The sequence below is a fragment of the Gadus macrocephalus genome, chromosome 1 (assembly GCF_031168955.1).
Source record: "Gadus macrocephalus chromosome 1, ASM3116895v1".
In the NCBI taxonomy this organism is placed as follows: Eukaryota; Metazoa; Chordata; class Actinopteri; order Gadiformes; family Gadidae; genus Gadus; species Gadus macrocephalus.
In genome coordinates, this window is record NC_082382.1 from 9556109 (window position 1) to 9620907 (window position 64799).

Sequence of the window (64799 nt, forward strand, 5' to 3'; positions counted from 1 at the left end):
ACAAGTTGTTGATGATGGAAGTTCATTCATGTTCCTCAATCACTTCTGCCTTCACTTTCTGACGAATTCAATCAGTCCCCTCACACTTCTTTTGCGCTAAGAATTTTTCGATGACATCACATTTAATGCTGACAATCATTTTATTGATCAGAAAAGGTTATCCAGTTACATTCAGTAATTAAGGTTGACATTATGAGATTAAATAATTAGCAATATATCTTAATAAATAATCTGCAATATATGAATAGGTATATTTCATAGAAAATACAATTCAAACCAAGTAACATTTCAAATGCACGAAACGTATATTGATTAACACTGTGAGCATATACCACGTCATCCTGAGATGACTGCTTAAGGAACACATGTCTCTAATTTGACCAATGTGATCATTCAAGACTACTGATTATCTCCCCCCTCGCTGTCTGGCGGTGGGTAACACTGTGCAGAACGTTGGGCTGCTTCCTGGGTCTACATGCACTGACCAGCAGAGCCCTGGCTGTGCTTGGCTGGGTCACCCAGGGCGAAGACACGAGCGGCGAGGATAGAAAAGGAGAAGAGCCTCTCCATGACATAGTGGCACCGTAGGTCTTCCCATACGTCCCCCTGGACCAGCGCAGTGGGAGCGCTGAACTGTAGAAATAAGACAACACAAATTTGTTAAACACCACCTTTTGTTATACAGGATTCATGTTTGTTTTCTGCCCATGGTTTATGTTAAATTTATCAGAAAACTGGTGTAACATCCCATGCATTATATTTAATACGCCCTGTTAGATAGTTATGATATTCACATTGACAGTATATATAGTATGATATCTACGCACCTCGCTGGGGGGTAATTTTCCTGTGGCACTCGTACAATTCCTCATGTCTGTGTAGAACTTATCCAGCGGTTGTTTTATCTTCTTGGTGAACTTGGAACAGACTTGCAGTTTGCCAAGCTGCTCCACCTCAGACTGGTACATCCTCAGCACAGCAGACATCTTCATGATGCATGGCTAGAAAACCATTGTGGAATATAACATTATGATTATGATGATGATGATGTTGCAGATAATGATGAAGATGGCGACGATGATGATGATTAATATTATTAATTGAATATCCCATTTTATAACACATGTGTGTGTGGCTCACCATAGAGTTCTGTCTGAGGCTGCTGGGATCACACTTGTCCTGAGTCTCCATCCATGGAATGATGGTCGGAAAACTGGTCTCAATTCCAATAAGCGTCTGCAATGCATTAGAAAACAAACTTAGTTTCAACTTAGTTTCTCTACAATGCTCATTAAATGTCATATGTTCAAATGTTAAAGACTCATAATTCCATGTAAATGACTTTAAGACAAACTTACCTCGACTGATAGATTTCGAGCAATTTTGTTGAGCTGGGACGAACTGTTTTGGACACTGATGCACGCATCGTCCACCCTGTCCCCAGTCGGAGCGCCTGAGGCTTTGGCAAAGATGAACACGATGGCAACGATGAATCTGAAGTTTGGCTCCATGACGACTGCTGTTTTCTTGTATGTGATGTCCAGCTTTGGTTCTCTTGCTGTGTTTCTGTGACCGGCTCTTGAACTTAAAATCGAATATATAGGCTAGTGCAGCAGCGGCTGTGACTCACGCGGAGTTTCCTGGGCGAGTTCATCTCATTCAAATATTTGTATTATTATTATTTATTGTTATAAATCACGCAGGTAGGCTTGCACGTTTAATCGCACCGGAACCAAGTAATTTATTTTTGAATGATGCAGTTACATTGGGAATTTAATAAATTAATATATATTTTTTAATTGTATTATATAGGCCTCTACAATGAAACCACATTATTATGGTTATTGATCCATCATTAATATAGTAGATGATCTTTCAAAATCAATTAGATATTAAAGGCAATTATGAAACCTTTAGAGAATGATCTATAGGCTATTCTACTGGGCTACTTTTTTCAATCTCCCCCTTTAGCAGAAAGTTATACGAGAGCAACCGATATAGGGGCATAGGTGGACGATATCACATCTTTTTCGTTCACAATTAAGAATTTAATATCTAGTTGTGTGTTTAACGCACACAACTAGGCTACATTTCCCGGGAAATGTGAGCAGCGCCTGAGCTGCCCACGCGTAACCCGTACACCTGATCATCGCCCCCGCTCGGGAAAGTCTACAGCCCTTGAGATGGATGTTAACGCTTAAATAATCATAAAGTAGCAGACCCTGATTGGGTTCATATTTATTTTGTTGTTCAATTTATTTTTACCACTCTTGGACGGTTGGCCGCATTGTGATGGGAAATCCATTTAGGCCTATACATAAATTGTTTCTTACTGGCGAGATATATTCAATTAGTGCAACGCGTGAACCTCCTAAGATGGCGCAATTTTATTTGTTCGCTATCTCGGGATATTGGGACAGTTCCCATGATTTGAGATCTCAAACTCGGGATATTATTTTCATCGCATGACAGTCGTCTCGTAATAAAAAACGAATAAACCGCTAATAAAAACAAATATATCCCAGCAAAAAGTGTTACCTTGTTTATTTTTGGAGTAGGCACGAAGACCTACTAAAACAATTATTCACCTCATGCTCCGTGAATAGTGGGGAATAGCCCCCGAGGCCGAAGGTCGATGCTGGGGCTATTCCCCATTCACTTCAACCTACACCTAGCCTACATCGCGGTCTCAAATGTCCCGGAAAATGTGTGGGTCTGCGTTCAACCTACAACTGCATGCTCACTTCTTAATAAAAAAGTTGTGATAGGCTATGTGAAATGTGATATCGTCAATTTGTATGGCCCTTTATGGGTGCTGGTCTCTCAGAAGAAGGAGTTCAAAAGGTAGCCTAAAAAAAAAGAGAAAGAAAAACAAATAATCCCCCTGAGAAGAGTATAAACAAACAACACACGTTTTCACAAGATACAAGATAGTTCACACACACAAAAAGGAATTCCGCCAGAGGCTGATGCCGGCGGGAAAACCCAGCGGGGATGATGCGGCTGAGTGAGTTAGCCGAGTGCGTCTCAAATAAATCACACGGAATGGCCTGCCAAATTCTAAATAAAAATGGACTGTTACAGTTATGCTCTCCATCACTGTACATGAGAAACCCTCTTTAACATGTCAACACATCTCTGCAATCATTTGAGCTTCAACTAGTGGACTTCAAACGGATTTATTTTAAATAAACGTTGTTGAAATAAATGATTCAATAAATCAATCAAATTGGGTCCAATGTATATTATTAAATGAATAGTAACTTCACTACTACGACTGCACTGAGGATACACAACTTCTAATTATTATTTCCCAATAACTAATGCAATGTAATTCATGTTATTAACCTTTATTGGTAGTATTCATGGGGACAGCAAGGCTGTGCAATTCTTGATTAAATTATGCCTCCATGATTCATAGCCATCACAATCACTGTTTGTGTAGTGATTGTAAACACTACGCAATCACTACGCTCCCAACACAAACACTTTTACGTTTGTGTAGTGTTCAGCAACTCAGTAGTGTCGTTGAACCGTAGTGTGGTTGAACCGTAGTGTTGTTGAACATCCCCCTACTGGAAGCGGATGTACTTTCATTCTTCTGTTATTGTTGTGAACCAGCATGTGTCGACTTTGTATGTGAAATAGTATTTGACAACTACCCGTAATCGTTATGTAGGTGACGCTAAACCTTTAATTCACCGCAATTATTTTGAAATATAACTAACATATTTCAATGCCTACATGTTGTTAGCTACCTTAGCATATGTGTAGCCCTGGTAGGATAGCTACAACACCGCTATACTGTCTAACTGGATCTATAACGCAAGGGTAACCGAACGAACCTTCGCTACGATAACGGTTGAAATCAGCTCTAATAAGGAGGATGCTACTATGATCTTGCGTGGTTTTCTATAGCAACATGATTACCATTGATGATAAATGAGTTGTGGGATAGCTAATGGGTTAGCCACGCTACTTTAGCCGCTACCAGAATATGCGCTCTTTTCCTAAACAGCGCTAGAACCCAATAGTGTGATCTCGCTTTTTGACTTGTTAGCTAACTTTGTATTTTTACTGTCACGAGTACTACAAAAAAATACATATTTCAATACTAGTTTTTACTTTCTTCCTTATTTTAGGCCGACTAAGCTTCACTCATGATGAACTTTGACGGTCTTGACCAAGGGATGGGCGACTACTCGCCCACCCTCCATGGGTCCTTGGACACCGGGATGGAGCCTTCGATGGACCCCCGGATCACTCAGAATATGATGCAAGGCGTGGAGATGGACTCAGAGGGACTGGCGGTTGAAGTGCCCGAGTCTGTGCATCTTTTAGAGGGCATGTTCTCTGAGTTGCACAGTGTTGCAGCAGAAGTTGGCATCCCAGTTACTGCAACTCATTTTGATCTACAAGAGGAGTTGCTCTGGATGGGAAATCACAGAGTAAGATACTCAGCTGATTTTTAGGAGACATATTTGAATATATTAACCCGATAGAATTGTTAGTACATTAATAAACCATTTATTATTGGCTTTAATTCCGTTCTAAGCATTACCTAACGGTTAACTAAGTTATAATTGACTAATGGTTAATGGTAACTACAGTAATCGTGTTCAGATTAACCTTCACCCAAACCCCTATGCTAATGCTCTATAATGATCTTTATAACTGCATAACTAATGTTAATGAATGTTTAGTTAACAAACTCTTATTTTAAAGTGTTACCAATTTTATTTATAAATGTATGTATTGCTCACTTACTCAACTGTTTTATTTCTTTAGGGTCATGCCAGTTCCTTTTTCGGGCCTACGATGGGCCGATATTCGTCTTTCCAAGTGCACTCAGCTGATGACATCCGCCAGATCCATAGCTTAGAAACGGGTGTGCTCTTCCTGTCAAAGACCAATCTCAAATGTTGTACCCGTGGCGGCTTTGTCATGTTTGATTACCCGTAAGTAACATAAGAATCCAGACTTCTTTTGCAATAGCCCCTTTTGAAATGATGTTAAACATTGTTTGCTTCCAACAGGATGGATGAAGGAGCAGATATGCACAGCCTCCTTATGACGGACACCAACACTCTGATCATGGGTGGGCTGCACAACTATATAGTAGAGTTTGACTTGAATACTGTTCAAGAGACTCAGAAGGTGATTCCATCAGCGTTGTGGACATTGTTGATACATCGATTCCCGGCTTACTTTGAAAGTAACATTGTTAGTGTGTGTGTGTGTGTGTGTTCGCATGTTTGCTTTCATTGGCAGGTTACAGTGGAGATGCCTGGAGTGGCAATCATGCGGCAGTCCAGTCGCTTTTTCTTCTGTGGTCACACATCCGGGAAGGTGGGTGTGGACTAGGTCCTTCTCCTCGGTAAGCGTGGACGTCAACACGCTGGGAAGGTGGGTGTGGACTAGGTCCTTCTCCCCAGTGAGCGTGGACGTCAACACGCTGGGAAGGTGGGTGTGGACTACAGGGGTATTCCATCAAAGTTGCTAACGAAGGCGGCGCTTAGTTGATTAAGCCCGGTTAGAACTAACGCCAACTTCCACCTGAGGCCAAGGCCGTTCCATCAACCCAATTCACCCACGCCTTGCTCAGGCTAGTTCAAGCCAGGCTTACGTTATTGTGGATTACGCACGCTCACGAGATATGTAACCAACTGTTACGACCCCTCCTGTGGTGTCCAGGGGGAAGAGGGGGGGCAACAATTAATATTAAACCGGGTGTTTAAAGAACGGAAGAGAGTAGCAGGATTTAAACCAATTTACCATTTATTGACCATAAATGAGTCCTATGTCCAGAACCGTGAATGTCGAAATCATGGATCAAATGTCCGAAAAGGACTGAGTGGGATCTTTTCCAGAGGCGAACAGAAGCTGCTTGTGGAGGTCTATGAGGACAAGTACAAGCATATAATAACTCAAAAAGGGAACACCGTAACCATTAATAAAAACAGGGAGGCCGCCTGGCGATCTTCTGAATAAAGAAGTAGTAGGCTATTAAGCGTATCATATTTACATTTAATATTGTCCGTAGATTTGTATTCAGGGAGATAGTCTCGAGGTAACGTGTCAGACTTGCAGCCGGTCGTCCGGGGTCAATCCCCCCCTAATTAGTAATTTAGGAAGGATTACTGGAGAAGTCAAACAACTTTGCATGCCTTTTATTTTCCATTTCTTTGAATTTTCTAATTGGCTAACCATAGTATCTATCTCAACAGAGGTTGTCTCGGCTACCTGCCGAGAAACTCACCTGAAAGAAATTTAAGTGGCTGACAATTTCCAATGCAGCAGTGTCTCAATTTCCCTATCAGTAACATTAATATTAACTTTACCATGGGTTTTTGCAAGTTATATTTTGGTTCTGGGGATATTGTAAGACATATTTATTATATAAAAAGTAAATTGTTAGGCCTAATTTCTCTGATATAAAGGAAATTACAAAAATGAGCCAACGGCAAAAATTGTAGGACGTAGGCCTACTCAGGACGCAAACTCGCTTCGCCCGAACCTCAGGGCAAATGCTAGACCACTCACTGAACTGCTAGTTCACAAATTTGACAGAATACATAGTCTTAGATGAAAATGTGTTGAGAAAATATCCACGATAACGATAGGTAGCAATTCATTTAATTACTTTTTTTGCATAATTTAATCTTAGACCCTTAGTGAAAATATACGCTGTTTGTACTTCATATATGTACATTTATGACAATGAGGACTAGGCTTGGCGGAACCTTCTGATGGTACACTTGTTTCCGACAGATGGGACTTCTCTGAAACACCGCTCAAGTAAGCCTGACAGTTAATGGAACGCGACTCTAGCTTAAAGTAGCGAGGCTAAGCGAAATAAGCCCGGCTTTGCCTTTAGCTTGGTTGATGCAATACCCCCTAGGTTCTTCCCCCCAGTGAGCGTGGACGTCAATACGCCGGGAGGGTGAGTGTGGACTAGGTCCTTCCCCCCAGTGAGCGTGGACGTCAATACGCCGGGAGGGTGAGTGTGGACTAGGTCCTTCTCCCCAGTGAGCGTGGACGTCAATACGCCGGGAGGGTGAGTGTGGACTAGGTCCTTCTCCCCAGTGAGCGTGGACGTCAACACGCCGGCCTTGCATCAACCCTCCCTCCTCCGCCCAGGTGACCCTGCGAGACATGCGCACCTTCAAGACGGAGCACGAGTTCGACGCCTTCTCGGGCAGCCTGTCCGACTTCGACGTCCACGGGAACCTGCTGGCGGCCTGTGGCTTCTCCAGCCGGGGGATGAATGGGCTGGCGTGCGACCGCTTCCTCATGGTGTACGACCTCCGCATGATGCGGGCCGTCACCCCGCTGCAGGTCCACGTGGACCCGCTGTTCCTGCGCTTCATCCCCACCTACACCTCCCGGCTGGCCATCATCTCACAGTCAGGTGAGAGAGAGAGAGAGAGAGAGAGAGGGGGAGAGAGACAGAGAGAGAGAGACAGAGAGAGAGAGAGAGGGAGAGAGAGAGAGAGAGAGAGAGAGAGAGAGAGGGGGGGAGAGAGAGAGAGAGAGAGAGAGGGGGGGAGAGAGAGAGAGAGAGAGAGAGAGAGAGGGGGAGAGTGTGTGTGACTCTTGGTTAGTCAGTCCTTTAGCAAGGCTGTTAACTATTCTGTCTGTTACAGATGTTGTTTAGCAAAGCTAAATCCATTGATCCACTTCTCCTCCCACCACCAGGCCAGTGTCAGTTCTGTGAGCCCACGGGGCTCGCCAACGTGGCAGACGTCTTCCACGTGAACACGGGGGGCCAACTGCTCATGAGCTTCGACGTGTCGTCCAGCAAGCAGGCCCTGGCCTTCGGGGACTCTGGGGGGGGCGTGCACCTGTGGTCGGATGCGCCCGAGGTGTCCTACAACGACTACTCCCGCGAGACAGAGTTTGCCCATCCCTGCCTCGTGGACTCGTTGCACCAGCTGGACTGGAACCATGAACTGCTGCCCCTGTCCCTCATCCCCACGCCCCTGACCAGCGCGGAGCAGCTGCTGTCCGACTGGCCCACCCCCATGGTCACCCCCAGGCCCAGGTTAGGCACTGGCCATCTCTATGGCCCCGCAGTGATTCCAGTTGGACCGTTGGTGGCAACCCTTGTGTCGGACGATACGACTCTGTGTCCTACATGAAGATACAGAGTGGACGTTTATATTCAGTGTATCTTATATTCGGATGTTTTCAGACGATGAAGCTTATTTTCACGAACAACAGTTTTTTTTATATCTTTATTCTACTGCATATGTATGAACTAACATAAGCTCTTCTTTGTTTACCACTACAGGCGATCGCCTGCTGTCGACCCAGAGATCCTACGAACGATGAAAACTGTCGGTTTCATTGGCTATGCCGCCAATCAACGCACCCGTCCTCGCAATCAGGCGCGTACCAAACCCTCCACTCGTGTATTTGATGCAGAGCAAAAAGCTCGAGGGTTCGGTTCCTAATGACAATGTATTCCTGGTGTTTTGTTTTACCTAGGTACCGTACAAGATTAAAGAAGTGGAGCTGGACTACGATAACTACAATCAGGTGCCCGAATCACCCATCGGCCGAGAGGAAGAAACACACCTTTACATGGTGCCCAAAAAGTACAGAAAGGTTAGACTCAACAAGGACTTTCCCTTTCTCGTGCTTGAGGTGACTCCATCGTCTGTTCTGTTTCTAACACGCCCGTTTTTTTTGACCGGGTCATACCCCACAGGTGACCATCAAATACTCTAAACTCGGACTGGAGGACTTTGACTTCAAGCACTACAACAGAACCCTGTTTGCAGGCCTGGAGCCGCACATTCCCAATGCATACTGTAACTGCATGATACAGGTAATGACTTCCTGTTGTGAAACATGGTTCCCTCTTCTCGATGATTCGTTTTCACCGGTAGTGCCAGCGCTGTGTTTGCTGACGGCTCTGCCCGTGGACGCGCCAGGTGCTGTACTTCCTGGAGCCCATCCGCTGCCTGGTGCAGAACCACCTCTGCCAGAAGGAGTTCTGCCTGGCCTGTGAGCTCGGCTTCCTCTTCCACATGCTGGACCTGTCCCGCGGTGACCCGTGTCAGGTAGACCCCCACACCACAGTACACTCGCTGGGTAGAGAGTGTACCGTCGAGGCTCGGTCCGGATGGCAGGCACCCGGCTTCGATTCCCGCCCAGGGTCCTTTGCTACGTGTCCTTCCCTCAGATCTCCCCAACCTTCCTGTCCATCTCACTCTATCATAAAGCATAAAAATGCAAAAATAAAAATCTTGGAGAAAAAAAAAAGAAAGCAACAGAAGCCTAATCATCTTCACGTCAGTGCTCCAGGTGTAGGATGCGCATTCACAAAGCATTAAAAGCCAGAAGCCAATCTCCCTCCCGCCTCGCTCTCCCACGCAGGCCAGCAACTTCCTGCGGGCCTTCCGCACCATCCCCGAGGCCTCGGCGCTGGGGCTGATCCTGGCCGACTCGGACGAGCAGACGGGCAAGGCCCGGCTGGGCCGCCTCATCCAGAGCTGGAACCGCTTCATCCTCACGCAGCTGCACCAGGAGACCCAGGAGCAGGAGGGCCCGCAGGCCTACCGCGGAGCCAGCAGCAGGTTGGCACGGCCCCCCCCCCCCCCCCCTGTCCCCGGATCAGCCCCGTCTGACCCCCCCTGCTCCCACCCCCTCACTCACTCTGACTGACCCGCTCCCACGTACCTGGGGCGAATGTCTGGCTGCGACTTGGTCAGGATCGGGGGTTCCTTCGTCTGCTTTTAGGGTTCTTCCACGTTACCTCAGGGTCTAGAATACGGCGCTAGAACGCGTCACAGAGAGGAGAGTCTGCTGCTGCGAAGCCACAGGCTGGAGCCCTTTAACGGAGGTGTTGACCCCCCCCTGTCTCCTGCGTGTGTCTCAGTGCTGCAGGCTCGTCGGGGGAGTCTGTGATCGGCCGGCTGTTTGGCTGCGAGGTGGAGAACAGCAGCCTGTGTCGCTGTGGCAAGGAGACGGTGCGCACCTCCCTCACGCTGCTCTTCACCATGCACTACCCCGAGCACAACCCCCACGGTGAGCCCCCCCCGTCCCCGTCCCCCCGTCTGGGCCGCTGCCCAACGGAGATGGAGCTTTGTATCCCAGGAAGTTTCATTTGAATACTGCAATCATCTTTTCAGCCTTGTTGACCAATTACGGAATTACGTCTGGCTCTAGACCTAGGGGTGGTGGGGGGGGGGGGGGTTGGGGGCTCTTTCTTGCGCTAAGAGGGCAGCGGATTACTGAGGTTGTGTTCCTGTTTTGTGTCCCGGGGCAGAAAAAGCGGTGAAAGAGCATGACTTTGTGGAGATCCTGAAGAAGAGCATCTGTCTGGAGCAGAGCACGCAGGCCTGGTGTGAGAACTGTGAGAAGTACCAGCCAACGGTAGGTTGCCCCGGCGGGGGAACCAGCTACTGAGGAATCAAGGGCCAGACAAAAGGGGTGGCAAACAGAGGGTGTCGTCATATGGCATTCACACATTATCTTACTTCCTTAACGCGACGCAATGCGTGTGATGTAATGCTTAAGGTGAAACGGGTAGTGCAGATGGAATGTGTCTTTGGGCTGTCAGGATTTGGTTAATATGAGGAAGGGTGTGGATGGAATTGGTTTCGCTTTCCCTGTGTAGAAGAGGGCAAAATGATCGTGTTTCGGATGTGAAACAAAATACACATTTGTTTTTAACTTTTTTTAAGGACAGTTCCGGTATTTTTAACATTGAGCCCCCTTTCTGGTTTGTCAAGGATGAAACGGAGTGGTTGACACTGAAATGTTGACTTGGTCCTGCCTCGGGTGTTTGGCTCATTTCGATCCGCCCCGGCCTGTTATCTGGCTACGAGCATTCACAAACATGTCCTTAAAACCACCCTAAACGTTCGTTTTCAGAAATGTGCAACTCACTGTCAGCCACTCTATTTCATCCTAGACAAACCAGAATGTTCCAAATACCGGAATGGTCCTTTAAGTCTTGAAAATATGACCCAAGCGTAACTTCCTTTGGTTTCTGCTTGTCTCCTGATACAGGTGCAGACACGCAACATCCGGTGTCTCCCCGACGTCCTGGTCATCAACTGTGAGGTGAACAGCGCCAAGGAGGCCGAGTTCTGGAGGGTGCAGGCCGAGGTGAGTGGCGAGACGGTGGGAGTAACGCTGCGCCTCTCTCCGGCGGTCACTAACGCTGTCCCCCCCCCCCCTCTCCTGTGGACCCCAGTATGCCTTCAACAAAGCCAAGCAGAAGGAGGCCGCAGAGCCCCCGAAGCCCAAGGAGCCGGAGCCGCTGCCTACAGAGTGGTGCCACGAGTAAACGCCCTCCTCCGCCCTACGCCTGTTGAATCCACCGGCCCTTGTCCGTGCACACACTGAGCGGACTCTTTTCTTCTCCAACCCCCCCCTTCCAGCGGGGAGGACATGCGCGGCAGCGAGGGCATCACCTTCAACACGCGGGCGGAGGACCTGCGCCACGTGTGGATCCCCCTCACCATGAAGATGACCATCAGCAAGACCCAGAGCCTGGAGGTCGTCAACTGGCCCGAGGCCGAGGAGGTGAGGCGCTGGGGGGACGGCTGGGACCAGTCGCTGGTTCAGCAGGGAACGTGTTGGTAGTCCCTGATGCCGCTTTTCCCCCGAAAAGTACCTCTTCGACGTGGGCGGGTCGCATGGGTCGCATAGCACGCATGCGCGAAACTGCGCATGCTTATCCACGAGACGCATAGACAGACAGGGATACACAAGGAGCGTCTCCACCTCTGTCTCGCGCTCGTCCAGTGGCGTCACTCTCTGGCCAATCAGTGGCCAGCAGCCTGTTTACTTCACACAGAGCGGCAGAGGCGAGGCGAGTTGAGCTGGTACTGTCGGGTTCAGGAATGCAATTGGTGCGTCTCATGATCATATGTGTTGTTTTAGTTTGTTTCCGGCGGCTCAGAGATAACCCCCTTTTTGGTTCCGAGGTCTTGCTGAGGTCATTTGACATTATTTACGACAATACAAATTATAAATCAATGGAAACGATAACTATATGATTTCATATAACAATGAACTCAAACCCAATCCAGTAGAACCCCATAGATTACTATTCCAATGATTGGTCCTTCTCTGCAAAAATATTCCAGTCAACAAGCTGGAGGCAAGTTTTCAAACCAACTTTTAATGGACTGGCAGATATGCTCCTGATCATTCCCAAATCCGTCGAGGCATAAAGGCTTTTCCCGATCCTCCAAACGCGAGAGGCTCTTGCTAAAGAAGGGTGTCTGTGGCTCCCTCCTGTAACGCGCTGCCTCTGTGTCGCCCCCTAGCTGAGCACCGCAGAGGAGGAGGACGGGGCCTGCCTCTTCGACCTGGTGGTCACCGTGCCCCACCTGCTGGACGCCCGCACGGGGGGCAACCTGGTGGCTCACATCAAGGTGGGGGAGACCTACCACGTGAGGAAAGAGGTGAGTCACTCACACGCCCCGCGGCCAGAGTGGGACGTCTTGTAGAGGAGGCCGATCCGGCATCCGCACAGGTGGGACGGCGTGTCTGGCGGAACCTGAAGTCTGTGTGTCCTGTCCTTGCAGGGGGTGACACACCAGCAGTGGTACCTGTTCAACGATTTCCTCATCGAGCCCGTGGACAAGGTCCGTATTCTGGTGACGTATGAAAGCGGATGTTCCCATTTGTTTTGTTTAAAGTTTGAGGTGGTGTTTTATTTGAGGGGATTTTAAGGAACTGTTGTTTTTCTGACAGACGGAAGCAGCCCAGTTTGATGTGAATTGGAAGGTGCCGGCCATTTTGTACTACGCCAAGAGGAACTACCACTCCAAATACGACCTCCGCAGTAAGTCTACGGCTGTTTCTATCGATCAAGCTATGAATGGCATCATTTAATATTCCAGAAGAGGGTTTGAGGCGACGTTCCTCACGATGAGCGCCCTGCTCTCTCCTCGCCTAGTTAAGAACCCCATCGAGGCCAGCGTCCTGCTGACCGAGGCCTCGCTGGCCCGCAAGCAGAGGAAGAGCCACGCCACCTTCATCCCCCTCATGGTCAGCGAGATGCCCCAGGCCGGGGACCTGGTGGGGCTGGACGCTGAGTTCGTCACGCTCAACCAGGTGGGTCTGCCATGGAGGAGCACGGCTCCAGACTCACCTTTTACACCAGGGGCCGGGGGCCACTCACCTTTCACATAGCAGGAGAAGCACATTTTTTGGTCGAACAAAAATTGGGGGAATGCGTCGATGCTTTATTTAATTTTTAAATGAAGTGCAAAAAATGTACCAAATCCTCCTGTACGTACATTGAACCTTGTCGTATGACGTTCTTACACATTAGCATTAAGTGGTTATCGTCCGGCGTCTTGACTCCTTCCTATGTGAACAGGAAGAGGCGGAGCTTCGCAGCGACGGCACCAAGTCCACCATCAAGCCCAGCCAGATGTCTGTGGCTAGGATCACTTGTGTGCGCGGTCAGGGCACCAACGAGGGGGTGCCCTTCATCGATGACTACATCTCCACCCAGGAGCAGGTACATTAGGAGGCCAAAGGATCAAAAGATCCGCTGTATGCAACACAGACACAGATTTACATTTATCTTTTAATCTTCTGCAGGGAATTTGAATCCCAAGTAGTTTAGTTATTTTGAATGTGTAAAACTTGTGCTTTCACACTTCCTCGTCGAAGGTGGTGGACTACCTGACCCAGTACTCGGGCATCAAACCAGGAGATTTGGATGCCAAGATCTCCTCCAAACACCTGACTACCCTGAAGTCCACGTACCTGAAGCTGCGGTTCCTCATCGACACCGGCGTGCGCTTCGTGGGCCACGGGCTGCAGAAGGACTTCCGCGTCATCAACCTACTGGTACGCTGCAGTACATGTGGGGTTGAAGCCTGTGTAGTCAGTGCTCATGTTGTGTTCAGGTAATGTACGTTATATTTCCATAGCTTGCGGGGGCCCTACTTGGTTACAACTAGTTATGGTTATAAAAGGTGATGTGCACGTTTATAACTTACTTTCTAATAAGTTTGTTGCAACAGGAATATGCATTTGTGTCACTCCGATCGCGTCTCATTCTCTGCATGTATCTTCTTAGGTTCTGAAGGACCAGGTGGTGGACACTGTGTACCTGTTCCACATGCCCCGCAAGAGGATGATCTCTCTCCGCTTCCTGGCCTGGTACTTCCTGGGTAGGTCGGCGCGCGGCTCCTCGGCCAGCCTGTCCTTCCACTTTCACGGTTAACCGTGTCTCCTGGAGCCGGAAGTCACCCCCAGGTTCCCTGTCCCCTGTCCCCAGACCTCAACATCCAGGGGGAGACCCACGACAGCATAGAGGACGCCCGCACCGCCCTGCAGCTCTACAGGAAGTACCTGGAGCTGAGCCGCGGCGGCGGGACGGACGAAGTGAGGAAGGCGCTGAAGGGGCTCTACGAGAAGGGCCGCAAGATGGACTGGAAGGTGCCGGAGGCGGACGCCGGCGACGGTCACGGTAGCCCCAAAAGTACGACTGGACATTGAGGCTCGATGAGGCCCGCCCGGGGCGAAGGGGTCCTGGAGGAACGGGAGGGGGTCAAATGAGAGCTGCAGAATGCGGGCTCGCCAACGTTGATTGACAGCCCTGTCTTTTGTCGTCCCCGTCAGGCGGTGGTGTGTTCCCGTCTGTGATGTCGCTGTGAGGAGCTGACGCCTTCCGCTCCAAGAGGGTTAGCAGACCAATGTAAATACGTTCTCCTGTACGTTGTACACTTTTTTTCTGGTGCTCGTACCGTACAGGTGAAACTATTTGACATATCAAGGAATGAGAACATCTCGGTTCCCTCAGTTGGGACTTTTTTGCGTCTAATTCTTTATTGAACGTGAGCAAAGTGGATAAAATACCAATGTTTTTTTTGTATGTAAATAAAGTTGATTTGATGACCTTGAAATAGATGTCATTATTTAGGGCTTTTTCAATTTAATAGATGAGCTTGTTTGTTAATATTTAAGGTTGAATAACTTAAAATTCAACCTTAAAGTAATAATCTTACTCAAAGCTATGCAACACATCCAACTATAGGAGTCTGTGTTTCAACTTGACACTCTGCTGTGGTATGGGTGAGGACGTGCAGTGTCAGGTGTGAAGCTACCAAACAAGTTTTAAAAAGGCCCTGCACTAGTTTAGCCAAACATCCTTAATGGCAATTGCCTCTTTGTTTAACAAACGACTCCATCTAGTGGTCGTATTTGGTATTATGCACATTATATTAAAAATAGATCATAGCCTCCAGACAGTAAGTCCAGCCCAGACTTTGTTTATAACCCTATATTTCCCCTGTGGGAGAGAGTCATCTAATGTTTATATTAATTCAGGAGAATTTCAGGCACACTAGAGGCCTTCATGTCTAGAGACAAAGTGATGTGCTATGAAACACGCCTCCACCTAGTGGCTGCCCAAGTCCCGTAGGAAATGGGTGACCTAGTAAGCAAACCTCAAGTTAACATCTGGTTATGGGAAATGGGTGACCTAGTTAGCAAACTTCAAATTAACATCTTGTTTGCAAACCTCAAACTAAAATCTGGTTAGGTGAAATGGGTGACCTAGTTAGCAAACCTCAAATTAACATTTGGTTAGGTGAAATGGGTGACCTAGTTAGCAAACCTCAAATTAACATCTGGTTAGGTGCCAAGATACTTGCCTAAAGTCTTGATGCAACGGTTCCACTCCAGCAGACTAAGGCAATATATCGCCAACTTGTTCTGACGAATCGCAGTCAAGAGAGCAAAGGCCCCCACAGAAGAGACAAACTCCACAGAATGAATGTATTGCAAACCTTTTTTTATTCATAGTAAATGAAAAGTGTGCCATTCAGTGAGTGACAGAGAGACGGTCAGGGCTCGTTATGGGACAGGCAGGATGTCTTTGGTCCATACTTAGTGACAGGAGGGGGGGGTGGGGGGGGGGGTGTTAAATGAGAGGAAGACAAGGCACTTTAGTTTCAGTTTGACAGTATAGAAGAAAAGTGAAAAAAGGACATGACATGTACACTGGAAGGCTGCATGGAGGAAAACTTCCACACAGAAAATAAAATATTCTAATATGATTACATAAAAAAAATAAACGTTCCATGTAAGCGAGTAAACATGTATACAGCTAAATACACAAGGTAGAGCTCTGGAAAGGATAGAATGGGAATAGGTGTTACTCGAGAGCGTCGGCACAGGGAAAAGCTTGACAAGAATTGGATTCTGTGAAGACCGAAGACAGCTCCTTGGAAAGGCAGTAACTCGGGATATATGGTGATGTCATTTCTTTGGCGATAACCTAATATTCCTACAGTTTGAAATGAAAATAAAAAGAAACAGGTTCGCTCAGCAGAACATGTGAGTGTAAGAAAAATGGCGTTGCCTATGAACATGCATCTTTCCCTCGAATATATAATGACTCCCAGCCTGCTCCTATGCTCGAATGGCAAAACATTCTTAACTGCTTAAAGCAACACACTCAACAATCAACTGTAAAACACAAGCTGTCCTGTGGTACAGATACGGGCAGCGTCTACATGTTTTAGATCTATAACACTTCAGTCAAATAACGTGATCTGATCTACGCAAGCAGAGCAGAGCAGCCATATTACAAATCTGGCGTACACTATAGCCTCCACGTTATATTATCAACTGGAAGGTGAACATTAACAAATTTCTTCTTTTTTTTTTTTTTTCTTTACAATCGATTCAGCTGGAATTCTGTTTTCTTCTTGCTTTTCAAGGAAGACTGCTTGGTACAAGACAGATGGTTTGCTCCACGCTAACCTTTTGGACACACGCACACGACACACGCACTCACACGAGAGAGAGAGAGCACACCTTTCAATCGCTCCCTCTCCCCCATTTTAAACCCTGCGCACGCAAGGAGACAACCAGGGCATGTGAAACAAATGACAGCACATCAATGAGGTATTTAGGAGGCTTATGGACCCAAATTACAGTATAAGGGGAAAAAAAAATGATTGGGTGGTCAAAGGGTCAGTATGATTCCAGGTCAACATCTACAGACGTATGTTTACATGGACGCTGTGTATAAGCGCTAGGAGTACACACTCTAACCGTACTGGTCTAGGGTTCTGCCATGGAAAGCCTGGAAGTGCTGCGACAAAAAAAAAAGGCAGGCATGTCAGTTATGCGCATTTCAAATCACCAGCAATGGAACTAAATAAATAGAAGGGGAAATAAAAGGAGGGCTGCACATCCCATTGGACCACTTCAACACGGTCAGGGACACGACGGCCGAGACGCAGACCCTTAGCCCGGGAGCTTTCACAATGCAACAGCACCTAATAAAATAATCAAATAATGTTTTTTAAAGTTAAAACAAAAAGAGCCCCATCCTATTCCTGTAGCCTCGCCTCAGGCCCGGGGGGGGGGGGGGGGGGATAACTAGCGGGTTCCTCGGTGTGACCAGACCATGGACCAGACGCAAGCAAGCGACGCTGGCAGCAGCCACGTTGGACCGCACAAGATGTGCAGTGATATGTGCAACTTTGATGGTTTGTTTTCTGTAGCGTTGATTGCATTTACGATAAACGAAGACCCCCACGTCCTCTTAATTCACAATCAGCACATTGGAACACCTTTTAACTAACCGACGCCGTACAATCTAAGGCTGCAGGGATTGCCAAAATCGAGGAGTTTCATGATTTCCTCGGAATCGCCGGTGAACACGTGTGCAGGGAGGGCGGTGGGGGGGGGGAGCTGAGAAGGAAGCAGAGGGGAGCCGCGATGTCGAGAGTCAATTACAAAATACTAAAGAGACTTAGACTTTTTCCAAGTCTAGAGGATGAAGGAGAGGCGGTGGCACCACAGCTACACGGACCCCATTAAAACAAAAAACTAACGACAAATAAATGTAAACGTGTATTCTTACTATTCTTCATTGATACAGGAGTTTGGGGGGGGGGGTGCAGGGGGAGAGTTTGGGGGGGTGGATGGGTGGGTAGTGGATGTGCTGGAGGCGGCGGCTGTATGAGTGCCCCCCCTAGGCCACCCCGTTGCGGGCGGGCCGCTCCGGGCGCTGGTGGTTGGACGTCGACGGGTTGGGGTTGGGGTTGGGCGGGCCTCTTGAGGGGCGGGGCTGTTGCGAGGCGGCGCCGGGGCCGCCGGTGCGGGGGCCGTCCCCCTGCTGGCCCCCCCCGCTGCCCTGGTATCTGTAGCTGGAGCGGGCCGGGTACGGCCCCCCGTTGTACCGCTGCCCGGTGCTGTAGCCCGGGCCCTGGAAGGTGCGCCGGTTTCCTTGGAAGGACTGAGCAGAGAGAAGGGATCAGCCTCACGGTAACACACACACACACACACAACACACTGACACATGGCAACGACACGCGCACGCACACCTGCTGACGCACAGCCAAGACACACACACACACACACACACACACACACACACACACACACACACACACACACACACACACACACACACACACACACACACACACACACACACACACACACACACACACACACACACACACACACACACACACACACACACACACAGCACCACGCCGACCTGTTTGTTGGGCGGAGGGCGGTACTCGCTGCCGGCGGGCGGGGTGTGGCCGGGAGGCGGGGTTTCGGCGGGGGTGGTGGCAGAGGAGGAGGTGGAGCTGCAGCGGGAGCGGTTTGAGTAGTCGGTCCTGGGGTGGTAGACTGCACGGCACGGAGACAGTGGTCAGAACCCTCCTCCCCTCAGTGGTCACAGACTGCAGGCCGCATCACCATGCGGCCCATAGCAACAAGGACACCACATTACAAAGTATTCAAAACATCTAAAAACATCGTGGTTCTAAACGGTGGCCCGGCGCCGAGGACAGGAGGCCTGCGGTGGTCCGCGGAGCGGTCGGGTGTTCCCATGACAGGACCCCGTCTCGGACCGCGGTACGGAGAGCGAGGTCGGAGCCGCGGCCGTACCTGAACCGAACTCTGTGATGCTCGTCTTCAGGGGTTCCAGCTCAAACGAAAACTTCACGGCCTTCCCGAGGTCCTCGTCGTATTTCCGCTCGCTCACAAAGTGCTGGAATAAGCAGAGGAGGATCGTTTTGGATTAACCGTCTTGATCCGCCCATGGGACGAAGGCGCAGCGCGCTGCGGGTGTACTAAAGGGGGTACTGGGAGCTTGCCTTGATGTCGGCCCGTAGTTCCGTCAGCTGATCTTCAGTCATGGATGCCGATTTGTCCGTCAATCGCCAGAGTGCCTCTGCCTTCTTCTGACGGCCGTCCAAAATGCTCACTGGAAAAGTTGAACACCGTGTTAAAACACGTTAACTGGGTCCTACTGAAGATGCAAGGTTGGACTGAAGATTTGATTCCCCAATGCTCTATGTGACCCTCAACTACAGATATAGATAAATATAAGCATTATTAATTTAAATATGGTGATCAGCACAAAGAAGACTTCCAGATCAACCAACACTAGAATATTTCCGTAAATACAATCATGGGAATCCATATCTAATCCTAAGACTGTTAAAACATTAATGAGACAATGTTTCAAAGGGGTACCATCTATAATAAACCCAACTGTCAAAGGGGGAACCAAACATGTAGACAGAAATAGAATTTAACAAGATGCATCATTGATGATACAATAATTTCACATGCAGATTGTTATTAATGCATGACTTGGCGTCAGCCATCTCCCCGTGGCCTCACACACACATGCGTATATAAATCAAGGGGACAAGTAGCACAGACATTTAACAGAGTTCCCAGGAATGCTGGCTTTTGTGATGCTGAAGAAACGACAGGAGGGTTCAGCCGTTCCCTCTGCGGTGCTGCGTGCACCTCGCACAAAGGCAGCATTGAGTCCCCCGCCACCCGACACTATTCACGCTCTCAGCCCCACACCGGGACACTCACACGCAGGGTGGGGTGGCCAGACGGCCTACTTGCACACGCTCAAACGAAGACACACACACACACACACACACACACACACACACGGCCTGTTAAGCCCTTGAAGACTAATTGTGATAAAGGGCTATACTAATTGAATTGACCCCAGACACAATTCACTTAGGTCGGATTCCTTGCCACCTTTCCCCTTCAGCGATCTGATCAGGTGATCAGATTGTGTCTAGTCACTCCTGGTCAGCAGGTGGCCTCCCGGGATGGACTCATGCGTTTGATTGAACGTGTACAACTTACTGGCCTCAGCCTTGACTTTGTCCATTTCACCGAACAGGGTCACTTCTCTGTCCATTAGACTGGCAAGAGAAAGACAAAAACCACAACAGCGGGGGAAGAGATGACTCGTTAACCAAGATAAGAGCTTGTACTTTGACTTTGCACAGTCACTGCAATGAATTCTCTAGACTCCCACGTCAGCTAATTCTGCTGTGCGGTTTCATTTCTACGCATTATGACTTGTGGGCACCCACACCCACACGAAACATTTGTGACAATATGAAATACAATTACTCCTTAAATACAATTCTGTTGCGTTTGTGATTATCTGTGGTATTTCTTCAGATGGGGAAACCCCCCCCAGCTCTAGAAGGCCTTAGCTCAGTGTGGCTGGCTCTACGGCAGGGCCTTACGTACATCCACTGCAAGGTGGCTCCTGTGCTCGCCCTAACGCCTGCAGTCGTAACCCAGGTGAACCGCAGACGGAACGGTTGGACAGGTTCAAGTCAGGTCCCAGACAAGTTGTATCTCATTAATTTTGAGCGTGAATTGCCAAACAATATTTGGTAACCGCTTTTATTTTGTTGGTAACCGTGGTATAGATCACCACATTAAACTCAAAGTGCGCTATATTTTATTGCTATGCACTATGCTGTTGGTTATACTATCATTTTATCTATAATTGCAATGTGTATGCTGTATTTTGTGTTTATAGTGCTAGTTGCGTTTATTGTATTCCATTTACTTTGACGCTTCTATCTTGAGCTGAACCACTGTAACAGATAGATAACTAATGTATCAATGAACAGATCATTGGTCCTCAGTAACTTCACGGTCCCCAGCGGCTGTAGAGCAGCCAGGTGAGGAGAGACACCGGCCAGACTCACTGAAGAATGCACCAGGAGAGGCCCTGCCTCTTACGCAATGTTGCTGACGTACATCAGCTGCTATACAAGTCTGAAGTAGTTCAAACGCTTTGAGGGAATGAGGCACAGCGAGATCTGTTCCTATGGCAATCAGGGAAAACACAAATAAACCCAAGACTTTGGCCAATGCTGCCAGACACGCGTATCTATATTACAGACACGTCATATCTATTGGGAGCCATTATCACAGCAATTATATAACAGCACCCGCAACCTCATCGTCACACACGCACCGAGCCTTCAGTTGCTTAAGAAACGTTTCTTGTGAAAAGAAACTAACAAAAGAAACGCCTTGAGGCTCATTCAACTACCAGCTCTGGAGCTCAGCGAAGGTCTGCTTCATCCTTTTGATGGAGGTGTCCATCTCCTCCTTCACCACCATCCTGTAGCGGGTCAGGGAGGCGCTGCAGCGCTGAAGGTCCTTCACAGAGCGCTCCACGTTGGTCGCTGCAGGCGGAGCGAGACACAAACCGTGAACGGGCTGGATTGATAATCGCACACTTTTCTAACCGGTGGCCGCTCAGAGCGCTTTACAGCACGGCCTGACATTCACCCGTTCATGCACGCAATCACACACCGAAGGGCGGGGTCAACCACGCAGGGGCGACAGCCGGCTCGTCGGGAGCGGTCAGGGTGAGGTGCCTCGCTCGGGGACACCTCGACACTCGAGCTAGGAGGAGTCGGGGATCGAACTGGCAACCCTCCGGTTACCAGACCGACCCGCTCTACCTCCGGAGCCGGGCGCCGCCCCACAGAGGGTTAAGGGGTGGGACAGTAGGCCGAGGGGCTCACCCGTCTTCTTGGTTCCTGAAGGGCCGCGCAGGCCGTCAGCGTCGGGGGTCAGCGGTAAGGGGGCCGTGGGCGCCTGGGAGTGGGAGTTGGGCCTGGAGCGGATCCTCTGGCCTTTGGGGGCCGGGTGGCTCCTCCCTCCCGGCTGGAAGGCGGGGCTGGGGGAGCTGAGGGGACCCTCTGCGTCTGTACCTGAGGGGGGGGGGGGGGGGGGGTGGAGGACCACCGGCTGTAAACACGCCGCACTTAAAGCCTCCCGGCAAACAACAAACGCCACATTTCGCCTTCAAAGACCCATTTAAAAAACATAGTTTGCGTCAACCAGGCAACCCCTAGGCCTCATGCTTACCATCTACCAACCCTCCATTCGACCATTGTCCATAAGTTAAGGTGCTCCAAGCCGTACAGACCTCAGTAAGACAGGGTCAAGGCGAGCGGCTCGGCCCTCACCTGGGGTTTCAGACGTGGCGGGTTCAGAGTCCAGCTCGGCATCTGCGTCCAGAGACGCCGTGTCCAGCTGTTCGCTTAGGGAATCCAGAGAGTCGCCATCCAACACCGAGCCGTTGGCATGGAAACCGTTGAGCGTGCCCTTGTCCTCTGCCGCCGGCGCCGCCTCCACCGGGGCGGCCTCCGCCGGGGCTGCCTCCACGGGGGAGACCTCTAGGGGCTCGGGCTTGGGCTTCTTTTTCTTCTTGGGCTGCACGTTATGCGGAGAAGAGGCGGAGAGACCACCCATTGAGACGTCTGAACTACAGTGGACCTCAGACAGGGGGTCGCGGGTAACAAAGGACAGCCCCAGTGTTGAATGAAGCTGCACTGGAGCCCCTTCATACCACAGCTACAGTACAGTCGGCCGGCCCTTACCTTCTTCTTCCCGGTGACGTTCCACTCCTTGAGGATCTCCGTAGCGTTGCCTTGAGAGAAGCGCAAACGGGGAAAGGTTAACGACGCCCTGAGGCCTTGGAGGCGTCTGTACGACGGGCCGCGCGGTGTTCTGCAGGATTTTCAAAGTCAAAGGCTTTGAATACTTTCCCCAAACATGTTACACCTGAGGCCAAGCCAAAAATACCGTACAGTGTGGTCTCCTACGTACTAGGGAAACCCTGTGTGAGGGCCCATGCCCTCTTGCTCAGCCCGTCGGCTTGTGGGACCGCAATTCCTTTTGCTAAAGGATGCATGACACAACCAACATCAATCAGGTTCAGCGTCACCAGGAATCCAATAACAAGTCAGACTTGAATGGAGGTCTGAGCTTTCAGCAGCCAATTTGGTTCGAAAGAATGCGATAGGCCTCGTCATAAAGGCCCCCGCCGTCACATCATGACATGGATGCTTTAAGCCTTTTGTTGAAACAACAATACAGGCTGTATGCAAACTACATAGATGCCGACTGCTCCCTGCTGATAAAACGCCATATGCTGTACAAAATGGCCACATACACGATTAGATTCTAAAACGATTATCGATGCAACAAAAATTGTATGTTCATTTCCATGCGTGATTTTCAAAAATACATACGTGTTTGCTACTCAGAGTTTGCTAATCACTTCCTACTTTTGTGATGATCATTAAAGACATCAACAGATTAATTAACTTATCCATTAGTTTATGAGAGAAAAAGCTTTTGTTACAAATATGACTTTCTATGAACAATGCAATAATCAATGCAGCTTGCATTACAACACAATATGGAAAGTATGTAAAAAATAGGTTTCAGTTTTCTTTTCTTTCTAATCTTTCTTTTCAATGTCATTAAAGAAAAAGCTGCTATTGAATTAGAAGGAGTTCTTGTGTCTGGCTGTGAGTTTGCGTGCATGCTATGCGTAGGCTGAATCTCCAAGACAAATCCGATTGGCCAATACTCACTGAAGATAAATTAAATAATGTTAGAATTACTAAAACTCTCCCTTTCTGGTGAACAGAATGTTGCAGCAGGTGAACAAATAAAAAAATAAAAAATATTCAGATTATTAATTTATCTGCATCGAGACGGAATCGTTCTAGAGAGAATCGCGATGCATCGAAGAATCGATTATTTTTCCCACCCCTAATATATATACATATTCACACACATCATATCCTAAATCAGTATTGAAGAGTTGTTTGCACATTCCACATCAACAATATACAGGCCAAAGACATTTGTCCAACGATAACAACTGTCCACAGTATCAGTCGCATTCATACCTTCCAAGAAAGCGTGCACAGCCTTGTCCACGCAGTTCTCAAAGTGTTGGAGCACCAATACTATTTCATTGTTGCTTTTGTTTGGGACCACTGCCCTGACGGCACTGATCTGAAAAGGAAAGACCGGGCATGGCATCATCTTAAATGGACAGATACGTTACCTCAACCATCAGCGGGGGGCTCAAACATTGTAAACGATGTGGCCATGTTCGTTTTGTGAGCTTCACGTTAATCATTCCACAGAGAGATGCCACCATGCACGTGGCTCCATTCTTGTGTGCTAATAAAGCCTCAGATACTGTCGGGCTGACACGAAATCAGGCCATGAATAAAAAGGCACATTTTGGTGTGAGCTTTTCAGCCCTCAAGATGCCATATCTAATGTTAAAAAAAATGGTTCTGCGAGTGCGATAACGATGAATGACTCCACGATTATTAATCAATAACAGTTCAACCGCAACATGAGTTGTAACCCTGATCGAAAACATCCTGTTGGATAACATAAGGGATTGATCGCAGGATGGATTGACGAAGCAATGAGCCTTGGTTGGGTGCAGGCGACGTTCCACTCGTTTATCTTTAGTAATAGTAGTAAGTATTAGTTGAAACCGTGGACTAACCAGATATTATTTTGCCTAAACCCCAATAAAAATAGATCAAATACGTTAATCACTTGGTTTACATGTGGATTAGACCTGAAACGAATTGGGCGCTGCACTTCTACCCGATACCTAGGGGGGAAAACAAATGTGAGCCTCTATGACATCACAGGCTACACGTGCACTAACTAAAGAGCGCCACCGCAACTCTCAAATACATTGAGGACATTTTGAGAATACTATCAATACTAGTCCTCCAACATTAAATTACCAGGAGACCAGGTTGTTGACAGTGTCACACACACACTTTTGCCACGCCCAAAACAAATGTTTTGATCCAAACGTCTAAATAGAATCACAGTTCATTTGTGTAATAGGCAGACTAACCCAGTTATGTTAGAGATGAATGAATGAATAAATGATTTATTTCAAATATGCAACAACAAAACAACAATAATGCATCAACAGGAGTCAGCCCTAGTGACTCCTGCACTGATAATGCCACCAAAGACACTCTATATAAAAAGATGCTACAACATATTTGACAACAGATTACCCTGGCCTGCCAAGAAAGTCATCCACAACAATTTGACCTTTCTATCAAGTTCGATTTTATATGGCACACCTTGCCACGCAACTGTGTGATAGAGAGAAGACGCATGACACTACAATCCACTTTCATTTCTTCATTCTCCCAACATGCAAAACCCATTGACGTAGTTCCCCCGCCCATTAAACCATTCAAGTGTCATGCCACTGGGAGATCGGTGCTCTAGAATAGGGCCAGACTCGCATCCGATCCGTCCCGGCTGTGCCAAATAAAGTTTTGCGTAATATCTGTGACCAAGTATGAATGCAGCCTAATAGCAACCTAGGAATTTTACTAATGCATGTCATCGAATATCTCACCGGCAAAACCAATGCACCTTTTCAATAGCGCCTGAGATTGGGGTGCCCATAATCCAGGGTTGTGGACTGGATTCAATGAAGGAAGTAAAATAATAGGACGCATTGTCTCACCTTTTCCTTCATTCGTTCAAATGTTCCACCCTGGGACATGACCATGTTCGATTGAGTGTCAAAAAACACCCCAGAGGTATCTGAAAAACAAAAACACAACAAGGGTCATTCTAGCCTTTGTTAGGCTTTCCAACTCAGACACACTCCTTAGTATATCATTTGCAAAACAAAATGAGCAAGCATGTAGGCTTACTGACCTTGCCAGGAGGGTTCCTACACTACATACAGTACATCTCACAACACTAGTTAAAAGCATCAAACCCATCCCCAGAAATGGCAGGCCGAAAATGGCTCAAATCGAGGCCAATCCTTTACTAATGGAAGATACGCAGAGCATACACGTCTTACCAAATGACTAGGCATCCTGGGAATACATCACAAATGTAAGGCTGACTACTCATGTGAATGATATGGGCATTACTATACAACAAATTAAACACTTGACATACAATAACCATTTAACTAATTCTAGCTGTTATCCATGGGAAGTGTTGCGAGACGATCGAACTCCAAAAGACCCCCAGGCCCTTCAGGCTGAGCCTGTGCATTTCAGAACTTCAACCTTTACCTAAGATGACCATCTTGTGCTGTGATTCTCCTTAGTATCTCATTTCTAGCTTACATTTACTGTACTCTATCTGACAAGTTAGAAAAACTAATAATTCATTCAAAAAGACAATGCGGAATCTGTGACAACCTGGATGTGTTAAAGTTTAATTAAAGTAGTTCTTCCTCTCGTTGAGCCCCCAGATGAGATTACTTCTCTGATTTTACAATTGATAAAGCAAGTCTATGAAGCTGAAAATAGGGAGAAGATGCAGTGACCATAGAAAGGACAATAAAACGCTGAATACGTTTAAAGGGTCCTTCAGAGAACGCTGGAATCTAGATTGAGGTCACTGTGAATCGCTCACCACTAACTACACTCACATCAAGTAACTTCTGCTTAATATGATTTTAAATAAAAAGTCCAAAAGCCAAATGTTGGCTTATATGCATCTTCCTCCTAAAAGTCAATACAAAACAAGGCTCTGCACGTTTATTCTCATAAAATGCTCCATTTAAAAACTATGACCTAGATCGCAGATCCTGGGTGTAGATCAAACAAGTCAAACAGCCCATACATACCTTTTTGGCTCTTCTTGGCCATGTTGGCGTTTCACAGAGGAGGTATCCAAAAAGTGTTTGTGTCCGTTTTGGCTCCCAACGTCCCAAGAAATCCAAAAAAAAAAAAAGATTGAATCCTGATTGCAGACTTACAAACTCCAGATTAAATAAACACTCAGAAGAGGGCTCCGAGAACGATGATTTTCCCCTCGCAAGTTTTCCACTCTTCGTGCAGATGCCAATTGAGGTTCGAAACCTAGTGGTTGGAAGAGATGGGGTCAGATCGGGCCGGACACACACACACACACACACACACACACACGTAGAAGTATAACTGAATGATACATTGGAATTCTTGAGAACGTTTCTTCTCTGATGCAGACTTGATCAGAATGACACAGGAATATGCTAGCTCAGGTTATGTACAGTGGTTTGCACAACTTTATTGCCATGTAATAATACTAACTAAATCTCATAGCGAATTGCTTTAAGTTTCACTTTCCAGCTAAACCAACACTAAATCGATACCGAGTCCTGGAACACACCTCTGCACGTCATAGCCTCTTTGAGCACAGCCAGCAGTTTCAACTTTATAATCTAATCATGCAATGACTTATGTTTATCAAGAGGGCAGGTAGTTGAATCTTCAAGTGCACAAGGTGTAGTTATGTTGATTGTTGCAAGCATATTGGATAAGTGACTATGACTGTCTAGCATTAACCAGCTGAGCAAACATTCTTCCTGTGATTGTTAGGACGCAATTCATGTGGAAACTGGGTCAAAATAAATATCAAGAAATATGGGTTAACTAATAAAGAGGGTTCAATTTCACTCTAGTTAAAGAAGTTATGCCTAACTAAAGCCACTTTCTCCTTTGGCTCCAACTTGCAGACAATATCAGGGACTCAAATGTTAATAAAATACCAAATTGAGTTGACCTATAATATTCTGTTAACCCAAAAACGAAAAAGCAAACTAAATCGAATATAACTATACATGAACAAAGAGATGTCATTCAATTAGAAAAGGGAACCACGTTTGGCAACAGTAACACAAAAACCACAAAAGGTAATGCACTTATTTTAAGGTTGAAAGTTGAAACTTAACATAACACTTTTACCATCCATCCATCCACCTTGTTTATTAACACAACATAGCACTTTAACCATCCATCCATCGACCTGGTTAACTAACATAACATAGAACTTTAACCATCTATCCACCCATCTGGTTTACTAACAGAACTTAGCACTTAAACCATCTATCCATCCATCTGGTTTACTAACACACACTTTGAGAGACTCAGCCTCCAGCATCCAGCATCCATCACGTTAGGTTTGGTTAGGTTAGCTTGCTGGACGTTACAAGAATTGCTTATTGTCCCTCATCTCGTCACTGCGATGCATTAGTGTAATGGCTCGTAATCTCAGACCCTAGATCCTGAACCCAATGTTCAATGGAGAGAAACTAAGACGGTGAAACGCAGTGACGGCCAGTGAACACATCGCCTGGCTTTGTTAATTTAATGCCCAATTCTCGTCAACGCTAGCAAGTCTGCTAACGTTAAACGCCTTATATAGCAAAGGCTAGACAACTATAATGTATAGAAAAGCGTTTTAATTTGAGTGTTATTCTGTATACTGCAATCACATTTCAAACAATTAAATGAATACGCCATTGTGGTAACAGAGATTATTCTTTGTGGAGCGGGGTAAGTTACCTTTGCCTCTCCTTCTGCTTCTGCTTCTGCTTCTGCTTCTGCCTCTGCTTCTGCCTCTGCTTCTGCCTCTGCTTCTGCCTCTGCCTCTGCCTCGTCAGTCTCTCCAGTCGTTTGCTGCGTGCAATATTTTCTTTAGGCTACTTAGGCGGTGCCAGATTCGGCAGAACACCCCCTTTCATAGCTTTTCTTATTTTTCTTCTTTTCAATTTAAAGGGAGCCTAGAATGTCACCAGTCACATTGCTGCCACCCACAGGATTGGAGTTCCCCACCATAAAATGAGCTAGAAAATAAATAAAACAAAAATCAAACCCTGGCTAAGCAAATGTGGATATCTAGAAATTATAAAAACCAAAGCCTGTTCCTCAGATTAATCAATAGCAGGACCCACCGGTGTGTACAATGAGAATGTGGTCACACCCAATGCAAAGAGCATTATAACATCTTAAACTTCTTACATAGGCCTATACGTGGCAGTCCACATCCCACACTTGGTACATAGCCCCACCTTGATGCTCACCCTTTAGCAGCGGTCCTGCCTTCAAACCTCATTCCTGCCGTTATCCCCCTCCTATCCACTTGGCATACCCTCCTCCCAACACACTGCTGTATTGATTGATCGCTCTTCTTGCGTCCTTTCAAGGTTGTCAATAAAGCTGTTTATAATAAATATGGCTGTTTAATGTGTAATTTCTGAGACTTTCCAAATTGTACATTAGAATAATATATTAGAGGGGAAATGAATGGTTTGGGCATTTATTCAATGATCATCAAAGTTATAATGATGAGTTGCGATGAGCACCTTCGTTATTCATAGAAGGGAAAATTCCAATTGGATGATGTGTTGGAATGAAATAATTATTTATATATGATGTAACCTATTTTTGAGCCCAAATGTCTGATGAAACCAATTTAAAATGATGCATTAAGTTCAATTCAAAGTATAAATACTTTTTAGATTTGCATAACCGGTCCATGTATGATGGCTGTTAAAGATAAATATTCTGTCATCTTTTTTGTGAGGCCTATTTTATTTATTTTATAGCACACATTGTTAATGTGTGGAGAAAATAACAGTAATTATCAAGGTTATGATATTGGTTAAATTATGCATCTTTGTAAGCCTAATGTTACAGTATATTAATCCTTTGCAAGCAGTTTATTGAATAACTTGTAGTATGACATGCATTTCTCATTTAAATACTCTTAAATTAGAGATATATCAGTTTGGTATGTAGGCTATTCGTCTCGACAATAATGTGATATTCCAGACCAACAAATCTGAAATGAAATTGGAGCATGTTGATAATGAAGTTGATAAAAGAAGACCAATATCTAAGAAAGACATTCCTCACACAAATCATGCCGATTTCCCTCAAAGCTAGAAACAATGACTCTTCGTCCTAGAACTGAAACTCTGATCTGATCTGGTTCTAGAGAAGGATATAGTCTGTTCTAGAGACTGATCATATTCAACTGATCCAAGTATGTTAATCTGGCAACTCCAACTCCCTGCGTCACATCCTGAGAAATAGTCTATGTTTTGCCACTGTGGTGTCCAGTGTTGCCAGATTAGGCTCGATGTCCCGCCCAAACGGACAACACTGGATCATGCAGCCAGTCTGGCAACACTGTTGGTTTCCATAGTGAAGTTGGCAGTCAGCTGGGTCAACGTACTTGGTAACCGTCATATCGATCAGTCCAAGTGGTGACACTTCAAGAACACACACTGTCACAATCACACCAGAAAACACGCTCCCCCCGTAGGCTACCGAGTGGTTCATTGAGGTGAAGCGCTGACTTCTCTTAGTTAGTCAAGATTCTCTTTTACTTCTGCGGATCGAGTCCAACCACGATTCTTTCGTTCAAAAGCACGAACAGGGTCGACTCACACCTAGTTGCCGTTGGCAAAATATTTGATTTGACGGTCGGATCTTCGAGGAGCAGCTCCTCGACAACTTGCGGCTCTTTACCGTCACCCCCAGCTTAGAGATGGACTATTTGTCTATTCTCGGGGAACTACAAAGCAAAAAAAGTAGAGAAGATTATTTGAGTATGAGCCTAAACTTCGGCCACTATTGTGGATGCCATAGATAAGCTAAATAAAGTGTTGAGCCGAGGGGCGTCCTAACCTCGTCAAACCATAATACACTTTGTAAACGACAACGATGTGTAATTAAAACCTGGTAGGATACAAAACCATCCAATGACAACAGTTATGCTTTCAAAATAGTGATGTATCTCTGTAATCTGTATCACAACTCTGCTTCGCTGCTGGGTCGTCCCCGACCTGAAGGTGTGTGCCCGCTTTCGACTCTATAGAGCTAGTGGAGCTAGAGGCACAGTCACACCAAACGCATCCACCATGAGCCACCCGAAAACCAAGACGGCAATCCCCTATGAAGTGGATGATTCTGGTAAGAATCTTTTGGATAAATCACTTTATTTTCTGAGTTCCGGTACATCTCCAGGAATCCGTTTACCTGGGGGGCATTTGCGCAGAGAGCCCGACGGCCCGGCCGGGCCGGAGCTGGCGTTAAGTGGGCAGACCTGGTGGCTAACAGTGGCTAGCTTGGTTAGCACGCATCTTTAACTTTCTCCAACTGTTAGCAGAATCTGCTATTTCTTTGAATACATTGTTTAATTATTTGCTTTATTTAGGGTTCCCTTAAATGTGCTTTTTTTTGTGTATGTTTGATTTACCGCTGTGTTAAGGTTGTGTTCCCTCGTTTGCTAAGGCTAATTGCTAGGCTTACTGTGACCTGGTAATCTGCACTGTTCTGCAGCCACGATTTGACTTATTGATGTTGTTTAGGCAATTCACCTTATTGTTGGGGCTGTTGTTATGGAGTATTATTGGGGAATTAATGCACACTGGCTGTGTGCAGCAAAGCAGAACGGAATATGTCCTATCCATTTTTAAACAAAAGTTAACATTTTCAAAATAACCCAAAACAAAAAATGTATGAACTGTACACGGATGCATGCACTATATTTAGTACGTCTTAACAAGTTACATTGATTTTCGTTTTTTACTTTGGCTCATTTAAATATAATGTAGGCCTACCTTGGATTGTTAGAATTTAGTAATAAGTGCTAAAAGTAAGTGGTTTGCCATAGATATCAAATCTATGGCAAAATGTGTTATTCTACTGCTCATGTATGCTAGTGTTATGTCTCATTTAATCAATCCTCATATATGTTTTTAATATGTTTCATATTGATGAAATATATTACACATTTTACATTGCAGGGAAATTTATTGCTTCCACACAGCGTCCAGACGGAACATGGAGGAAGCCCAGGAGAGTAAGGGACGGTTACACTCCCCAGGAAGAGGTCCCTGTGTAAGCTTGTGTTCACATTACACTGTAACCAATCACAAACTACTGGAAAACACCCTTTTAATTATCCTGTTTTACCTTTTATTAATAAGGCAAATTGACAACAATGCATAATGGCACCTTACAGATGGAAAACATGTTTTCCTTGCTCACTCACTTCCTTTCTTTCGGTTTCAGCTATGAGAACAAGTTTGTGAAGTTCTTCAAGAGTAAGCCCGACCTCCCGCCCGGCATGAGCCCGGCGGACGCGGCGCCATCCAACAGGCAGCAGGCGGTCCCCGGGTGTGCGGCCAGCGAGCCCACCGGCCTCTCCAAGACGGCCAAGCGCAACATGAAGCGCAAGGAGAAGCGCAAGCAGCAGCAGCCGGCGGACGAGGACGACGCGGAGCTTGAGTCGGCCAGGAGCGCCGTGGAGGGCGCCTCCCTCTCGGAGCTCCCCGCCAAGGGAGCGGTCAGCACCGGCCCGGCCGCGGACGAACCCTCGGCCGCCAGCGAGAAGGTAAAAAAGATCAAGAACCTGAGGAAGAAGCTGCGGCAGATCGAAGAGCTGCAGCAGAAAGTGGACTCTGGGGAAATCAGTGAGCCGTCGAAGGATCAGCTGGAGAAGGTGGGGAGGGCCCGGGCCCTGCAGGAGGAGCTGGAGCAGCTGGAGGAGGAGGAGGACTCTTGAAGCGGGGCCAGCGGTGCAGGGCAGAGGGACGGACAATTGAAAGTACAAACTGTGTAAACTTTGACCTCCATTGAAAATAGTTTTTTTTTTTTTTTGCTAGTCAACATAAACTGTAGCTTGGGAAGTAAGCACACTACCAAAGCCTCTCAACCTGACGTATTGAAGGACCACGAACGTGTAAATCCTCAGCACTTATAATTATAGTAATTATCTGATGTTTAAATGTAACCTGAAAAGAACTTTTTTCGCTAGGTGTTTCATTTAATATTGAACTTTTAAAAGGTCCTGTACAATGTACGGTTCATTGTGCATGGAGTGGTTTTATGTGCCATTTATTGATCATGATATTGCCTCAACACACCCATGTCAATCACAGTTACAGAAGAAAAGACTAATGATGAGCTGTTGGTAGTAGTCGGTGCATTTATTAAAATTATACCCCACTGAGAAGTTAAGATTTTCTAAATAAATGACATTACGTTGACCTCATAGAAGTCTTTTATGGATGGGGACCTCAAAGTGTTGTTTCAGTTCTTAGGCAAGCTGGCTGTTGATTTTCATTTTGTATTATGTGTGGCAAAATGTTTTATAAACAAGCTATACTTGGTGCAATGGCTGTCTTTTCAACGGTGATCAATGACTGACCAGAAAAGCGTGTTCAGTTCGGACACAATGTTTACCTTGAGTTTGGTCATTGCACCACTTAATGTGACGAAGAAGCTGTTTGTGGGCGTTTTTACACCGTGCTCAATACGTTCATTTTCAAAGTCCAGTGGATCCGGTCTATTTTGAACGTTGTACATTCTAAACAATGTTTTATTTTTACATTTTTATGACCATTATTTCTGAGTATTATAATAAAGGCAAAGATTACTGACCAACCAGCATCTTTATTAAGAATGAACACGACATCACAAATGTGTGCAAGTCTATTGGCTTATTATTTTCTCTGCATCGTTATGTCAGTTGTTGCATGAAGCATTCAGGCAACACCTTTTGGTAAAGAGATAATGAGTTGAAAATGCAATAGTTCACCCTACACATTGTGTTCACAAGGTTCAAAGGACACATTGAGAGCAGAAAGAGCCAGCCAAGAAAATATCAACCGAATACAAGATAACGTATTATTTCAACACTAATGAGCTAGTAGTCATTAGTGATTTTTTTTAGTTTGCGACCTAGGAAATGTTATATATGTCCGGGGTTGATGTTACGATCGCTGCGTTTACATGTGACACACAAAATTCAGCATTTTCATAATACGGATTCATAGTTTTTGGAAATTAATTTAAAAAGATATCCATGGGCTGGGAGTCTTCATTTAATTGGCTCATGCTGTCCTTCTGAAATCGTATGTTAGCCAAGTCGCCTACTGTTTCCTCATATGACAGTATTATATGAACTAGGATAGGCCAAATAGCAGTTTTCCAACCTAACACTGTACTGGTGGTTCCATTATTGTGACACTGCCCCGCCTCTGGTTTCAATCACAGTAACTGTCATGGAGTGGAATGTTGTCAGTTGTTTTGTTCAGGGGGATGTTCAAAAAACAAAACACGCATTCACTTTTAGATGTACAATAACAAGACTATTTATTGAAAAACTGCAATGATCCTACAGTACACATTTAAATGTGTAGGTCTTTGTAGTTTCAAAGACTGCCTGTAGAGGAGAGGGAAAGGGGTTTAGATGCAGGCCTATAAACCAATGGACATATCACAAACACCAGACATCAATAAAACATTTGTATTCTTTGAAAACATTTAATGATTTTGTTTTTTCTTTGGAGATGACTAGTAAATGAATGTGAAAGATATTCTAAAATTACCCTAGACTACTAATTGTTATGTAGCAAACCCTGCTGTCAAAGTGTGAAATATGTTTTGGCTTTTGCTTTTCCGCCCAGCACATTCCTTGTGGAGCCTTATGGTTCAGGCTGTATAAAGGCACTAACGAACATTCAAACTGAACAACTTGTTGAAGACGGTACACCATTAAGAAGGAATCATACATATTGTTTGCAAAATCCAATATTATTGGTTTAATTGGGCCACATAATTACCTTTCTTAAGACGTATATAATGTCAGATCCTGGAATGGAATATATGTTACTTATTGTCTTACTGACAACAACATCGTCCATTGCCGTCACCAGAGATGAATTTGTGAAAGCACTGGTAAGGAAGACATCTTTTTACCAACCATTCTCTACTGTTTCTGTGTCTTCACTACAACATGTGTTGGAAAAATGTTCATGCCATTCCCAACTGCTCCTTTTTCTTTTGTTGCATTAATTGGTTATTTTGACAAGCTTACTTCAACATTTTTTAAATGCACAATGAAAACAAATGTTAACATAAGCTGCAAACTAGAATTGTTTTACAGCTAAATACAAAATGATGGTAACGCAGAATTATACCCTGAAAGCGAAATAAAAAAATAGTATACGTCATAGTCCTAAGTAAAATAAGTATGTATATGGCTCATGTATTCAGTGGCTTTGTGACGAACAATGTTTTCCTAGGATTATTTAGGGCACTACGGGTATTTACACATTCCACTGCATAATGGGGATCAGCAATATGCTCCTGAGGAGGTAGAAGAAGCCCTCAGGTGACTGGTTCTGATCCCTCTTTCACTACACAGATTATCCAACTGTTATCAATGGACGGTTTAACCATGGCTTTGTTTATGTTGTTGTATTTTTCTTTTATTCAGAATCTTTCAAAGGGTAAATGGCCTGAGCTCATCTGGAGAACTAAACGCTGCAACGCTGGCAGTGATGGGCAAACCTCGCTGTGGTCAAGCAGACCCTTTCACCAACAACTCCCTGGCATATCGAGTGATAGGTGCATAACACACGCTCTGCTCACAACAGACTGCTGATTGTGGACGCTACCAAAATAATGTGCCTCTAATTCATTGTTTCATAGGTAAATGGCGCAAATCGTCGCTGACCTACCGTATCAATAACTACACACCTGACCTGGGATCAGCAAAGACCCGGCTGGCCATCCAACATGCATTCAGGTATTGGAGTGACGTGTCACCCCTAACGTTCAGGGAGGTCCGGCAAGGGAGGGCCGACATCAACCTCTCGTTTCACCGCAAAGACAAAACATGCCCAGTGCCATTTGACGGCAGAGGTAAGAAAATACTGTTAAAAACTCAAAATGAAATATGTTTTAAATACCTACTATGCCTTATACCTCTACACATTGATTCGACAATTTGTTCGAAAGGCTGCATTTCTTTCCACATCCATACCCCAAACTCTCGCTCACACACACACACACACGCACATACACACTCACACACACACACACTCACACACACACACACACACACTCACACACACACACACACACACACACACACACACACACACACACTCACACACACACACACACACACACACACACACACACACACACACACACACACACACACACACACACACACACACACACACACACACACACACACTCACACTCATACGCATAAAGAACGCCGCTCTCACCCCTGCTCTGATGTCTGACTGCTTGCTGTGTTGCTAGGGCATGTGCTGGCCCATGCAGACACCCCACAGTCGGGCATCGTGCACTTTGATGGGGATGAGCTTTGGACCGAGGGGAAGCGCTATGGCTCCAACCTGAGGATCATCGCGGCCCACGAGATCGGCCACGCTCTGGGCCTGGGCCACTCTCAACTCCCCCACGCGCTGATGGGGCCTGTGTACAGCGGCTACCAGTCCCACTTCAAGCTGCATGCAGACGACATACAGGGCATCCAGGTGTTGTATGGTAATCTCAGCCGATGCGTGTTCCTCCTGAGGCAGTACGAATCCCTTCAGCATGTGTGATGAACACATCGTGGTATGTGAGGTTTCTGACTTTTCTTTGGAGTGCTTCCGCCATCTGTCCCACTTTTATGTCCCTTCTCAGGGAAGCCAGGGAAACGTGTGCCATCGAGGAGTCCAGGCCTGTCGGTGCCAGCTGGAAAGGCCCCACATCCTTGCAAAGCGACAATAGACGCAATCATGTTGGGTGTGTAGACCTGGACACTGTGGAAAGATATGATAAGAGTGCCATCAGGGCAGCCTTCCTTTTCCTGTTCGTTAGTTATTACTTTCTGTTTCCATGGAGTTTTTTTGTGTTTATTTCTAGGTCCGCAACATAAGACATATGCCTTCAGTGGTCAGTATGTGTGGACAATGTCGGGATCTACATACAGCACGCCTACCCTGATCTCTGCCCTTTGGAAAGAACTTCCGGGATCCTTGAACGCCGCAGTCCACTCCCAGAGGACCGGAAAATCCTACTTTGTGAAAGGTGATTCAGGATCCATTGAACAGCTAGGTTACAGGTTATGTGGGCCGAGTGCAGTCAGCTGGAATGATGTCTCCAGCTGTTGATGCTATGCTGTCCATCAAAGGTGTTTGGACCACCTGTCTGCATTTTTGTATACTGCTGTGCATTCTAATTAAACAATTTGTATCATAATTTTCCCTTCACAGGGAAACAATTGTGGAGATATACAACATTTAAACTTGACCGTGGCTTTCCCAAAAATATGGCACAAATTCCAGCTGACATTGATTCCGCCTTTTATCAAAGAAACCCGAAAAGAATTATATTCATCAAAGTAGGTATCAGGAACATCTTTGAATCTCATTAATTGTATTGTAAATTCTTACTCTTTGTGTTGTGTATAGACAGCCAGCACACTAGCATTAACATGAATTGACTTGTTTCAGGGCTCACAGTATTGGCAGTGGGATGAAATTGGAGTTACAGACTTCAAGTCGTATCCAAAAGCTATCCAAAAGCTTTACCGAGGGTTTCCTAGCAATCCAAGTGCTGTATCTACGGGGACTAACGGACACATTTATGTGTTCAAGGGAACCCAGTATTGGCGTGTTAACAAACAAACAGTGGAGAAGGGCTACCCGCTGAACACAGCAGCAAAATGGATGCACTGTGGTGACTGAACCGCTAGAGGGCAACAATGATTCAAAGATACTTAATGCACCTTGTTTACAGAAGAGGATTTTGTTTTGTTTATTGTCAAGACTGACTGTCAAGTCTGAATATACAAGACATACATAAAACACTCAGGGGAATTCAAATCATTTTCTTATTATTATTATTATTATAATAAAGAGCAATGGTTTCAAAGTGTTATATGCTGTCTCTTAAACAAAATGTCCAAGCGATTTCCAATTTACATTAAAGGCACCCAGTGCAACTTTATGTAAACATTCAATGAAAAATAAACATTCAATTTCTAGTCTTTTTTACACGTAGTAAGTTTCAATAACTCCATACCATTACATATCGACATTCAAGGAGCAAAGATGAGACGTCGTTGTGTGGTGAGAACTGATAGAAAATCGTAAACAACAACAATCGCCGGTGGGGAGAAGCCATTTTTCCATTGACTGGAAGCCTGCTTTATTTATTGTAGGTTACAAAAAATAAAGAAAATGGCGGCATTGTTGTTGTTATCGATTTTGTATCAGTTCTCACCACACAACGACGTCTCATCTTTGCTGCTTAAATGTCGGTATGTAATGGTATGGAGTTATTGAAACTTACTACGTGTAAAAAAGACTAGAAATTGAATGTTTATTTTTAAGCCTCGAAAGTTGCACTGGGTGCCTTTAAAAAGGCCAGGACTGATTGACCAACATAAAACAGGACTAGCTATTGGATGTAATCATTGTAGCACATTCACAAAACAATTATTTAATTATCTCAAAGGATAAGTGCTGAGTAGGAAACTGTATGTAACTTTTAATTCTCAGTAATTCATCCCATCATGTTACACAGTTCCCATGATGTTCTGTCTTGAATAGCTCAATACTTCCATACTCGCATTTAAAATGTAAAAAATCATGACATCATGTACTGCGAACACTGAAATATTACCAGTATTGTGCAAGTAAAAATAAGTATTAAAATTACACTTAGTTTAGCTGTTATGTGTGTCATTCTGCTGATTCTGAAATAAATAAAATGTAAAAAATGAATTGAAAGCCATGGAAATAAAGATTTGAAGGAACCAGGGGTTTGAATCAGACCGTGTGCAGGGGGGGGCTGTACTGTTTGAAGTCCTCTCTAAAGCCTGAACCCCGGCGAGGAGGCGGTCAGCGGCGCCATGGAGCCCGTCTCAAAGTCCAAGTCAATCACGGTGCACGTGACGGTGCTGACGGTGCTGCTGCTGCTGGAGGACCCCGTGCCCATCTGGCGCTCCTGCAGACTCCTGATGTAGCTCTGGAGGACAGAACACACCCGCCGCAGTCAGGGCTGACGGCTAACTTCAGAACCTCCTCACCAACACCTGAGTGCACGGAACGCACAACCCCCCGAAAAATGAACCTGTGTGTTGGTCTTTCGGGGGTTGTGCGCTCCGTGCACTCAGTTGTTGTACTTAGTTGTAGTATCAATAGCATCATATAGCATCACATAGCATTATATAGCATCATATAGCATCACATAGCATCATATAGCATCATATAGCATAATATAGCATAATATAGCATCATATACCATCACATTATGCGATGCTATATGAGGCTATATTATGCTATATGATGCTATATTATGCCATGTGATTCACATAGCATAATATATAGCATCATATAGCATCACATAGCATAATATAGCATCACATAGCATAATGTAGCATCACATAGCATAATATAGCATCACATAGCATAATATAGCATCATATAGCATCACATAGCATAATATAGCTTAATATAGCATCACATAGCATAATATAGCATCACATCGCATAATATAGCATCATATAGAATCAATATCACCATATAGCCTGATGTATGACCATATAGCCTCATATATCACCATATAGCCTGTTATATGACCATATAGCCTCATATATCATCATATAGCCTGATGTATGTGACCATATAGCCTCATATATCACCATATAGCCTGTTATATGACCATATAGCCTCATATATCACCATATAGCCTCATATATCACCATATAGCCTGATGTATGTGACCATATAGCCTGATGTATGTGACCATATAGCCTGATGTATGTGACCATATAGCCTCATGGCGCCTCATATCGAGGCTGTGTGTCTGCTGTATGGCGTTGCGCTCACTGACCGGCGCCAGCACGTCCCCGGCGTAGCGCCTCAGGGGCGGCGGCCCGCGGCGGCGCTGAGAGGGGGCCCTCCGGTGGCTCCGCCTGTACTGCAGCGCGCTGGTCGGGGCCTCGGCCTTGGCCTGCTGCTTCCTAAACTCAGCTGGGGGAGTTGAGAGAACACCAATGATGAAAATGGGTTTTTCAATCACCACCAGATCAATTATATTCAGAGTGAAAAGAGCGTTAACCGCAGGATTGAGTCTGCAATTATTTTCCTATTTATATAATTGCGCTCTGATTGATTTTATCCCCTATTTGAGTCCATAGAGCAGGTCCTCACCCCACTCGCTGTGGGACACCCCAACAGCCGTGACCCTCCACTGCACCAGCACCCCCGCCAGACTCAGAGCGGGGGCGATCCCCATGAGGGCCCCGCTGATCCAGCACAGCGGGTACGGGGCCACCCCCGACACGGCGTCGCCCAGGTGCACCGCCAGCGGGAAGGCCTCCACCAGGTAGTCCACGCTCAGCGCCACGGCGGACGCCCCCACCACGGCCGTGGACCCCACGGTGAGGGGCTTCTGCCAGCGCAGCGTGAGCAGGGCGCAGAGCACGCTGGTGGCCAGCAGGGCGCCGAGGGGCGCCCACCAGGGGGACAGGGAGGGGTGGAACTGTGCGACGGCCAGCAGGGCGGCGCCGGAGAGAACCCCCCCCAGCTGCAGGCCGGTTAGGAAGAGCCCCAGGGTGGACACCAGCATGGTGAGCAGGCCACACAGCACGCCCACACCCAGGCTGATGCCCGCCTTGGTCCCCAGGCCCAGCTCCGTGTCCGGCACGGAGTCCTTCTGGACCAGCGACAGGAGGCACACCACGGCCGAGCCCAGCATGAACCCGGACAGGAACATCACCATCTTGAAGCAGCGATATCCTGGGGACAGAGAGCGTCAGCTGCACTGGGACGAGGTCCCTCTTGGGTCTGGGTTTATTGGGCTTGTTGAATGGCGGAACACAGTAACAGGCCATTGTTGCATATTGTTGCGTCGTTGCACTGTTTGCTTCTAACAATGATTCCTATACATGTGTCCGCCGAGTCAGTAATCCCCAACATTACCTTCAAATGTAAACAGACCCTGTTGTAACCTACTTCTCACCTTCTATTCCTTCATTCACTATCGGCATCAAGGTATTTGTGTCGTTCAGTGGGCTGCACAGAACGCAGCATTGTGTGTCGGGGGTTCGTGGCTCTATCATCAGCAGGTAAAATGTCAGTGCAGCACTAGGCGTAAACAAAGCCAGCTTGTGGGGGGTAGACAGTATCACTCCCTGCAGGGTTTATATCCAGCCTTAACCCCTGGCAGCTCCCAGGCACCTGGCCATGGCCTCTCTAATCCAATAAGCCCTGAGTACGGTATTGAAATACACCCCTGGGAATGAGACTCAAGGAACATAGGATGATGCTGAAATGTTGGCAGGCGCAGGATCCAAAAGCATGACTTTATTTCTCTATAATGTACCGAGAACTCTTACCAAAGAAACAGTAGACCAGACCCACTGACAGACATATGGAGCAGACCAGCGTGGGAATGACGTCATACTCCTGCCTAATCTCCCACACACACGTGTCTCCCAGGGTTGAGACGGGGCCAGGTGTATCAGTCACGTAGAGGGACGGGTCGGCCATATTCAGGCCACTTGGGTTTCTCTACTAGACCTGCTGTTTGGTTGGACCGTACAGCCGGCTGATGTTCTCTAGTCATTGAAGTGTACTTGGCATCCAGGAACAGAGGAATAATTTCCGGTCTTGCACCTGAAAAACAAAAAGGAGGGCAGTGTTGGGCCCCCTGGGATCCACAGCTGACTCCTTATCAGATCATGTGATCGGCACACAGCCCCAAGTTCCAATTGTTCAACGTCTCTTAAAATATCATTTTGGGAAAGATTAGATTCCTCAGCCCTTGCTCCTATAATGAGATCCCTTTCACAACCTCCCAGTCCTGAAGCGTGAGACTGCTTCCTTGAGTTTCCTGTTTCCTATTCTTTCTCTAGGAACCAGAACAGGAAGTGGAAGATGGCCTCTGAGGTGTGTGTGTGTGTGTGTGTGTGTGTGTGTGTGTGTGTGTGTGTGTGTGTGTGTGTGTGTGTGTGTGTGTGTGTGTGTGTGTGTGTGTGTGTGTGTGTGTGTGTGTGTGTGTGTGTGTGTGTGTGTGTGTTCTCTCTCTCCTGGTTCCTTTGTGAAATGAGCGGATACAGACATGGAAATGGCTCACTGGCTTGGTGTCATGGCTTGTAATTGTTTTGTCCAGGTGTTTTTTTGTTGTTTTGTTCTCATTCTGAACAATGAAGAACAGAAACACCCTCCAAAACACCACACATCCTTCACATAGTGTGTGGGGAAGTGTAACATATATGCATATAGAAATGCTACGTCCCTTTGATAAATCGGTCCTTACGTCTGCATGAAGTCAACAAAAATCTTTGATCAAGAGAAAGCAAAGTAGTGTGCATAGCCTTGTTGTCATAACCTGCCAAGTGTTGACCCGATAATCTTCCACGGATCTCATGGTCAGCAAATGGAATTACGAGGAGCTTTAGTAGACTTGTAAGACTTGGTTAACGTATTGCTAAACGTACCACTTGTTTTTAAATAGTAAACCTATGCATGTTAAACTCAGGAAATACCGTCCTGTAAGAATGTTTGTAAAGGCACGTTCATCTTTTAGAAATTTTAAACGTAACAGGACTCATAATTTACACGTGATTGCACCACTCAAAAGTTCGTGAGGGCAGATATCTGTCGGCTATGCATACTCCATCCATGTACACATTTAAATATAAAATGTTATTATATTCACCTACCTTGAATAAGACATTCGCCCTACGATTAGCCCTTTTAACTAATAATCCAGTAAAACAAGCGCAGGTTTTGAAAAGTTTTCTCCTGTGTTTATGCGAGGGCTCTTTGTGCGCCGCGCTAAAGTCCGCCTGTGTGCTCCAGTGAACAGCTGACGCGCTGATCGAGGGAGCGACCATCTGCCCCAGCGTGCTGGACAGTGACAGCCCGAGCCTAGTGCCAAGTCCAAGGTCAGTTCACACTATCGCCACTCTCAAATAAACGCTTGATGCACCTCATAATCTTTGTTCATTCAAAATTATACTTTTATTTTATTTTATGTATGCCTGTTAACCTATTTAGTACAGTGGGGTTTTATGCTGGGAAAAAGCGAGTTATTTAAGGCATGTTTACACCGTTGGCTGTAATACCTACCTTTAGCCACCACTAGGTGTCAATATATCCCCATATTTCTGAATGCTGCCGCCTACAGTAATGCGTGGGATGCTACGAGTCTTTTCCGTTTTACAAAGAACATCATAGGTATAGGCCTACCGTATGACTAAAGTTTCCATAAGCACAATAAAAAATGTAAACTAGCGCTCCCCGTGTCCAACCCTGAATGTCGCCCAGCGGTCCCAGGGGAGCTCACCAGACTCACATCAGTAAATGGTCGCACAAACACGGCAACAAATGTAAGGGTGAAATACCAGATTAATAATGACAGTAGTTAATTGCCACATGGGGAAACTGAACTGCAATAATAACGTTGGAATAACGAGGGAATTTGAGCTGTCATGCAGAATTAAGGTGCTTCGCTGAGAGTCACAATAAAGAGGAACAGCTTGCAGTCTGTGTTTCTGCCAGTGACTCGTCACCGCATAGTCCTGCAGACCACGGCCCCATCACGAGGGTCACTCTGGACCGTCCGTCAACCTTTAAATGTTTAAGTATTTTGCTTTTATTTGATTTTTTCTAAAATAATAGTTACACTATAAAGTGACCAACATTACAAGAGTAAAACTCAAACAGACAACTAATATCTTTATTACAACTGAAACCCAACTGAAAAAAGACATCATGTTGTCTCAGCTCAAGGGAAGAAATGCAAGGAATTTAGACTTACTGGCTGGACCCAAATGACACGGATCTGAACCCTCAGTATAATTAAGCAATAGATCCCGCCAGGCTGTGGTATGTGCTCATTATACCACTGTTAAGGGGCGTTGTCCGGCCCCGACGCGCAGCGGAGGGCCGGCGACCCCCTTCACAGTGGTATAATGTGAGCACATACCACTGACTGAAGTGATCTATTGCTTTTATACAATGGTTACTGTTATGGCGAAACGAAAGTCATAGACACACTACATTTAAAAAGAAACAAAGAAAGTCAAAGTAGCCGTTTTGTTAAAGAATACAAAAAAGTAGTCTCTCCTGGCTGCCGCTATGCATCGACGGTCGCTATGCAACACACTTTAGCGTCCCTCCGAGAGAAGGCTCCGATAGAGCGGTTCGCCGGCAATTTATCCTATGGAGCAGTTCACTCGGGTATATTTCCCCGCTGGTGAATCCCCTCCTCCATGGTCAAGCTAAATCTCCGTGTGATAAAGTTTCTTACGATACTTTGTAACGGTTTCCTCTTCAAGGCGCGGAGTGATACTTTCACAAAATGATCGGGCGTCATAGCAGTTATGTATACGCTCTTTATACAACAGTTGGGAACCAATCAGATCGCTGGATTTAGGTCCCCCATTGTATAAGGGACAATACTCTCTCCCTCTAGCCTGTATCTAAAGTCATTAACTCAGAGTAAAGATGTATGTGATGGACTTGACCAGAAGGTCTCTCTCCATGAAGACGAAACAAGTGGTTTGGTGGTGTTAGCTTGATGTAACCCCCGGCCCTCCCTGTGCAGGGGTATACTTAAGCAATAGATCCCGCCAGGCTGTGGTATGTGCTCATTATACCACTGTTAAGGGGCGTTGTCCGGCCCCGACGCGCAGCGGAGGGCCGGCGACCCCCTTCACAGTGGTATAATGTGACTGAGCACATACCACTGACTGAAGTGATCTATTGCTTTTATACAATGGTTACTGTTATGGCGAAACGAAAGTCATAGACACACTACATTTAAAAAGAAACAAAGAAAGTCAAAGTAGCCGTTTTGTTAAAGAATACAAAAAAGTAGTCCCTCCTGGCTGCCGCTATGCATCGACGGTCGCTATGCAACACACTTTAGCGTCCCTCCGAGAGAAGGCTCCGATAGAGCGGTTCGCCGGCAATTTATCCTATGGAGCAGTTCACTCGGGTATATTTCTCCATTGGTGAATCCCCTCCTCCATGGTCAAGCTAAATCTCCGTGTGATAAAGTTTCTTACGATACTTTGTAACGGTTTCCTCTTCAAGGCGCGGAGTGATACTTTCACAAAATGATCGGGCGTCATAGCAGTTATGTATACGCTCTTTATACAACAGTTGGGAACCAATCAGATCGCTGGATTTAGGTCCCCCATTGTATAAAACATCTTAACTACCCTCTGGGTGGCCCAGCGCGCCCTAACATGAAGAATAAGGTGGGAGTTAGGTGGGGAAGGCTAGTGTGAAAAGGTATGTTTTGAGGGCAGATTTGAAAGAAGAGAGGGTTGGAGAGACTTTGATGTGGGAGGGGAGTGAATGTAGCTACCATATACAACGTTCCTATTGATAGATTGGATTTGACACAAAAATCACCAGCTGAATAGTAGCAGTAGTACTAGGGATTGTGTGACAGTTTAGTATACTGGAAACAACATGAAGGTATCTTTCATAATGTAACAGGGAAGTTTGGTACATCATTTGAAGCATCCAAACACATGTCTGTTTGATCAGGACACCTTTTTAGCGAATCTGTTTTTTTACTGAACACTTATGAACAGCAGCTAAAAATAATTCCTATGTTGCTAAATCTGGCTGAACGATGCTGTGTTTTGCAACAGAATAACTCACATTCAGCACTTATTAGTTTATATTTATTCATTAAGGCAGAATCCAAGTATAGCATTAGCCGTTGTTTAAAGAGTCAGTTCATCTTCTTATTTTTCTATCAGATAACTACTAAATATTAAACATATTTATATTAGTCATTTTTAATACAAAAATGTATATGTATCATATTTATTAGCAGTTTTGATATTCTATTCTTGCCACCTTTCTACTAGTGATGGATTTGGCGGTTTTTCCTGTGACTTTGATTTGCTGATGGCCTCTTGGTTTTTTCTTCACACCCTAACGGTAGAACATTACTGTCAAAACCAACAGATGTGTAACTTGGGTGACGCCTTTATAACAATCAGTCCCTGGATGTTTTGTTGATGTTAGAGGAGTCCTGAGGGCAGAAATGTCGATAGGATCTGTAGTTGGCAAACTTCCTCACTTGCCTGCCGTGTGGCAGCGACAGAGGAGTGCGGTAGTTGGAGAGTGGAGAAGAGGAGAGACTTTGCATAAATGTATATGAATACTCGAGGGCTGGGGGTGAAATCTGTTATGTTGACCACCGTTTCATAGCAACCCCTTCTCATATCCCACATCAAATCAGTATTATAATGCTAATAAAACATGCATGAGGCCATGTACAATTGTGTGAAACGACAAAAATAAATAAATAAATGAACATCATTAAGTACATTTTATTTCATGATATGGACCTTAATTTGAGTTAAGTGATGTGTAAGGGAGAACACATGCTAAGTATTCTGGCTAGCCTGATTATTAAGCTTAATTATTTGTTCTTTGTCAACGTTACATTCAAACATCTAGATGGCTGAAGACGGTTTGCATTATGGATGCAGTTATCGATGCGTGAAACCTACCATGGTTTGTTAAAAGCTATCCAAGCTGGGAGTAGAAGTTAGTTACACATCCGTCTGAATGGGCTGCACTGCCATTGCCACAGAAGTGTTACATAATTCCATAATGCTAAAGATGTGCTGCTTGCCTGATGGCTGTCCACGTTGATATCTGTTTCAGAGAGCTGTTGATGTGTACAGTCTATCATTGTAGGTCTGCCGTTGATGTTCGACAAGCTTGAATACCATATGTGTCTATGCATAGGTTGTGTCATTACACCTTTCAAACTGCTGCTGAAGCATTACAAGAGTAAAACTCAAACAGACAACTAATATCTTTATTACAACTGAAACCCAACGGAAAAAAGACATCATGTTGTCTCAGCTCAAGGGAAGAAATGCAAGGAATTTAGACTTACTGGCTGGACCCAAATGACACGGATCTGAACCCTCAGTATAAGGGACAATACTCTCTCCCTCTAGCCTTTATCTAAAGTCATTAACTCAGAGTAAAGATGTATGTGATGGACTTGACCAGAAGGTCTCTCTCCATAAAGACGAAACAAGTGGTTTGGTGGTGTTAGCTTGATGTAACCCCCGGCCCTCCCTGTGCAGGGGTATACAACATCTTAACTACCCTCTGGGTGGCCCAGCGCGCCCTGGCAGTCATATGCAATCAATCCCATACTCACTGGTGGATTCTTTATCACTCCTTTGATTGGAAAGCCAAGAGTATTGATCAGGAGTTTAGCTTCTGTAAATGATAGGTCTGTGTGTTTCTCAGCCGAGGCCTGCAGGCTGAGACTATGGATATCGACTCGATTAAAAACATCTCAGGCCGATGGCAACAGAGCCTGTAAAATATAGTTTATATTTTTAGGCTGTTCCTTAACATACCCTGATAGTAAGTAGGTTTTATTTATATAGCACCTTTTCAAATCAAAAGCTACAGAGTGCTTGACAGAAAGGATGCATAACAACAAAAATCATGAAGGATAAAACCATAATAAACAACGCTCAAAGGACAGGAAATACCTGAACAGACAACAGTAAAAACAAGGGCAAATAAAAACATGATACCAGTACTGTTAAGAAGCCTGTCTGAACAAGTGGGTTTTTAGAAGCTGTTTAAAACCGTCAACAGAGGGGAAGAACAGGTTGGAGGGGGATGGCGATCCACAGATAGGTGCTAAACGGTCACCTATTGTCCGTAGTCTGTTACGTCGGACAGACAGAAGCCCCTTGTCAGAGAGTCGAAGGGGTCAAGAGCTTCTTAGGGCCCTTCAAGATTATGACAACAAGGACAGGTCAGTGCAAGGCTGAATGCTACTCAGTATGATTTCAGACCTTAACAATAAATAAAAAAATTTCGGAGTTTAGCTGCAAAAGCATGTACTGCCATCCAGTCCTGGACTGCAACAAGACAGTTCTGAAGAAGAAACGGATTAGCAGAGTATTTCATATCAAAATATAGGTACAGCTGGATGTCATTGAAGAGATGGTAAGAAATGCCAGCAAAATGGCTAATAATGTGTCCTCGGAGTAGCTTGTACAGGGAGAAAAGGATTGGGCCAAGGATTGAACCTGGCGGTACCCCAAAAGACAGAGGGCACGAGAAAAGGTAAAGTTATTCACCGTTACAGCAAACGTTCTGTTTGAGAGGTAAGAGGGGAACCAATTCAGGGTGCTTCCAGATAAGCCAGCTAAACACCAAGGATATCCAATAAGGGATGGCATGGCCGCCTGCATTGGCATGCTTCACAATGTCATGGGTTACTCTGTGGACGGAGAGGAGTTGGGTGCAATGGAGCTATGCAGAGGGCCACAGGGGCCACGGCCACTTAATAGAGACTCATACATAATGGTGCACAGAAAGTCACAGTGCTGGACAGGACTTGACAATGAAGGGGTCACATCTAGGGGAGCAGAGGATTAATGCATGTGGGTGCCATGGAGATAGAGATACAAGGAGACAGGAGAGCAGGACGTCCAGTGCTGCTTCAGAGGAGAGGGGGACAGGGGAGAGTCTGATAGTCTTTATATAATCAGGGAAAAATTCTAACAATATCTCACAGTCGTCTGGGCACATCATGTAGCTGTGGGGGGGGGGGCAGAGCTAACTATGCATGTTAAACTCAGGAAATACCGTCCTGTACGAATGTTTGTAAAGGCACGTTCATCTTTTAGAATTTTTTAACGTAACAGGACTCATAATTTACACGTGATTGCACCACTGTATGTACTCAGGTCGTCTTAAACATAGGCAGCTTGAAACTATAGTAGGCATTTCCAGTTATGGGAAGACTATGTTAGTGGTTTAGAAATCAGCAGCGAGACCCCACTATGACCTAATGACCTTGGATAGACCAGTGAACCCCAATGAGGCAGATCTCTACAAGTGACCCTGTTTCCCCTGTCCAGCTGCTGTTAGAAGTAGGATGTCCTTGTTATTGAAGGGGATTCAAAAATTGAGCACAAAGGTTTTAGTAGACAGAGATCTAGTGTTGAACAGTACTAATTTGACAGTGGCCAGCTGTTGAGACTGTGGTTGTTGCCAGGGATGTGTATCAGGGTATTCAGGTAGGAAGCAGCAGGGTCTGATCCCTGGGAATATGTCCTACGGTCATTCTGACAGGAGAACTAGATGTAGATTTGGAGAAAAGTCTGTTTGTTGTGTGAATGGTGTGATGTAATCATAATAATAATAAATGAAATGTATATAGCGCTTAATATGGTACTCTAAGACGCTTTACCTATTGCCCTATCAAAACTATGTAAGACAGACTAGGAATAAAAGAAAAACAGAGGTTAAACATGAAGAATAAGGTGGGAGTTAGGTGGGGAAGGCTAGTGTGAAAAGGTATGTTTTGAGGGCAGATTTGAAAGAAGAGAGGGTTGGAGAGACTTTGATGTGGGAGGGGAGTGAATGTAGCTACCATATACAACGTTCCTATTGATAGATTGGATTTGACACAAAAATCACCAGCTGAATAGTAGCAGTAGTACTAGGGATTGTGTGACAGTTTAGTATACTGGAAACAACATGAAGGTATCTTTCATAATGTAACAGGGAAGTTTGGTACATCATTTGAAGCATCCAAACACATGTCTGTTTGATCAGGACACCTTTTTAGCTAATCTGTTTTTTTACTGAACACTTATGAACAGCAGCTAAAAATAATTCCTATGTTGCTAAATCTGGCTGAACGATGCTGTGTTTTGCAACAGAATAACTCACATTCAGCACTTATTAGTTTATATTTATTTATTAAGGCAGAATCCAAGTATAGCATTAGCCGTTGTTTAAAGAGTAAGTTCATCTTCTTATTTTTCTGTAAATATATCAGATAACTACTAAATATTAAACATATTTATATTAGTCATTTTTAATACAAAAATGTATATGTATCATATTTATTAGCAGTTTTGATATTCTATTCTTGTCACCTTTCTACGAGTGATGGATTTGGCGGTTTTTCCTGTGACTTTAGATTTAGATTTAGATTTGCTGATGGCCTCTTGGTTTTTTCTTCACAACGGTAGAACATTACTGTCAAAACCAACAGATGTGTAACTTGGGTGACGCCTTTATAACAATCAGTCCCTGGATGTTTTGTTGATGTTAGAGGAGTCCTGAGGGCAGAAATGTCAACGCAATGTTCATGACAAGTTGATAGGATCTGTAGTTGCAGGGGTGGCCACGGTGGTGGCCACGGCCAGCGGCAGCACGTAGAACAGCGCGAAGTCCAGGAAGTAGACGGGCATGTAGAGCCTCCGGGACACGCGGTAGCCGCAGGTCACCACCACGCCGTTGGCGTACACCGCCTCGTCCGTGTCCACCAGGAAGAGCCACATGACGCAGTACAGCGCGGTGGAGAGCCAGGGGTGCGGTAGTTGGAGAGTGGAGAAGAGGAGAGACTTTGCATAAATGTATATGAATACTCGAGGGCTGGGGGTGAAATCTGTTATGTTGACCACCGTTTCATAGCAACCCCTTCTCATATCCCACATCAAATCAGTATTGTAATGCTAATAAAACATGCATGAGGCCATGTACAATTGTGTGAAACGACAAAAAATAAAAAATAAATAAACATCATTAAGTACATTTTATTTCATGATATGGACCTTAATTTGAGTTAAGTGATGTGTAAGGGAGAACACATGCTAAGTATTCTGGCTAGCCTGATTATTAAGCTTAATTATTTGTTCTTTGTCAACGTTACATTCAAACATCTAGATGGCTGAAGACGGTTTGCATTATGGATGCAGTTATCGATGCGTGAAACCACCATGGTTTGTTAAAAGCTATCCAAGCCGGGAGTAGAAGTTAGTTACACATCCGTCTGAATGGGCTGCACTGCCATTGCCACAGAAGTGTTACATAATTCCATAATGCTAAAGATGTGCTGCTTGCCTGATGGCTGTCCACGTTGATATCTGTTTCAGAGAGCTGTTGATGTGTACAGTCTATCATTGTAGGTCTGCCGTTGATGTTCGACAAGCTTGAATACTATATGTGTCTATGCATAGGTTGTGTCATTACACCTTTCAAACTGCTGCTGAAGCATTGTCTGTAAAGTGACCAATACCACGACGATTTATGATCAGTTTCTTCCAAACCAGGATATTTAACAAGGTTTACCATCTCTACCCTGAAACAGTGTGCATCGCGTGTTGTTGTGAATGATATTTAACAATGCGTGTGCCGACTGTTGAAGAGCATTCAACACTATGCATAATTCATCAGTCTATGGGCGATGAGGAAGAATAACCAGGTTGTTCAACACGGATCATGTGCTCTCATCACAGAGCAGAAGCAGCTCTCGACGCATAATGACTATCATCCAGAAACAGTCGCCCTGCACTGTTTAATATCTGATGCTTCAATTAGCTTCTTTCCCACAAGGAGAAGCACTATAATAAGACTCACAAACAAGGTTTCTTTCCATCCAGGAAACCTTCCATACGCTGGCATATGCTGTGAGACTTGGTTTGACGTGTGTACATCCCTTGTGGGGACTTCACACATCAATAGGCTTCCTTCTTGTTGTACATTGCTGTATTCTTATACTTATGCTGTATTTATGAAGCCAGTTTGTCTCGGTGACAGACGAGTCAGTCCTTGCGTTACTGTCTTTCCTCCGCGGCAGACGGTTCAGATCTGGGATCGCTGTCTGTGACATATAGCCCTTTAGAGACACCACTCACTCTGCACAGAATCACAGCCAGCCAGGATGACTCAGGGCTGAGGAGGGTGGGGGAATATTTTGAGTATATGAAGGCTAACAATTGTCGCTTTTTTTTATTGGTCATTTTCAGTCAAACCCTGGGAAAGTGTTCTATTGTGATTTTGTGTCGGGTGATTATTATTTTTCCACCAATCTTTCATAAATAAGTTACAAATTAATGTTTGCATTATTAACATCTCCCACTATTTTTTAGATTTGCTAAATATTAGTGTTGCCTGACATTTCTGTCCCTAATATTGGCTACTTTTTCTAGGCTAACATGTCATGTTGAACTTGATTTGTGATGAATCTCTTTCCACTAGATTGCCTCGCAACAATAACACCAAATTTGCTCCTTTCTCATGAAATTTAAATCTTCATTCCACTAAGTCTAGCTAGTTCAGGCAAACCCACGTTCATCAACTATCCCAGTGGCCACAGATAAAATGGTGTCATTTTGTTCTTCTTCTTCAGAACGGGATTGCCTTGTCTGGGATATTTTTGTAAAACAGAACAAAACTAAACTACAGAAAGGTGTGCTGTATATATCTCTTTAAATTAAAAATCACCATTCACAAAAGTTGAATAAACAGTTACAATAATCAAACAGATTTACCATTTCAGCATTGAAAAAACGAGTAGTAACAAAATACAGTTTTCAATAGTTGAATAAATAACGACACATTTTTCAAAGTGAACACAAAAAATCGTTGCAACAGGAAACACAACACAAGCATTGGGCTGGAACATAAGCATTGCCACAAATACTAACATACTAATGGAAATACCTAAGATGCATCTGGCTACATTAATAATGACTTAAAAATGCTAACATGGGGAATGTAAGTCTGTCCACATTGAATTGTTCAGAGGGCTGAATCAGGTCAGTTGTGTAAGCGTGGTGTTTCATTCAAACCAAGCTGCACTGGAAAACATATTATCATGTTATATCAAATAAAATATATCTATATTATAATGAAAGGTTTTTTCAGCATAAATGTTCAACTTACAATCGAAAACATCATGATCTGCAAGGAAATATATGTGCCATATGATATAAGAACCACTTCAGAACATAATTTGCTGCATTAATGTCTGACACAATGTCTAACCAGCGTTCATGACAGCATTAATTTCGTAGGCTACTTTATTGTTTTTCTGCTATGGGAAGATACGGTAAGTAAAGTAATGATCACTATTGGTTCAAATCGTTTTTAAGCATCTGTATTAATGTGTATAGTTTATATTACATGTGAAGTAAAGACATGTCGTATAAATGTGAATATAACAAGATAGAAAGTTTATTTGGCAGTTAGCATATTACCAAATAAACTGTTAGCAGAAAAAATAACAACAAATCAAACAAATATCTACAGTAAATACCAATTTTCAACAAAGAAGGACTGTACCAAATTCTAACCCCTTTGCTAATTCAGTTTTGATTCTAACAGTCAACAAAATCAACAACACCGCACCTCCCCCCAGCCCCCTAATGCCGTATTCGTTGGCTCCCACGGGCAGCCGCGCCTCCCGGCCCTGCCCCTCCCCGCACATCCTCCTGCATCGTGATCGGCTCGCCGCTATCGGGTAGCGAGTCCTTGATGGCGCTGTAGTACACGGGCACCTGGCTGGCCGCCTTGCCCTCGCCGCCGCCGGCCTCGCAGGCGCAGAGCCTCCGAAAGGCCAGGCGGAACTTCTGGGACATGAGGTTGTAGATGACGGGGTTGATGGCGCTGTTGCAGTAGACGCACACGCGGCAGAAGAGCAGCACCCAGGCGTCGGTGCAGGGGCGGTCGGTCACCGAGTTGACCACCACCAGGGTGCGGTAGGGCATCCAGAGCAGGGCGAACAACACCACCACCACCGCCAGCATCTTGGTCACCTGGAGACACGCCAAGACGCAGAGGGCCGGGTGGGATACGCTGTCCAACTACTTACAATAACTGGGAAAGGTTTATGGTAACCTTTCGTCTAGAGGGAACCGTAACTCAAGCCATAACCATAACCTAGCAAGTTATCGACGCACGTCTTTTAGAACGTGAATATGTTTGGTGCGGCACTATATTTCCTCGACTGGGGATCAACACAATCAAGTCTCAACCGCAGAAAATGATGGGAGATAGATAAATCATTCACAAATAACTCTAAAGATTAAACAAAGAAAAACGTTTGAAAGCAGGAGCATGCAAAGTGTCCTCCCTCAGGCCACCCAACCCTGTCACATCAGAGCAATAGCGACTCGAGGTCCGGGGTGTGAACTTTACTCACGGGCGCTGTGCCCTCCTCCCTACCTGCTTCCTCCCGGACGCCGTGCTCCTCCTGGGCTTGAGCGCGGTGCTGCGGGCCTGGCCCTGGTGCACCGAGCCGCCTCCGCCGCGGTCCCGCAGGTCGGAGGGCAGCGGGCTCACGAACAGGATCCTGGCGATGAGGCCGTACAGCACGGTGGCCACGGCCAGCGGCAGCACGTAGAACAGCGCGAAGTCCAGGAAGTAGACGGGCATGTAGAGCCTCCGGGACACGCGGTAGCCGCAGGTCACCACCACGCCGTTGGCGTACACCGCCTCGTCCGTGTCCACCAGGAAGAGCCACATGACGCAGTACAGCGCGGTGGAGAGCCAGACGCCGGCGATGATCCTCTTGGCGCGCGACACGGTGCAGATGAACTGGGCCCTGATGGAGTGGCAGATGGCGATGTAGCGCTCGACGGTGAAGGCGGTGATGGAGCAGGAGGACACGTTGATGCCCAGGTACTGCAGGTAGGTGATGCACAGGCAGCCGCTGTGGCCGTAGACCCAGGACGCCGCCGCCGCGTCGGAGATGTTGGGCAGGCCGGCGGCCAGCAGCACGATGAGGTCGGCCACGGCCAGGCTGACCAGGTAGCAGTTGGTGGGGGTGACCATGTGCTTGGTGCCCAGGACCACCAGGACCACCATGATGTTGCCGGCGATGCCCATGCAGCAGATGACCGCGGTGAGGAGGACGGTGATGACCTGCTCCTCCACGGGCTTCAGTGGCATGTCTCTCAGCCCGTCCAGAGGAGAGGAGCTGTGGTTGGAGAGGACGGACGACGTGCTGTTCTCCATGGTGGGCTCACTGCACGCTATTCACTTAGGAGCTCTGGAGCATGGAACAAAAGTCCTTCACAATTGGACAGAAATAGTAATCAATAGAAAGGGTTTTAGTGATTTTATAAGGCATCTTTAATAGTTAAAATAATTTCCAATTCCAGTGGATTTGGGCCACATTTTAACACCATCAATATGCTATGGTTATTATTTGATTTACTTTGATTTACTCTTGTAGAATAAAAGATCTCTTACCATGTTTTAGCTGAAGCCGGAGAGAACGGTTGATACCCAGGTGGCATCAATGGAGAATGGAAATGACTCCCGCCTAGTCCTTCAGCCCTGAACTAGTTATCCATAACATTTCTCTCTGTCTCTCTCTCTCTCTCCCTCTCTCTCTCTCTCTCTCTCTCTCTCTCTCTCTCTCTCTCTCTCTCTCTCTCTCTCTCTCTCTTCCCCCCCCCCCACTCTCTCTCCGTCTCTCTCTCCCTCTCTCTGTCTCTCTCTCCCTCTCTCTCTCTCTCTCTCTCTCTCTCTCTCTCTCTCTCAGTGACTCTGCTCTCATGTACTTTCTCAGTCTCTCCTCTCTCGTCCCATCACTTGTCTCCCCTACTGCCCACCCTCTCTACCCGAGGACTCTACTCCCCACTGCTTAGCCTGAGAGAACCACCTACTTCAAAATCGATCCCACCTCCCCGGCCAACTGTAGCGTGATATGTCGTGTGAGACCAGGGCCACAGCTGGGATGTGCTGTAAACCCTGCATTAAACCAGGGTGGGTGAAGCCCATAAATCAGCACATTATCTATATCGCAGTCCCAAGCCCCAGTGACACTAATTATACTGTGGACTCCCATGTTATCCTTACCAACGGATATTTTTAGGGCAGGCTTTCTTCTTTTTTTTTTTCTTACAATTGAGATAACCGCTTTGAAAGTTTTAGACTTGACAATTCTATAAATATCATATCTCCTGGCTATTTATATGGTTCTTAGACAGTATTTGAATTTCAATGATAAGACGTTATTGTTTTGTGTGGCAGAGATAATGTATTTTTATTATTTTTCTCTCAGCTCATGTTTGCGTCTCTATATATTGACACACACCACACTGGTGGTGGTGGTTAGTGAGGTTTCCCCTTTCCTGTAAAAGCGTCTTTTAGTGTCTAGAAAAGCGCTATATAAATTCAATTCATTATATAAAAGAAGAACAACGCTAAACACGTGTCTAAGCCAACCGTGTCCACTCATACCCTGTCCCCCACTTACAGAGACTCATAACCTATCACACTGATTTTATCTGTCTCAGTGTATCTCAACACCTGGACTACATTATAATGTGCCACTCATAGCCCACTGAAGAGGTAGTTAACCTTCTAATAATGGACAGAACTATCAGTGCAAACAGTGATGACAGATTCGTAGGCTCAATCAAAAAGGGTCCAGCATCTGTCCAGCTAGTTGATTATTTTATATATTGAGAATACGTGACGTGTTTTAAATTGATGTAACCATATTATCACGTTTCTGATGTTCAGATGACTTTCTTGGAAGGAGAAAATGATACAGTGAATGGACTATCTATGCTGCAACAATAATATAGGACTACATAAAAATTCTAACAAGTTATTGGGATACATTTTCCATTCACAAAACAATATTCTGTGGGTAAGCGATTAGGGTTCAAACTAATTAATGATTACAATTATTATTGAAATGTTTTTTTATTCCATTCAACGACAAAATCAAAGAGTTTTTGTTCAATTCGATCTATTAGCCTAATATACAAGACTTCACAAGACTTCACACTCTTATAAGCTTTCCAACCTGAATAAGTGCATTTTTTCTTTAGCCCACTTTTCAGCAGTGGGGTAATGGAAGCCCGCGGGGGCCATCTAGTGACAGTATTGGGAACAAGCATGATACAGCTTCCCCCTCAACAAATAAAAGAAGAACACTTATAACTTTCAATATCTTATGCTGACTAATACCAAAAATCGAAAATGACCCTATTATACTATAAATCGTGTAAACAGTTACCAGAAATCACACACATGATGCAGCACTGACAGAAAAAATCTCCTGTGTTTTTTTCTTGCGCATTTCTCGCACTTTCTCCAGCAGGAAGGCTGCTCTCCTCTCCTCCTGCTTCTGGAAGAACGACGCCGCAACTCTCCTGCGCATGCGTCTGGCCAGGACCTCCAGCAGCACGAAGAAGTAGCTGAGCAGCCAGAGTGACGCCAGCAGGACCCTAACGCCCACGTCGGGGGCCGAGGGCCTCACGTGGCAGAGGGACGGGTTGATGGTGAACGCCCAGCTGTAGTTGCGCTGGAAATGCGTTAACATATTTTTCTTACACCACGAGTGCCAAAGGCACTGTGCAGGGACGAACGACCAGGTCTATGGGGAGACAATGCAGCCATTAATAGTTGCACAGATGCACATGCACGTGCACACACACGCGTGCACGCGCACACACACACACACACACACACACACACACACACACACACACACACACACACACACACACACACACACACACACACACACACACACACACACACACACACACACACACAAACAAACGGTGTCATGGTATCCGTACCGTAAAATTGACCTGTATACTGGCAGGAGTGCTCGGGAGGTCGAGGATCCAGGGCACACTCAGGTCCACGATATGAAACACCACGTGATCCAGAACCACGACGAAGGTCATCGCAGTGAAGTATAAAGTCACCACGGCCATCGACATGAGGCCGTGGTGCCATTCTCCACTTCTTCTTTTCTTTTTGCTTGTACATTTTTCCCCAACGGATGATTCAGGAGAATGTTGGATGGTCTGTTTTTCCAGATATTCATTTTCAAAGTGGAGCGATGTCAGGTATAATTTTAAATAGCGTGCTGATTGTAAAATGAATAAAAATATGAACAAGGCAGCCAGCGCTCGGTTAAACAACAGCTTATAGTCTTTAACCAAGTACCTTGCGTGTAAAAAATCACTCTCTATCTGCACACTCGTATTAGTAAATCTGCTTTTGACTTCGGACATATCAATCTGCATAAAATTATCTAATTTGAAAAACGTATCCTTCAATTTTACGTTGTTTTTTATGGCTTTAAAGGTTTCCTTGACCAGGTCATGCTTTGTGCTGTTTAGAATCCCAGAGGAGTTGAGCAGGCTCTGAGCGAAGCCCTCAGAGGTGCACTTGAGGATGTGCACCGCCGCTCCGATGTTGATGGTGATGTTGGGGACCACGTTGAAGATCAGGATCACAAAAGAGGTGGAGATGACCAGCTTGCGGCCCTGTTTGGTGAAGAGCGACAGCATGGCCATGGTGGCAACGCAGCGCAGAGGGTGGCAGAGGACCAGCAGCAGGAAGATGACCGCGCTGTACGTGCAGGCGATCGGTACGGACGCCTGGGGGTCATATCTTAAACTCACTGACAGCCAATAGTAAAGCAGGCCGGCGGTTGCTATGGCGATCCCGGAGCACAACGAGACCAGAGTCAGGACGTCCTGTCCGACCACCGAGGGTGCGGAGTAGACCCTCCACAGATGGGACAGGACAGATTTCAGCTTCTCACTGCCAAGGATAAGTATACGGAATTAGAGTTAAAAAGGTTTCACCAACTAGGATAAAGGCTAACAACGAGGCAAAAAATCTGAAGTCATAAGCCAAATCATATCAGCAATTCTTCTACAAGTGAAAGAAGCAAATAATGGATATGGATAACAGTAATTCCTTAGTACATTGCTTTGCGTCAGGACAACTATCTGCGATGATCCTTAAAACCTCAGTGAGGCCTACTGGAAAAACCAACAAACAAACAACAAAGTAACAAACATGAACAAAGCAACAAACCAGCTCAAACACACCAGCAAACATGAACAAAGCTCACCTGAACAGGAGGGCAAACCTGAAGGACTCGCTGAAGCTCGTCATGCTGCCTGCTGCAGTCTGCTGCGTCAGAAGGTGCGAATGCTCTGAGATATCTTAAGCGTTCCTCTGCTGCAAAAGGGGGAACTTGGTGACCGCTGCTGTTGATATTTACAGGCTTGCCTCTGGGCTCCCACGTGGAAAGAGCAATGGAGGCCATCATGTGTGACACCTGACGCATAACCTGATGACTCAGATTCAGGACATGCTGAAACAGCTTCCCAAACAAACAGGAACTGCTCTTTAACTATTGGCTCATCATTAAGCATTTGCACCCTATCCAAAGCAAGATCTATAGATAAGTGTAATTGCTGAGGAAGTCACGTATAGGCCTCTTGCTCATTGATGAGTAGAGGTCGATTAAAACACCCAAAACCTGGCTCAGACTACCCTGGACCCTGGAGGATTGCCATCAATGTTGTCGTTTTAGTGTGTTGTGTACATTTCAAATAACATTTCTGTGCACAGTGTATTGTGTACAAAGATAGCATGCTGATTTCTATAGATCACCATTTCTGACCTCTTCAAAGAAAAGTGCATCAACATTTCTCGTTCCATAGGGATTGCACTTTCCCCATCTGTGAAAAACTGTGGATGAAATAAACATCTTACAATCTCACAGATTGGTTAAAAGCATCATTTATAGAGATAGAGTCATATCTTCAACCTTGCTCTATTTGGTTTTCCACGTTTATATTGTCATTCTGTTCTTGTTTTGATGTTAAGAACAATGTTATTCTTTGTGATGTCCCATTCAAGGCTCTGGTAAGTCCATCCACAGCTTGGACCAGACTCAGAGACACCTACCCCCATATACTCTGACTGACCAACGTGTGTCTGATGGAGTGACGGACGTCTGTTCTGACACCATATTTGGAGTTTCATTAAGAGGAACTGTGTTCACTCACATGGTATTAGAAAAAATACAGGTTCTGTATTTCGTGTATGCGTGTGTTTGTGTGTGTGTTGCTTCAAGAAGGAAAACTCGTACTTCTGTCTTTTACTTCTTTCATATGTTTAAAGACCTTGTTATTGTCAAGGTCTGGTGGTTGGTCGTGCTATTATATGGAACATAGGCTGTCCAACGTGAGTGTGTGTGTGTGTGTGTGTGTGTGTGCTTGTGTGTGTGCTTGTGTGTGTGTGTGTGTGTGTGTGTGTGTGTGTGTGTGTGTGTGTGTGTGTGTGTGTGTGTGTGTGTGTGTGTGTGTGTGTGTGTGTGTACCACCTACCAGTTGTAAAACCTCCTGTTCTGACCCCACTCACACTGAGTAACCATCAGTGTTCTGCACAAGTAGATGATTATGGTAGACCTTGTGACTTCACAATGACACAACATATTTCCCGTTTTTATTATATATTAATATATTACCCTTAAAGAAGAAAATATTTCTTTCCATGCTCAGGATTATTGGACTACTTTAAGGTTTGGTATGAGATAATCTTACAGGACAAAGTTGTTGCCATGAGCAACCCACATATTCACACAGGAAAAAATACTTCTAAAATGAGCTAAAAGTTTAGACAGCAAGGTGCAAAACAAAACAAACCAACAGACTAGATAAAAAAGAATAACAATTTATTTCAGTGTTAACAACTATTGGGAATACATCCAATTTCTAACATAATTACAGATTTTTGGGATTGGAATCATTTTTGATTGCAGAACATATGTATACATATATATATATATATATATATATATATTACTGAGCACTACCTGTGACCAGAACAGCCCCGCCAGCCATTGTTGGGAAGAGCAACATCAGAGACACTAACCACTAACTGCTATAACCTTGCCCTATCTCTTCACTCAGCCACCATTACATCAGGCACCCCTTCCAGTACGGTAAATGAGATGGATAACATGTTTTGGGTATTTCTTAAGTCTTTCTTAAAGCCTTGATAGCCTAGAAAGATGGATCCTTCCTTGTGATGTTACTGAACTTTGATGTTCTGAAAACATTTTTGGAGTTGAGTTAGCCTCTGCCAAGACCAACAGTGTCACAGCATGCGCCACCACACAGATGGGCTACGTCTCGCCGCGCGGGGGAGGGGGCGGGTAAAGTACCCCATGTGAGATGCAGACGTGTTTTTGGTTTGTGTGTGTGTGCATGTGCGTGAGTGATAACAGCTAACAGTTCCGCATCCAATAACTCCTTCAGCATTTAGAATCAACGTCAACGTTTATTAATCGCCGCCCTGTTCGTTAATACACAAACAATAGTGTTAGCTCTATTCACAATATTCATACATATACCTATTTCATGTCAGTTATCAAAGGGTAACATTGAGCCCCGGGATGGGCGGTATGTGCATGTGAACGAGGGTGCTGGACACGTTAACGGGATGAGCCCACTCTGGATAGCTTTTTAAATCAAACATGGCGACCCCCCATGTGTTCATCGCAAGACTCACACACAGGACCCCCAATATGTTCATGACCACACCGGTCTTCACCTACAGATACGGAACAGACGAAGAAGAGACATTAATATCTGTTGTGTCAATGGCGGCGCCTCTACGTGTGTGTGTGTGTGTGTGTGTGTGTGTGTGTGTGTGTGTGTGTGTGTGTGTGTGTGTGTGTGTGTGTGTGTGTGTGTGTGGGGGGGGGGGACATACCTGGGGGGGGGGGGGGGTCAATGAGGAGGATTCTAAAGGCCTACATTTTGGCGAAATATTGATTAATATATATATTTATATATATAATATATATTTTAAATCATCAAATTAAATGAACATGTGGTTTGTTTCTCCATTTTCACAAAATCATTAGAAAAGTGGGTTGACGTTTCCGGTTCTTTTACCAAGAAAAGTGTATTTACTACACATTCCCATGACAACCTGATAAGCCTGGTCTAACAGCTAGCGCTACTGTAGCTAAAATAATAACAGCATGCACTGGATGATAAAACTGAAAAGATCGTTTGCATTACCATTCACATGATATCCAATAGCCTACCTATCTACAAATAGCCTACATTGGTACTGAAAAGGAAATGTTACGTGCATTGTAACATATGGAGATAAGGGAATATTTAGCATCCCATACAGTATGGGATGCTAAATATATAATATTTAAAACGTATATATTTTATAAAAATATTTATTGAAGAATCTTTTGGGGCGGTGGGGACCATAATTGCATTCTGTTAGGGGGCCTAGAACTCCTAGGGACGTCCCTGTGTGTGTGTGTGTGTGTGTGTGTGTGTGTGTGTGTGTGTGTGTGTGTGTGTGTGTGTGTGTGTGTGTGTGTGTGTGTGTGTGTGTGTGTGTGTGTGTGTGTGTGTGTGTGTGTGTGTGTGTGTGTGTCGGAAGGAGGAGCCCACCATGTCTTTGACCAAGAGGTGTCCGGAGGCGAAGGCGATGGAGTTGGGGGGCGTGGAGACGGGCAGCATGAAGGCAAACGAGGACCCCACCGTGGTGGGGATCATGAAGTACAGAGGGTTCACCGACACAGCGATGGCCTGCAGGACAACAGAAACACAGGATTTAGGGCAACCATATTGCTAATGCTAATAATAATGCTACTGCTAATAATTATAGTAATGAATATAGTAATAATATTGTTAATCAAAATACATGCATTATTCATAAATAAAGCCTCAAAGACACTTCACACATAACATCTTATTGGCTTCATAAAAAAGGGAGCACTGGATTTATCATTCAAGAAATGAAGGCGCTTTTTCAGGGAGTGAGCAGGAGTCAGAGAGTGTACAACGGGTCACTTAAATTCTGATCCGGGGAAGCTATTGTACACTAAAATTTAGTTTTTACACAATTGACAGATTGGCAGATTGTTCTTTTGGCCTTTTACCCATTTATCAATGTTAATGTAAGTAGGATATTTAGACTGTGTTTTTTTTTTATTTCATTATTTGACCCAATAACTTCCAAATCTTGAAAGAATAAATAAATATAATGCAATACTTCATAGTTATCTGTCACTGTTTCACTGTCATATATTGGTCACATACTGATTAATGATGAGGGCAGGCAGTTAATGACCAACCAAGTATACAAACAAACACAGTCAAGACCTTCAACCTCCAAACTTAAAATACCAGTCTCTTTACTGAGCAGACGATCATAAAAGTTGCTCTTTGGTTACGAGCAGCACTCATTGCAGATGTTCATGTCTGTGCTTTTACTTTGTAATAAAGACTGGTCTAGGGATGAAATGCAGCCTAGGATGCACCATGTGTGCTTGAAACTAAATAAAGTATTATTACATAAAGATTTAGTCATCGTATTAGTAATTAAATAATACATTATTTTTAATTATTAAATGAAATGTTTTGGTTGGACGAAGCATTGTACTGTATATTTTTGTTGGAGAGTGATTCAAAAGTCCAAACAACCCACCCTACAACTAGAAGTATGTATTATAACAGACTATGTTTATAGTAGACTCATAATGCTACTTCAGTCCAAGTTGAAGAAGTGATGAAAGGCCTTGTGGACGCCAGCAGCGGGTGGATAGTGGGCGGGTCTTACCAGTTCAGCGATGACAGGTAGGAATATGATGATGGTGGCGGTGTTGCTAGCGAACTCGGTGAAGCAGGCGACGAATGCGGTGAGCAACATGGCCGCCGCAGGGGCAGGGACCTCAGCCAGAGGCTGGAGGTGGCCTCCGATCCACGAAGCCAGGCCGGACTCCTGGGAAGAAAACAACACGTCTGGTCAAGGCCAAAGCTCATCCTCCATCCAGTGCACGGGGTAGTAATAACACACAAGTTGAACGACACCGGGGGAACGACTATGGAGAGTTCCTAGGACAACAGGTGTTGAGCAGAGAACAGGCGGTCTCTGTGCTGTTGTCGTGGTCACCCTGGATCCATTCAGGGCTCTGAAGGAGTACCTCGCAGCCTTTGGCCATAGCGAATCCCCCTCCGAGCAGCAGGATGATGTTCCAGGGAACGCTGTCCTGGGCCTTCTTCCAGGAGAGGAGAGGGACGTACGCACTGTTGCTCGCTGGCCAGGAGAACAACATATTTTCAATGCATACACATTAAATAGGCTGCTTTAAATCCTTATGAACTATATTCATGTTCACATGCGGGAGTTTAAAATCAACTGATCTTGCATGAAAAGTACTCATGTGCAAGACTACAATGAAGTTTGTTTATTTTATTTTCTGGTGTCCGAGTTCTGTTTTAACAGCTGACACACACACACACACACACACACACACACACACACACACACACACACACACACACACACACACACACACACACACACACACACACACACACACACACACACACACACACACACACACACGCAAGAAAATAATGCGACACATTTTGGAGAGATTTATATAATCACACAAACAGAAGGGCTACAGTCTCACTTTGCAAGGACTTGCTCTCTAATCTACGCTATTAACATTCTGCTGGTTTGCTGCTTAAGCCGCAGTACAGGTTCTGCAGTGGATTAACACTAAATGTGCAAATCAGGAAAGGATACAATGACACATAATAAATAGTCCACTCATGTCAGTCGCTTTTCTCCTTCAGTTGTTAGTTTTATCCAACATCCCTTTGCAATCATCCAACAAATACATTATCTCATGATGCTACAGAGTGGTAATGGTGTCGTGTGAATCCTCTGACCTTGTGGGTTGAACCACCAGCTGAAAGACGGCTTCTGAGAGGGGAAGAAGAAGAGTATGGAGACGATGATCACCCCGGTGACCGCGTCAGACACGTACCTAGAGGGCGACAACAGGCGCACGGTATGGACGGTGACTAGGAGACTCAGTGGAACGGCGGGAGCACACAGGGACAGGCGTACTTTTTGATTGAGCACTCCTCTCCTACCCTTTGGGGAAGAACACGGACCAGCCCGTCACAAATTTGGGGTCTCGGGTGAACAGCAGAACCGCAAACAATACGAAGAAGAAAGCAATGGATGCTTCTGCGAAACTGAAGGAAAAAAGACAAGAAAGGTGGACAGTGTGTCGGTAAGAAGACAGGTCCACACCGACCGGCTGACCGCTAACCTGGAGGGTGAGGACACGTGGCGCTCACTTTACGGGCCCCAGCTTCCTGTAGTCGTCCTCGATCACCGCCTGCGCTTTGACTTCGGCCTCGGCTCTCCGGTCCTGTTTCTTGATACACAATCTGCATGAAAACAAAACAGCCGATGATAGGTATATGCTGTGACACGGGCATGCCACCTCAGGAGAATACATACATATAAATATGATCATTTCCTGTAAAAAAAAAAAAAAGGTAACACACGGAGCACTGCTTGTAGATGTAATAAGGACATAATCAAATACATATGCACTCGGTTG

The 64799-nt window shown here is 45.4% G+C and overlaps 8 protein-coding genes across 12 annotated transcripts in view; 3 read left to right on the forward strand and 5 right to left on the reverse strand.

Annotated features, from left to right (window-relative positions):
- Window positions 1–3514: 3514 nt before the first annotated feature.
- pan2 (poly(A) specific ribonuclease subunit PAN2) lies at window positions 3515–14891 on the forward strand. 4 transcript variants are annotated; one of them, XM_060048871.1, is made up of 26 exons: window positions 3515–3675; window positions 4143–4448; window positions 4789–4958; window positions 5037–5157; window positions 5272–5349; window positions 7141–7411; window positions 7699–8044; window positions 8294–8390; window positions 8491–8610; window positions 8714–8833; window positions 8940–9068; window positions 9385–9584; window positions 9887–10035; window positions 10277–10383; window positions 11023–11121; window positions 11210–11298; window positions 11397–11541; window positions 12291–12428; window positions 12552–12611; window positions 12721–12811; window positions 12926–13083; window positions 13352–13495; window positions 13651–13830; window positions 14063–14156; window positions 14264–14467; window positions 14608–14891. In XM_060048871.1, the coding sequence occupies exons 2-26, from the start codon at window positions 4161–4163 to the stop codon at window positions 14640–14642; spliced, it is 3633 nt and encodes a 1210-aa protein (XP_059904854.1). In that variant the 5' UTR covers window positions 3515–3675; window positions 4143–4160; the 3' UTR covers window positions 14643–14891. The 4 variants fall into 4 exon arrangements, with proteins under 4 accessions (XP_059904854.1, XP_059905089.1, XP_059904936.1 ...); XM_060049106.1 differs by having other exon boundaries at window positions 14264–14455; XM_060048953.1 differs by having other exon boundaries at window positions 3518–3635.
- A 1717-nt stretch (window positions 14892–16608) lies between these two features.
- spats2 (spermatogenesis associated serine rich 2) lies at window positions 16609–28535 on the reverse strand. Its single transcript, XM_060049190.1, has 13 exons — window positions 28473–28535; window positions 26774–27008; window positions 25646–25725; window positions 24027–24135; window positions 22704–22753; window positions 22290–22536; window positions 21843–22031; window positions 21362–21497; window positions 20146–20204; window positions 19119–19228; window positions 18910–19012; window positions 18509–18648; window positions 16609–18241 (listed from the first exon to the last, which is right to left on the reverse strand). The coding sequence occupies exons 2-13, from the start codon at window positions 26793–26795 to the stop codon at window positions 17978–17980; spliced, it is 1509 nt and encodes a 502-aa protein (XP_059905173.1). The 5' UTR covers window positions 26796–27008; window positions 28473–28535; the 3' UTR covers window positions 16609–17977.
- Window positions 28536–30144: 1609 nt separating this feature from the next.
- Window positions 30145–33365, forward strand: pym1 (PYM homolog 1, exon junction complex associated factor). Of its 2 annotated transcripts, none has more exons than XM_060049346.1 (3): window positions 30145–30887; window positions 31747–31817; window positions 31992–33365. In XM_060049346.1, the coding sequence occupies exons 1-3, from the start codon at window positions 30870–30872 to the stop codon at window positions 32482–32484; spliced, it is 582 nt and encodes a 193-aa protein (XP_059905329.1). In that variant the 5' UTR covers window positions 30145–30869; the 3' UTR covers window positions 32485–33365. The 2 variants fall into 2 exon arrangements, with proteins under 2 accessions (XP_059905329.1, XP_059905293.1); XM_060049310.1 differs by having other exon boundaries at window positions 30182–30887; window positions 31724–31817.
- Window positions 33366–33552: 187 nt separating this feature from the next.
- LOC132455554 (matrix metalloproteinase-19-like) lies at window positions 33553–38279 on the forward strand. Its single transcript, XM_060049443.1, has 10 exons — window positions 33553–34661; window positions 35009–35097; window positions 35203–35333; window positions 35418–35630; window positions 36042–36287; window positions 36429–36530; window positions 36651–36815; window positions 37001–37128; window positions 37241–37725; window positions 38160–38279. Exons 1-9 carry the CDS (start codon window positions 34566–34568, stop codon window positions 37472–37474), a joined length of 1404 nt encoding a protein of 467 aa, XP_059905426.1. The 5' UTR covers window positions 33553–34565; the 3' UTR covers window positions 37475–37725; window positions 38160–38279.
- Window positions 38263–42659, reverse strand: LOC132455627 (transmembrane protein 198-like). Its single transcript, XM_060049549.1, has 5 exons — window positions 42463–42659; window positions 41134–41413; window positions 39947–40534; window positions 39627–39766; window positions 38263–38759 (listed from the first exon to the last, which is right to left on the reverse strand). The coding sequence occupies exons 2-5, from the start codon at window positions 41285–41287 to the stop codon at window positions 38604–38606; spliced, it is 1038 nt and encodes a 345-aa protein (XP_059905532.1). The 5' UTR covers window positions 41288–41413; window positions 42463–42659; the 3' UTR covers window positions 38263–38603.
- A 9385-nt stretch (window positions 42660–52044) lies between these two features.
- LOC132455851 (thyrotropin-releasing hormone receptor-like) lies at window positions 52045–55361 on the reverse strand. The gene is made up of 3 exons (XM_060049926.1): window positions 54812–55361; window positions 53783–54629; window positions 52045–53373 (listed from the first exon to the last, which is right to left on the reverse strand). The coding sequence occupies exons 2-3, from the start codon at window positions 54572–54574 to the stop codon at window positions 52981–52983; spliced, it is 1185 nt and encodes a 394-aa protein (XP_059905909.1). The 5' UTR covers window positions 54575–54629; window positions 54812–55361; the 3' UTR covers window positions 52045–52980.
- Window positions 55362–56304: 943 nt separating this feature from the next.
- Window positions 56305–58618, reverse strand: ocstamp (osteoclast stimulatory transmembrane protein). Its single transcript, XM_060049791.1, has 3 exons — window positions 58458–58618; window positions 57163–58141; window positions 56305–56954 (listed from the first exon to the last, which is right to left on the reverse strand). The coding sequence occupies exons 1-3, from the start codon at window positions 58499–58501 to the stop codon at window positions 56601–56603; spliced, it is 1377 nt and encodes a 458-aa protein (XP_059905774.1). The 5' UTR covers window positions 58502–58618; the 3' UTR covers window positions 56305–56600.
- Window positions 58619–60659: 2041 nt separating this feature from the next.
- slc13a3 (solute carrier family 13 member 3) overlaps window positions 60660–64799 on the reverse strand; it is a 7788-nt gene continuing 3648 nt past the window's right edge. The window contains exons 7-13 of the mRNA XM_060049673.1: window positions 64531–64623; window positions 64321–64425; window positions 64114–64211; window positions 63357–63469; window positions 62993–63154; window positions 61822–61959; window positions 60660–60952 (exon numbers count right to left, since the gene is read on the reverse strand). Of these exons, the coding sequence (XP_059905656.1) occupies window positions 60770–60952; window positions 61822–61959; window positions 62993–63154; window positions 63357–63469; window positions 64114–64211; window positions 64321–64425; window positions 64531–64623 (892 nt within the window). The 3' untranslated portion in view covers window positions 60660–60769. The remainder of the gene's footprint in view (window positions 60953–61821; window positions 61960–62992; window positions 63155–63356; window positions 63470–64113; window positions 64212–64320; window positions 64426–64530; window positions 64624–64799) is intronic.

Coding starts and splice junctions, on each gene's coding strand:
- pan2 (XM_060048871.1), top strand. CDS start 4,161: ATGATGAACTTTGACGGTCTTGACCAAGGGATGGGCGACTACTCGCCC. Junction 7,412..7,698: donor GGCCATCATCTCACAGTCAG/GTGAGAGAGAGA, acceptor TCCCACCACCAG/GCCAGTGTCAGTTCTGTGAG. Junction 12,429..12,551: donor CCTACCACGTGAGGAAAGAG/GTGAGTCACTCA, acceptor CTGTCCTTGCAG/GGGGTGACACACCAGCAGTG.
- ocstamp (XM_060049791.1), bottom strand. CDS start 58,501: ATGACGAGCTTCAGCGAGTCCTTCAGGTTTGCCCTCCTGTTCAG. Junction 58,142..58,457: donor AGGTTTGCCCTCCTGTTCAG/GTGAGCTTTGTT, acceptor TATCCTTGGCAG/TGAGAAGCTGAAATCTGTCC. Junction 56,955..57,162: donor GTATACAGGTCAATTTTACG/GTACGGATACCA, acceptor GTCTCCCCATAG/ACCTGGTCGTTCGTCCCTGC.
- pym1 (XM_060049310.1), top strand. CDS start 30,836: ATGAGCCACCCGAAAACCAAGACGGCAATCCCCTATGAAGTGGATGAT. Junction 30,888..31,723: donor CTATGAAGTGGATGATTCTG/GTAAGAATCTTT, acceptor TTTACATTGCAG/GGAAATTTATTGCTTCCACA. Junction 31,818..31,991: donor CCCCAGGAAGAGGTCCCTGT/GTAAGCTTGTGT, acceptor TTTCGGTTTCAG/CTATGAGAACAAGTTTGTGA.
- LOC132455554 (XM_060049443.1), top strand. CDS start 34,566: ATGTCAGATCCTGGAATGGAATATATGTTACTTATTGTCTTACTGACA. Junction 35,631..36,041: donor AGTGCCATTTGACGGCAGAG/GTAAGAAAATAC, acceptor CTGTGTTGCTAG/GGCATGTGCTGGCCCATGCA. Junction 37,129..37,240: donor AAAGAATTATATTCATCAAA/GTAGGTATCAGG, acceptor GACTTGTTTCAG/GGCTCACAGTATTGGCAGTG.
- LOC132455851 (XM_060049926.1), bottom strand. CDS start 54,574: ATGGAGAACAGCACGTCGTCCGTCCTCTCCAACCACAGCTCCTCTCCT. Junction 53,374..53,782: donor CGGCGTCCGGGAGGAAGCAG/GTAGGGAGGAGG, acceptor GCGTGTCTCCAG/GTGACCAAGATGCTGGCGGT.
- spats2 (XM_060049190.1), bottom strand. CDS start 26,795: ATGGCCAAGAAGAGCCAAAAAG. Junction 21,498..21,842: donor TTCAGGAACCAAGAAGACGG/GTGAGCCCCTCG, acceptor CTCCGCCTGCAG/CGACCAACGTGGAGCGCTCT. Junction 18,242..18,508: donor GCCCTCCGCCCAACAAACAG/GTCGGCGTGGTG, acceptor CTCTCTGCTCAG/TCCTTCCAAGGAAACCGGCG.
- LOC132455627 (XM_060049549.1), bottom strand. CDS start 41,287: ATGGCCGACCCGTCCCTCTACGTGACTGATACACCTGGCCCCGTCTCA. Junction 39,767..39,946: donor GGTGTCCCACAGCGAGTGGG/GTGAGGACCTGC, acceptor CAACTCCCCCAG/CTGAGTTTAGGAAGCAGCAG. Junction 38,760..39,626: donor CCGGGGACGTGCTGGCGCCG/GTCAGTGAGCGC, acceptor TCTGTCCTCCAG/AGCTACATCAGGAGTCTGCA.